The sequence below is a fragment of the Drosophila tropicalis genome, unplaced genomic scaffold (genome assembly GCF_018151085.1).
Source record: "Drosophila tropicalis isolate 14030-0801.00 unplaced genomic scaffold, ASM1815108v1 contig_717, whole genome shotgun sequence".
Lineage (NCBI taxonomy): Eukaryota > Metazoa > Arthropoda > Insecta > Diptera > Drosophilidae > Drosophila > Drosophila tropicalis.
The window spans coordinates 546,282-618,370 of NW_027173201.1; the positions used below are offsets into that span (position 1 = coordinate 546,282).

At 42.0% G+C, this 72,089-nt stretch overlaps 2 protein-coding genes across 2 annotated transcripts; both read right to left on the reverse strand.

The window, feature by feature from the left end:
• Positions 1-22,498: 22,498 nt before the first annotated feature.
• Positions 22,499-26,546, reverse strand: LOC137579600 (uncharacterized). Its single transcript, XM_068293379.1, has 2 exons — positions 22,764-26,546; positions 22,499-22,570 (listed from the first exon to the last, which is right to left on the reverse strand). The coding sequence occupies exons 1-2, from the start codon at positions 26,544-26,546 to the stop codon at positions 22,499-22,501; spliced, it is 3,855 nt and encodes a 1,284-aa protein (XP_068149480.1).
• A 17,394-nt stretch (positions 26,547-43,940) lies between these two features.
• Positions 43,941-48,407, reverse strand: LOC137579602 (uncharacterized). Its single transcript, XM_068293380.1, has 6 exons — positions 48,154-48,407; positions 47,275-47,501; positions 46,932-47,104; positions 45,964-46,739; positions 45,744-45,793; positions 43,941-44,938 (listed from the first exon to the last, which is right to left on the reverse strand). The coding sequence occupies exons 1-6, from the start codon at positions 48,405-48,407 to the stop codon at positions 43,941-43,943; spliced, it is 2,478 nt and encodes an 825-aa protein (XP_068149481.1).
• Positions 48,408-72,089: the final 23,682 nt, after the last annotated feature.

Consider the following 72,089-nt stretch of genomic DNA (forward strand, 5'->3'; position numbering starts at 1 on the left):
ACCGAAACCGGAATATAAATAAAATACCACATGAATGATCCTATACTTGTATATCCCGATTTCAAAAAACCATTTTTCCTAACAACAGATGCTAGCAATATAGCTTTAGGTCCTTCGTTTGGATACACCTCTAATACCTCCTCGAGGAGGGGTGCGTAACAGCGAACGGGGAAGTAGAGATTGCAGAAGAAAACGTAGCTAGACCCGAGAGATCTTGGTTTACTTTGAAAGATGTCGAAGACAGTGTTTCACAGTTTTCAGGTTCAGATATTCCTTACATTGCTCAATGGATTGAAGAACTAGAAGAATGTGCAGCCACCGTACAGTGGAATGAATTACAGTTATTTGTCTATGGAAAACAGTTATTGTCAGTTATTATTCATAAGGAGTCAGAGAAATATTAAAAACTGGAGTTCTTTGAAAGCAGCTCTTCGTGCTGAGTTTAGTGTAAAAATATCTTCAGCTGCAGTTCATAAAAAGTTAAATCAGCGCCAACAGAAGAAAGGTAAAACTCTAAATGAATATTTATACACATTGATGGAAATTGCGAAGCCGGTAAACGTAGATGCGGAAAGTCTGACAGAGTACTTCGTTAAAGGTATTCCGGATACAAAATCCAACAAGATGATGTTATTCCAAGCTCGCAATATTTCAGAGTTAAAGTTTCAAATCGAAGTTTAAAAGAAAGGACGTGATTCGTACAAGGCGACAAACATTTTTGAAAGTATGGCAAGGTCAGGTGAAGCACAGGCAGTGCAGGCTCGAGGGAGAAAATGTTTTCGTTGCGGAGATGCGACACATTTAAGAAAAGATTGTCCTAAGTTCGATCAAAAGTGTTTCAAGTGCGGTCAGCCAGGTCATCGTGCAGCTCAGTGTAATATCGAAGCACATATTAAGCGAGAGAGGCAAGCAAATGTTGTTCAAAATGAGAAAGTTGAAGTTGGTTCGAGTACGTTCACTTTGTCTGGGTTAGAGCTAAAGAAGGTTAGCTATGGGAACATTGAATATAAAGGGCTTGTAGATACAGGAGCAGATATGTGCTTGATTCGTCGAAGGGTTTTTTGGAAGCTAGGAGTTAAACAACTAACAGGTCCTGGGAAGTGTTTGGTGGGAATAGGAGATGCAAAGATTTTAACGTTTGGTAGTTAAGGTAGTAGTTGAATTTCAAGTAGATCCCGATGAGGACAAGCGATTAGCCAGGTCATCGTGCAGCTCAGTGTAATATCGAAGCACAGATTAAGCGAGAGAGACAAGCAAATGTTGTTCAAAATGAGAAAGTTGAGGTTGGTTCGAGTACGTTCACTTTGTCTGGGTTAGAGCTAAAGAAGGTTAGCTATGGGAACATTGAATTTAAAGGGCTTATAGATACAGGAGCAGATATGTGCTTGATTCGTCGAAGTGTTTTTTGGAAGCTAGGAGTTGAAAAACTAACAGGAACTAACTAGATTTCCAGATTTCTTCAAAACATTCAATTGTCATTTAGCTTTCAGTGAACCAAATATTAAGACCAAATAATTTAAATTTTGCAATAAATATCCCAATATTACACACTTGTGACAGCAATAATCCGAAAAATAAATATTCCAAATGAAACTCAAATATCGTCATCTTAAATCAAGAGGTCGAAATGGAATATTTATTGGAAATTCAATATCCAGTCCGAACAAAATATTTGTCCGAATCTTAAACACAACAAAAACAGTAAAAATTTTAAATTTAAAAACCATAAAATATTAATCATTAAAGAATTATAAAATTGTACAGACAACTGATGACCCAAGAAGTCAATCAGTAATACAAAAACTAAAGCCAAACTTCCCACTTATGTTCAAAAATGTACTAGAAGAGCTCTGCACCAAGTATATAGATGTAGGAACCGGTGATGAGGCACCGATACACAATAAAAGAACCAGAAGCGGTCATCGTTTCTAAAGCCAGTTGTAGTGCTAAGCCTCATAAAAATAATGAACGACGGTCACACAAAAGACTTGGAAGTGGGCAACAACAGCGAGCACACGTTTCGGGACAGACCTGCAGTCAGTTTGATTTTTTTGTTTAAGCCATAAGAAATTAATTGTAACATCATTGCCAATATCCGAAACCGGAATAAATATAAAATACCACATAGATGTATTTGGTTTAGCAAACGAACCAATTACTATAAACAACTTTTATAAACAAGAACTAACAATAAGAAATAATGACAACCAGCCAGTATACACAAAAAATTACAGAATACCACACATGCATAAAGAACAAATAACTAGACAAGTCGATAAACTCATTAAAGATAAAATAGTTGAACCGTCAGTGTCCGAGTATAATAATCCGTTACAACTGGAACCGAAAAAGGGTTTACCAGGATCAGAAAAGAAACGATGGCGATTGGTAATAGACTATCGTCAAATAAACAAAAAATTGTTGTCCGATAAATTCCCAAAAATAAGTCTGAATAAAACAGCCATTTCAACAAGAAACACAAAAATGTCTCAAACAGTCACTGATTTTTTAAAGATGGTCTCAACACTTATTCCACAGTTTTATGGCAGAAGAGAAAATCTTCAGAGCTTCATGGACGCATTGAATTTGATAAATTCACTAAAGGGCGATCATGAGGAAACATCCGTGTGCCTAATAAAAACAAAAGAAATTTCATAACCTCTGAACAAACAATAGAAGAGATTAACAGTATTGCGACAAATGTAAAAACGGAATCAGTAGCGTTAATAACGGCAAAAATTAAAAACCTTCCCAAGAGAAACAAAACAGCAAGTCAGTATGCCCAAGAAATCTCTTGGTTCAATCGAACAGCTTACTGAATCTCTGGAAGGTGCCTTTATACACGACGGCACATCTGTCGTACTAGCTAAAAAGTATACCCTTTCATTCGCTACAGAGGCAGTAACAAAGAAATGCATAAACAATCAAGTACACAATAAAAGAACCAGAAGCGGTCATTGTTTCTAAAGCCAGTTTGTAGTGCTGAGCCTCATAAAAATAATGAAAGACGGTCACACACAAGACTTGGAAGTGGGCAACGACAGCGAGCACACGTTGCGGGACAGACCTGCAGTCAGTTTGATTTTTTGTTTAAGCCATAAGAAATTAATTGTAACATCATTGCCAATAACCGAAAACGAACCAATTACTACAAACAACTTTTATAAACAAGAACTAACAATAAGATTGAATGACAACCAGCCAGTATACACAAAAAATTACTGAATACCACACATGCATAAAGAACAAATAACTAGACAAGTCGATAAATTCATTAAAGATAAAATAGTTGAACCGTCAGTGTCAGAGTATAATAGTCCGATACTACTGGTACCAAGATCAGAAAAGAAACGATGGCGATTGGTAATAGACTATCGTCAAATAAACAAAAAATTGTTGTCTGATAAATTCCCATTACCAAGAATAGACGATATTCTTGATCAACTATGCAGAGTCAAACATTTTTTATATCTAGATTTAGTGACCGGTTTTCACCAAATAAAACTAAGCGATAAATCGCGAAGCATTACGTCATTTTCCACTAGCAATGGAGCTTATCAGTTTACCCCGTATGGTCTGAAAATAGCACCAAATTCCTTTCAAAGAATGATAACAATTGCTTTCTCTGGATTAAATCCGTCACACGCATTCCTTCACATGCTCAAAAAAAAAAAACCAGAGGGTGGAGGCTAACTTTAACATATATATTAAACTAACAAATGTTAAATTTGAAAGCACAGAAATTAACGAAGTTATTGCGAAAAGTCACTGTTCGTGACTTTGGGGTTTGTATGGGAGCTATATGATATAGTGGTCCGATCCGGCTGAATCCGAGATATACAACCCCTGCAGTATATACAAGCCTACTTGCAAAATTTCAGCAAAATTTCAGCTCTGTAGCTCTTACAGGTCTAGGAGGAGTTTGCGTTGATCCAGACGGACGGACACGGCTATTTGAACTCGTCTCGTCGTGCTGATCAAGAATATATATACTTTGTATGGTCGGAGATGGGTGACTATATCAGCAGAGATTCTGGCTCTAAGCGTGGTTGCTTTGCGTTCGAAATTATCCGAACTAGAGCTACCTACAACTGGCAGGAATCGGGATTTGCAGAATAGGTTACTTATCCATTATGGTTTGCAGCAAGAAAATGAGGATTCAGATGATCAGTCAGTGGTAACAGCGAACGGGGAAGTAGAGATTGCAGAACAAAATGTAGCTAGACCCGAGAGATCTTGGTTTACTTTGAAAAATGTCGAAGACAGTGTTTCACAGTTTTCAGGTTCAAATATTCCATACATTGCTCAATGGATTGAAGAACTAGAAGAATGTGCAGCCACGGTACAGTGGAATGAATTACAGTTATTTGTCTATGGAAAACAGTTATTGTCAGTTATTATTCATAAGGAGTCAGAGAAATATTAAAAACTGGAGTTCTTTGAAAGCAGCTCTTCGTGCTGAGTTTAGTGTAAAAATATCTTCAGCTGCAGTTCATAAAAAGTTAAATCAGCGCCAACAGAAGAAAGGTAAAACTCTAAATGAATATTTATACACATTGATGGAAATTGCGAAGCCGGTAAACGTAGATGCGGAAAGTCTGACAGAGTACTTCGTTAAAGGTATTCCGGATACAAAATTCAACAAGATGATGTTATTCCAAGCTCGCAATATTTCAGAGTTAAAGTTTCAAATCGAAGTTTAAAAGAAAGGACGTGATTCGTACAAGGCGACAAGCATTTTTGAAAGTATGGCAAGGTCAGGTGAAGCACAGGCAGTGCAGGCTCGAGGGAGAAAATGTTTTCGTTGCGGAGATGCGACACATTTAAGAAAAGATTGTCCTAAGTTCGATCAAAAGTGTTTCAAGTGCGGTCAGCCAGGTCATCGTGCAGCTCAGTGTAATATCGAAGCACAGATTAAGCGAGAGAGGCAAGCAAATGTTGTTCAAAATGAGAAAGTTGAAGTTGGTTCGAGTACGTTCACTTTGTCTGGGTTAGAGCTAAAGAAGGTTAGCTATGGGAACATTGCCAATAACCGAAACCGGAATAAAAATAAAATACCACAAATTGGGGGCTCACCCGGGATGGCAGATTAAAAGTGAAACAATTAATTTTGGCTAGTAAATTTTACAAATTCGTTAAAACTTTTCAAATTCTGAGAAGGAAGGAGACATCAAGTGACGCTGCCTCAAGAAAAACGTCGTTTCAGTGAGTGGAAGCGACAATAAACTTGAAAACCTCTAGTTACATATCAGATCAGAAACATGGAAGATATGAGGTTCAAAAGATTGGAGATACGGAAGGGCCAACTAAAACATGCACTGTAGCTGAGTTCATGAAACCTTGGGGACATTCATTCGAGTTGTGATGAGGCACCGATACACAATAAAAGAACCAGAAGCGGTCATCGTTTCTAAAGCCAGTTGCGATTGGTAATAGACTATCGTCAAATAAACAAAAAATTGTTGTCTGATAAATTCTTATTATCAAGAATAGACGATATTCTTGATCAACTATGCAGAGCCAAACATTTTTCATGTCTAGATTTAGTGACCGGTTTTCACCAAATAAAACTAAGCGATAAATCGCGAAGCATTACGTCATTTTCCACTAGCAATGGAGCTTATCAGTTTACCTCGTATGGTCTGAAAATAGCACCAAATTCCTTTCAAAGAATGATAACAATTGCTTTCTCTGGGTTAAATCCGTCACACGCATTCCTTTACAAGCTCAAAAAAAAAAACCCAGAGGGCAGGGGCTAACTTTGACCTCGTCAAAGTTTGTATACTCTTTTAACTTTTTTGGTAACTTTTTCCTTACCTATTAGCCATCAATGTGGAAGAACGTTTTATCTGAAAAGGCTTATGCTTGCGAAAGAATGGCCTACAATCGTAGAAAATAACGAAGATATTGATCAAAGTCACTGTTTTCCACCGATCGTTCCTATGGGAGCTATATGATATAGTCGCCCGATCTTGATCAAATTTGGCACAGTCATTAACATATATATTAAACTAACAAATGTTAAATTTGAAAGCACAGAAATTAACGAAGTTATTGCGAAAAGTCTCTGTTCGTGACTTTGGGGTTTGTATGGGAGCTATATGATATGGTGGTCCGATCCGGCTGAATCCGAAATATACAACCCCTGCAGTATATACAAGCCTACTTGCAAAATTTCAGCTCTGTAGCTGTTACAGGTCTAGGAGGAGTTTGCGTTGATCCAGACGGACGGACGGACATGGCTAGTTGAACTCGTCTCGTCGTGCTGATCAAGAATATATATACTTTGTATGGTCGGAGATGCTTCGTTCTATGCGTTGCACACTTCTGACCAAAATTAAACCGACTTCGTCCTTCCCTTCAAAAACTGTGCAGACATCTTCGAATTGCTTCATCCAATCCGCAACTGATTCAGTTTTTTCTTCTACTAATTTTTGCTCTTTACTGATCAGAAACTGAGTGCCATTTTTGGTTATCTTCATGTCCAGGGGTACTTATCTGCTGAGTCGCACGCTCAAGAAAGCATTCCCGTTTTCTGGAATGTATTGTTTGTTTTAATGCCTTCCGAGTTCTGGCAAAAACTACATGACGAAAGAGCCAATTGCCATCATTCCTTTTTTCGCCCCCCTTGGTAACACCGTGGCCTCGGTAATTTTTACGTTGCTGCATGCTTTTGCCACACGCCTCGTCTAACTTTGCCATACTCTGGCCGACTCCGTTGCCTACACTATTCCATTAATAGCGGCAGTAAATTGGGGAACATTCAGTGTATCCGCTTTGTAGGTTTTATGTGCCACCGGATGCACATCTCTCTGACCGATTCATCCTCCGATCTCGAAAAGAGGAGCGCCGAAAAATGCTGCTGCTGAGGTCAATAACCGATCCTACACTCGCTCGGCTGAATGTGTTGATTGTCACTGTTTAGCAGGCCAATAAAGCAAAAGTCTCTCATAAGGTGCAATCTCTAGCTTTGTTTGAAACGCTGCCCCACTCTAAGGACCAAGCCTTGAAATCACCTGTTATAATGGCTGTGGCTTCTTGCATCAGTAGGTAGATCATCCAGTACCGGTCTAACTTAGCCCTTACAAAATGTGCAAAAGCCCGGGTTTGGGACATTTGCAGCGGTCGCACAATAGTTAGCAATGGAGTCTGTATGGCTCTCGCTTACGATGACTACTTCAATATTTTTCTCCCTTGTCGTTTGCTTCAGCATATTATGTGCTGCTTCAAAAGGGTTTAACTTAATCGCTGGCTCCCGGCAACATGACCCAGTAGTACATAGGAAACACTTCGCTGCGTTTTTACAGCCTCTGGCTTTATGACGCTTTTCACCGCACCGTAGGCACCAGTCGCTTCTGTCTTCTTGGCAGTTGCTTTTTGCTGAAACATGCCCGAATTCGTGGCATCTGAAGCATTTAACAGGTGTATTTTTTTATTCTAATGCGGCTTTCGTTCAGCTTAATCTTGATTCTACCCACATTGAGGATATCTTTGGCTAGGGCTGCCTGAACGCTGATGGTCGCCCGCTGTGTACCAGCGTAGTAATTTGGACGCCAAACTGGCTCGAAATTTCAGCCGCTAGCTCGTCCTTAGACACCATCTCATCCAAGTCTCTGACATCAAGCTTGATGAAGTCTGAAAGGGCTTTGGCCTCAATCTGAGCGCCGAGAGCTACTTCAATATCTTTCGTAAGCTTCTGGAGGTTTTCAGCCATCGGCTTGTTTATCTCTAGTAAAACGTCGCCTTTCGCTGTGCGTCTTGCTTTGAGAATTTTCGCGCCGATCGAGTGAACTTTCTCATCTTCACTTAACGTTACAATTTTTAGAATATATGATAAGTTGGCTTTATTTGCTAACAACATAGAGCCTGGCCGGTGCATAGGGAAATCCATCTTCACTGGCGGTTCTTTTTTCGCTCGTCTGTATGTGACTTGTTTCCTGTCATGGGCAATTCGGTCTGGATCGCGCTCATTGCCAAACTGCCGTGGGGTTAATGTTTGTTCCCGCATTATTTTTTCGACCAGGTATTATGTCTTCTCTGCGGAGCTTGGCGGAGTCACGATCACTCCCTATTATGGGCCTAGTTGGCTTAGAGCCCGATTTCGCTGGCGTAATTTGTGTGATTTTGTCTCTGTTATGCGGGGTTTTGCGTAGCTCACCCGCAATCACTCTGAGGCAAAGTAGTTCCTGCAGCTCCTTCATTCGCACAATGGCTTATTTAGTGCCCATGTTCACGTGCCGGACTGGCTTTCGTGGCTTATCATCCGCCGAGATGCCTTGGTTAAAGGTTTTGTCCAGCTGCCATATCAATGATCCCAGTTCATCCAGCTCTGGAATGTGCGAGACCACTTTAAGAGTTGGGCCATTCGGTGCCAAACATGCACTGTCTGTCCTTAACCTAGCCTCTGCAGCCGCTTGAGGTACGCTTCTTGCCGATGTTGACGCTGACGGTGGCGATCGCATGAGCAGCGGCCGTTTACCGGAAATCGTCTCTTCTGGTACAGCAGTGAATAGAAGATCTTCACCAATTCGGTATTGATGCTCCAAGGATGCAGCGAGCTTATCCATGAGGACAGGCTTGGAAACAAAACCAAATTTAAATTCTGTTTTAAAATTTTAAATCCAAAAGAGGCGCCGCCTGCCGAATCATAGGTATTGGCTCCCCTTTGCTCTCCTTGTTAACCAACACTGAATTTACAGCTGTTAACCAACAGAGGAATTTACAAAAGATTTAGGAAGATATGAAGTTGCGGAGAGGGAAAAGCGTGTGGGACTGCCAGTGGGGGTATTGCTTCACACGATCTTGCCTCCACCGCACATCCTCTTATCAGGTTCTGTTTGCCAGTTGTTCTTCGCTGCGCAATTTGCCTTCCGCAGTATGATTAGCGGTACCAGATTTGCTGCTGACGCCTGCACCCCGAGTACCACTTGCAGATTTCTTCTGTGAGTGTCGAAGCGGCCACAACAGAATGTGTTCAGCAGTCTCTTCCTCACCGTTGTTGCACCATGGGCACGCTGGGCTTGCAGCATGCCGGAAACTGTGAAGGTAACTCCGAAAGCAACCGTGTCCGCTCAGTAGCTGTGTCAGGTTGAAGTTGACTTCGCCGTGTCTCCTATTCAGCCATGTTTCGAGATTTGGTATAAGTCGGTGAGTCCATCTGCCTTTTTCAGACTCGTCCCACAGCGCCTGCCATCTAGAATTACTAATGCTCCGCTCCCTCTTGCGGATTGCATCCCTTTCGATTTCAGTAATTCTGGGGTCTTTTAGTTTGCTGAACAATTGTTCTCGTCTGTTAGGAGTCGGATAGTAATTGTGCCTGCTAGCACCATAGCAGCAATTCCAGAGATCGTGCGGAAACCGGAGCAGACTCTGAGCGCACCCGTGCATAAGATTTTGTGGCCATGGCCTCGGCCCAGACCGGAGCACCGTAAAGCATTATGGCCTTTGTGACCCCGTGGAGCAGCAATCTGCAGCTCTGTGTGGGAACTTTTGTGGTGCACATTAGGCACGATAAGGCAGCGCCGGTAGCCCTCGCTTTCTTTGCTGATTCATTGAGGTGGTCTTTGAACGTTAACCTGGAATCTATAAGTATGCCAAGGTACTTTATTGAGCTTTTGCTGGTTATTTGCGCGGTGCCGGCCTGAATTGTTGCAGTCTCTAATTTCTTCCGACTGCTTACGAGCACTACCTAAGGCGATGTCGTCGGCAAAGTCTCAACTCCTTCAGGCATATTCACGTTTAACACTCCGTTGTACATTGCATGCCAGAGTAGCGGCCCCATGACAGAGCTCTGTGGAACTCCTCCGGTAATGCTATGTTTTCCTCCATAATAGGTGTCCACATGCAACCATCTGTTATTGAGGTAGCTGCTAACTACCTTCAACAGCCACGGCGGAACTCTATAGTTATGCAGAGCCTCTAATATGCAGGACCATCTTGCGAATTGAAAGCGTTTTTAAAGTCTAATGTGGCTATTAGGCAGTATTCTTTTGATCCGCCTTTCCATCTATCGCCGGCGATTACGTTTCGAGCTATTTTAACGAATTGCATCTAGTGTAGATCTTTCCCTTGCGAAAACCAAACTGGTTTTCGTAAATTGCTTGGTTGGCCTGCAAGGCTTGGTCTAGCCTGTTCACTACTATTCTTTCTAGGAGTTTTCCCGTCGAGTCTAGTAGGCAGATGGGTCTGTAGACAGAGCTCTCCCATTTGTTTTCCTGGTTTGGGTAAGAGCACTAGGTTCTGCTGCATATAGGTCGGGGAATATGCCATCGTTTAGACATTTGCTGAAGGCGAATGCAAAATTTTCAGGGTACTAGAAGGCAGCAATCTTTAATGCCTCGTTCGGGATACAATCGGGGCCAAGGGACGAATTGACTTTAATGCGTCCTACAGCTGTTAGTACTTCTTGTGATGTGACCGGCGGTATGTCTGCTACATCGTAGGCAACTGTGACAAAATGGCTAGGTGCCTGGGGGGAAATAGTTCCCTTTACTATTGCATCCATTTCGATGCTAGAAGGTGGTTCTATGTGCTGGAAAGATTTTAGCCTCTTCATAACAATTTTATATGGCCATACATAATTTGCTGCTTCTGTGAGCCTTTTTGCTACGGCGAATAGCCATCTAAAGCTCTCTGCGCTTTGCCTCAAATTCTATGCTGGTCTATGGTTCTTGGGACAAGCATTTTTCCGGGGCATGCAGGCGATGCACGCGTCGGTTAGTTAAATTAAAAATTAATTAAATTTCAGCCGCTAGCTCGTCCTTAGACACCATCTCATCCAAGTCTCTGACATCAAGCTTGATGAAGTCTGAAAGGGCTTTGGCCTCAATCTTTCGTAAGCTTCTGGAGGTTTTCAGCCATCGGCTTGTTTATCTCTAGTAAAACGTCGCCTTTCGCTGTGCGTCACGCTTTGAGAATTTTCGCGCCGATTGAGCGAACTTTCTCATCTTCACTTAACGTTACCATTTTTAGAATATATGATAAGTTGGCTTTATTTGCTAACAACATAGAGCCTGGCCGGTGCATAGGGAAATCCTTCTTCACTGGCGGTTCTTTGTTCGCTCGTCTGTATGTGACTTGCACCACGAGTACCACTTGCAGATTTCTTCTGTGAGTGTCGAAGCGGCTACAACAGAATGTGTTCAGCAGTCTCTTCCTCACCGTTGTTGCACCATGGGCATGCTGGGCTTGCAGCATGCCGGAAACTTTGAAGGTAACTCCGAAAGCAACCGTGTCCGCTCAGTAGCTGTGTCAGGTTGAAGTTGACTTCGCCGTGTCCCCTATTCAGCCATGTTTCGAGATTTGGGATAAGTCGGTGAGTCCATCTGCCTTTTTCAGACTCGTCCCACAGCGCCTGCCATCAGCAGCAATTCCAGAGATCGTGCGGAAACCGGAGCAGACTCTGAGCGCACCCGTGCATAAGATTTTGTGGCCATGGCCTCGGCCCAGACCGGAGCACCGTAAAGCATTATGGCCTTTGTGACCCCGTGGAGCAGCAATCTGCAGCTCTGTGTGGGACCCTTTGTGATGCACATTAGGCGCGATAAGGCATATGCCTGGCCGGTGCATAGGGAAATCCTTCTTCACTGGCGGTTCTTTGTTCGCTCGTCTGTATGTGACTTGTTTCCTGTCATGGGCAATTCGGTCTGGATCGCGCTCATTGCCAACCTGCCGTGGGGTTAATGTTTGTTCCCGCATTATTTTTTCGACCAGGTATTATGTCTTCTCTGCGGAGCTTGGCGGAGTCACGATCACTCCCCATTATGGGCTTAGTTGGCTTAGAGCCCGATTTCGCTGGCGTAATTTGTGTGATTTTGTCTCTGTTATGCGAGGTTTTGCGTAACTCACCCGCAATCACTCTGAGGCAGAGCAGTTCCTGCAGCTCCTTCATTCGCACAATGGCTTATTTAGTGCCCATGTTCACGTGCCGGACTGGCTTTCGTGGCTTATCATCCGCCGAGATGCCTTGGTTAAAGGTTTTGTCCAGCTGTCATATCAGTGATCCCAGTTCATCCAGCTCTGGAATGTGCGAGACCACTTGAAGAGTTGGGCCATTCGGTGCCAAACATGCACTGTCTGTCCTTAACCTAGCCTCTGCAGCCGCTTGAGGTACGCTGCTTGCCGATGTTGACGCTGACGGTGGCGATCGCATGAGCAGCGGCCGTTTACCGGAAATCGTCTCTTCTGGTACAGCAGTGCATAGAAGATCTTCATCAATACGGTATTGATGCTCCACGGATGCAGCGAGCTTATCCATGGGGACAGGCTTGGAAACAAAACCAAATTTAAATTCTGTTTTAAAATTTTAAATCCAAAAGAGGCGCCGCCTGCCGAATTATAGGTATTGGCTCCCCTTTGCTCTCCTTGTTAACCAACACTTGCACGATCAGCTGTGTTGCTGCAGTTTTGGCTACAGTTTATGTAGCGTTGCATGTACGTGTGTGTGTGTGTGTTTTTTTTTTAATTCATTTATTTAAGAAAGGATAGATAGAGGAATTTACAAAAGATTTAGGAAGATATGAAGTTGCGGAGAGGGAAAAGCGTGTGGGACTGCCAGCGGGGGTATTGCTTCACACGATCTTGCCTCCACCGCACATCCTCTTATCAGGTTCTGTTTGCCAGTTGTTCTTCGCTGCGCAGTTCGGCCATGGTGACCGCTGCGAATTTGTTGAAGGCATCCCAAATTGCCTTCCGCAGTATGATTAGCGGGTACCAGATTTGCTGCTGACGCCTGCACCCCGAGTACCACTTGCAGATTTCTTCTGTGAGTGTCGATGCGGCGACAACAGAATGTGTTCAGCAGTCTCTTCCTCACCGTTGTTGCACCATGGGCACGCTGGGCTTGCAGCATGCCGGAAACTGTGAAGGTAACTCCGAAAGCAACCGTGTCCGCTCAGTAGCTGTGTCAGGTTGAAGTTGACTTCGCCGTGTCTCCTATTCAGCCATGTTTCGAGATTTGGTATAAGTCGGTGAGTCCATCTGCCTTTTTCAGACTCGTCCCACAGCGCCTGCCATCTAGAATTACTAATGCTCCGCTCCCTCTTGCGGATTGCAGCCCTTTCGATTTGAGTAATTCTGGGGTCTTTTAGTTTGCTGAACAATTGTTCTCGTCTGTTAGGAGTCGGATAGTAATTGTGCCTGCTAGCACCATAGCAGCAATTCCAGAGATCGTGCGGAAACCGGAGCAGACTCTGAGCGCACCCGTGCATAAGATTTTGTGGCCATGGCCTCGGCCCAGACCGGAGCACCGTAAAGCATTATGGCCTTTGTGATCCCGTGGAGCAGTAATCTGCAGCTCTATGTGGGACCTTTTGTGGTGCACACTAGGCGCGATAAGGCAGCGCCGGTAGCCCTCGCTTTCTTTGCTGATTCATTGAGGTGGTCTTTGAACGTTAACCTGGAATCTATAAGTATGCCAAGGTACTTTATTGAGCTTTTGCTGGTTATTTGCGCGGTGCCGGCCTGCTTACGAGCACTGCCTCAGTTTTATGTTCGGCGAAGTGAAGGCCCATTGTGGCCAACCACTGCTGAACTCGAAATATCGCGTTCGAGCAAACAGCTTCCACTTCGTTTAGATGATTCGCCACGCAACCTAAGGCGATGTCGTCGGCAAAGCCAATGGTCTCAACTCCTTCAGGCATATTCACGTTCAACACTCCGTTGTACATTGCATCCTAGAGTAGCGGCCCCATGACAGAGCCCTGTGGAACTCCTCCGGTAATGCTATGTTTTCCTCCATAATAGGTGTCCACATGCAACCATCTGTTATTGAGGTAGCTGCTAACCACCTTCAACAGCCACGGCGGAACTCGTTAGTTATGCAGAGCCTCTAATATGCAGGACCATCTTGCCGAGTTGAAAGCATTTTTTACGTCTAATGTGGCTATAAGGCAGTATTCTTTTGATCCGCCTTTCCATCTATCGACGGCGATTGCGTTTCGAGCTATTTTAACGACTTTCCCAATTGCATCTAGTGTAGATCTTCCCTTGCGAAAACCAAACTGGTTCCAGCATTTTTCCGGTCGGTTAATTAAATTAAAAATTAATTAAATTTCAGCCGCTAGCTCGTCCTTAGACACCATCTCATCCAAGTCTCTGACATCAAGCTTGATGAAGTCTGAAAGGGCTTTGGCCTCAATCTGAGCGCCGAGAGCTACTTCAATATCTTTCGTAAGCTTCTGGAGGTTTTCAGCCATCGGCTTGTTTATCTCTAGTAAAACGTCGCCTTTCGCTGTGCGTCACGCTTTGAGAATTTTCGCGCAGATCGAGCGAACTTTCTCATCTTCACTTAACGTTACCATTTTTAGAATATATGATAAGTTGGCTTTATTTGCTAACATAGAGCCTGGCCGGTGCATAGGGAAATCCTTCTTTACTGGCGGTTCTTTGTTCGCTCGTCTGTATGTGACTTGCACCCCGAGTACCACTTGCAGATTTCTTCTGTGAGTGTCGAAGCGGCCACAACAGAATGTGTTCAGCAGTCTCTTCCTCACCGTTGTTGCACCATGGGCATGCTGGGCTTGCAGCATGCCGGAAACTTTGAAGGTAACTCCGAAAGCAACCGTGTCCGCTCAGTAGCTGTGTCAGGTTGAAGTTGACTTCGCCGTGTCCCCTATTCAGCCATGTTTCGAGATTTGGGATAAGTCGGTGAGTCCATCTGCCTTTTTCAGACTCGTCCCACAGCGCCTGCCATCTAGAATTACTAATGCTCCGCTCCGTCTTGCGGATTGCAGCCCTTTTGATTTGAGTAATTCTGGGGTCTTTTAGTTTGCTGAACAATGGTTTGGTCTCGTCTGTTAGGAGTCGGATAGGAATTGTGCCTGCTAGTACTAGCAGCAATTCCAGAGATCGTGCGGAAACCGGAGCAGACTCTGAGCGCACCCGTGCATAAGATTTTGTGGCCATGGCCTCGGCCCAGACCGGAGCACCGTAAAGCATTATGGCCTTTGTGACCCCATGGAGCAGCAATCTGCAGCTCTGTGTGGGACCCTTTGTGGTGCACATTAGGCGCGATAAGGCATAGAGCCTGGCCGGTGCATAGGGAAATCCTTCTTCACTGGCGGTTCTTTGTTCGCTCGTCTGTATGTGACTTGTTTCCTGTCATGGGCAATTCGGTCTGGATCGCGCTCATTGCCAACCTGCCGTGGGGTTAATGTTTGTTCCCGCATTATTTTTTCGACCAGGTATTATGTCTTCTCTGCGGAGCTTGGCGGAGTCACGATCACTCCCGATAACTCACCCGCAATCACTCTGAGGCAGAGCAGTTCCTGCAGCTCCTTCATTCGCACAATGGCTTATTTAGTGCCCATGTTCACGTGCCGGACTGGCTTTCGTGGCTTATCATCCGCCGAGATGCCATGGTTAAAGGTTTTGTCCAGCTGTCATATCAATGATCCCAGTTCATCCAGCTCTGGAATGTGCGAGACCACTTGAAGAGTTGGCCCATTCGGTGCCAAACATGCACTGTCTGTCCTTAACCTAGCCTCTGCAGCCGCTTGAGGTACGCTGCTTGCCGATGTTGACGCTGACGGTGGCGATCGCATGAGCAGCGGCCGTTTACCGGAAATCGTCTCTTCTGGTACAGCAGTGCATAGAAGATCTTCATCAATACGGTATTGATGCTCCACGGATGCAGCGAGCTTATCCATGGGGACAGGCTTGGAAACAAAACCAAATTTAAATTCTGTTTTAAAATTTTAAATCCAAAAGAGGCGCCGCCTGCCGAATTATAGGTATTGGCTCCCCTTTGCTCTCCTTGTTAACCAACACTTGCACGATCAGCTGTGTTGCTGCAGTTTTGGCTACAGTTTATGTAGCGTTGCGTGTACGTGTGTGTGTGTTTTTTTTTTTTTTTAATTCATTTATTTAAAAAAGGATAGATAGAGGAATTTACAAAAGATTTAGGAAGATATGAAGTTGCGGAGAGGGAAAAGCGTGTGGGACTGCCAGCGGGGGTATTGCTTCACACGATCTTGCTTCCACCGCACATCCTCTTATCAGGTTCTGTTTGCCAGTTGTTCTTCGCTGCGCAGTTCGGCCATGGTGACCGCTGCGAATTTGTTGAAGGCATCCCAAATTGCCTTCCGCAGTATGATTAGCGGGTACCAGATTTGCTGCTGACGCCTGCACCCCGAGTACCACTTGCAGATTTCTTCTGTGAGTGTCGATGCGGCGACAACAGAATGTGTTCAGCAGTCTCTTCCTCACCGTTGTTGCACCATGGGCACGCTGGGCTTGCAGCATGCCGGAAACTGTGAAGGTAACTCCGAAAGCAACCGTGTCCGCTCAGTAGCTGTGTCAGGTTGAAGTTGACTTCGCCGTGTCTCCTATTCAGCCATGTTTCGAGATTTGGTATAAGTCGGTGAGTCCATCTGCCTTTTTCAGACTCGTCCCACAGCGCCTGCCATCTAGAATTACTAATGCTCCGCTCCCTCTTGCGGATTGCAGCCCTTTCGATTTGAGTAATTCTGGGGTCTTTTAGTTTGCTGAACAATTGTTCTCGTCTGTTAGGAGTCGGATAGTAATTGTGCCTGCTAGCATCATAGCAATTCCAGAGATCGTGCGGAAACCGGAGCAGACTCTGAGCGCACCCGTGCATAAGATTTTGTGGCCATGGCCTCGGCCCAGACCGGAGCACCGTAAAGCATTATGGCCTTTGTGATCCCGTGGAGCAGCAATCTGCAGCTCTATGTGGGACCTTTTGTGGTGCACATTAGGCGCGATAAGGCAGCGCCGGTAGCCCTCGCTTTCTTTGCTGATTCATTGAGGTGGTCTTTGAACGTTAACCTGGAATCTATAAGTATGCCAAGGTACTTTATTGAGCTTTTGCTGGTTATTTGCGCGGTGCCGGCCTGCTTACGAGCACTGCCTCAGTTTTATGTTCGGCGAAGTGAAGGCCCATTGTGGCCAACCACTGCTGAACTCGAAATATCGCGTTCGAGCAAACAGCTTCCACTTCGTTTAGATGATTCGCCACGCAACCTAAGGCGATGTCGTCGGCAAAGCCAATGGTCTCAACTCCTTCAGGCATATTCACGTTCAACACTCCGTTGTACATTGCATCCTAGAGTAGCGGCCCCATGACAGAGCCCTGTGGAACTCCTCCGGTAATGCTATGTTTTCCTCCATAATAGGTGTCCACATGCAACCATCTGTTATTGAGGTAGCTGCTAACCACCTTCAACAGCCACGGCGGAACTCGTTAGTTATGCAGAGCCTCTAATATGCAGGACCATCTTGCCGAGTTGAAAGCATTTTTTACGTCTAATGTGGCTATAAGGCAGTATTCTTTTTGATCCGCCTTTCCATCTATCGCCGGCGATTGCGTTTCGAGCTATTTTAACGACTTTCCCAATTGCATCTAGTGTAGATCTTTCCTTGCGAAAACCAAACTGGTTTTCGGAAATTGCTTGGTTGGCCTGCAAGGCTTCGTCTAGCCTATCCACTACTATTCTTTCTAGGAGTTTTTCCGTCGAGTCTAGTAGGCAGAGGGCTCTCCCCTTTGTTTTCCTGGTTTAGGTAAGAGCACTAGGTTCTGCTGCTTATATAGGTCGGGGAATATGCCATCGTTGAGACATTTGCTGAAGGCGAATGCAAAATGTTCAGGGTACTGGAAGGCAGCAATCTTTAATGCCTCGTTCGGGATACAATCGGGGCCAAGGGACGAATTGATTTTAATGCGTCCTACAGCTGTTAGTACTTCTTGTGATGTGACCGGCGGTATGTCTGCTACATCGTAGGCAACTGTGTCGAAATTGCTAGGTGCCTGGGGGGAAATAGTTCCCTTACTATTGCATTCATTTCGATGCTAGAAGGTGGTTCCATGTGCTGGAAAGATTTTAGCCTCTTCATAACAATTTTATATGGCCATACATAATTTGCTGCTTCTGTGAGCCTTTTTGCTACGGCGAATAGCCATCTTAAGCTCTCTGCGCTTTGCCTCAAATTCTAGACGGTGAGACTCAGAGTACAGCATTTTTCGGTGCATGCAGGCGATGCACGCGTCGGTTAATTAAATTAAAAATTAATTAAATTTCGTCCTTAGACACCATCTCATCCAAGTCTCTGACATCAAGCTTGATGAAGTCTGAAAGGGCTTTGGCCTCAATCTGAGCGCCGAGAGCTACTTCAATATCTTTCGTAAGCTTCTGGAGGTTTTCAGCCATCGGCTTGTTTATCTCTAGTAAAACGTCGCCTTTCGCTGTGCGTCACGCTTTGAGAATTTTCGAGCCGATCGAGCGAACTTTCTCATCTTCACTTAACGTTACCATTTTTAGAATATATGATAAGTTGGCTTTATTTGCTAACATAGAGCCTGGCCGGTGCATAGGGAAATCCTTCTTTACTGGCGGTTCTTTGTTCGCTCGTCTGTATGTGACTTGCACCCCGAGTACCACTTGCAGATTTCTTCTGTGAGTGTCGAAGCGGCCACAACAGAATGTGTTCAGCAGTCTCTTCCTCACCGTTGTTGCACCACGGGCACGCTGGGCTTGCAGCATGCCGGAAACTGTGAAGGTAACTCCGAAAGCAACCGTGTCCGCTCAGTAGCTGTGTCAGGTTGAAGTTGACTTCGCCGTGTCCCCTATTCAGCCATGTTTCGAGATTTGGGATAAGTCGGTTAGTCCATCTGCCTTAATGATCCGCTCCCTCTTGCGGATTGCAGCCCTTTCGATTTGAGTAATTCTGGGGTCTTTTAGTTTGCTGAACAATTGTTTGGTCTCGTCTGTTAGGAGTCGGACAGGAATTGTGCCTGCTAGCACCATAGCAGCAATTCCAGAGATCGACTCTGAGCGCACCCGTGCATAAGATTTTGTGGCAATGGCCTCGGCCCAGACCGGAGCACCGTAAAGCATTATGGCCTTTGTGACCCCGTGGAGCAGCAATCTGCAGCTCTGTGTGGGACCTTTTGTGGTGCACATTAGGCTCGATAAGGCAGCGCCGGTAGCCCTCGCTTTCTTTGCTGATTCATTGAGGTGGTCTTTGAACGTTAACCTGGAATCTATAAGTATGCCAAGGTACTTTATTGAGCTTTTGCTGGTTATTTGCGCGGTGCCGGCCTGAATTGTTGCAGTCTCTAATTTCTTCCGACTGCTTACGAGCACTACCTAAGGCAATGTCGTCGGCAAAGCCAATGGTCTCAACTCCTTCAGGCATATTCACGTTTAACACTCCGTTGTACATTGCATGCCAGAGTAGCGGCCCCATGACAGAGCCCTGTGGAACTCCTCCGGTAATGCTATGTTTTCCTCCATAATAGGTGTCCACATGCAACCATCTGTTATTGAGGTAGCTGCTAACTACCTTCAACAGCCACGGCGGAACTCTATAGTTATGCAGAGCCTCTAATATGCAGGACCATCTTGCGAATTGAAAGCGTTTTTAAAGTCTAATGTGGCTATTAGGCAGTATTCTTTTGATCCGCCTTTCCATCTATCGCCGGCGATTATGTTTCGAGCTATTTTAACGAATTGCATCTAGTGTAGATCTTCCCTTGCGAAAACCAAACTGGTTTTCGGAAATTGCTTGGTTGGCCTGCAAGGCTTGGTCTAGCCTGTTCACTACTATTCTTTCTAGGAGTTTTCCCGTCGAGTCTAGTAGGCAGATGGGTCTGTAGACTTTAAGGCATTGGCTTTCCCATTTCAAGCAAAAGGTCTCCCTTGGCTGTCCTTGCTTTCTTGACATTTTCCCCAAGCGATTTTAGGGCTTCGTTTTCACTCCATGTGACTAATTTGAGCATCTCGCCGTATGATAGGTTGCCTTTGTTTGCTATCAAAATAGCGTCTGGCCTCTGTTTTGGCAGCCTTTGCTTTTTAGCCGCCGCCGTGTTTCTCTTTTTGTTTGAGACTTTCTGCCACTCATCTTGGTTGTGATGCCTGTGTATACTATCATTGCGCAGTGGGCTTGTCGCTGTAGATGGCTTTGTGATTTCCGCATTATTTTTCTTTTTTTTAGGCGGTGTTTTGCGCTGGGCCGGCGAATGCTCTCTTGGGAGTTTGGGAGAGTCACTAGTGTTTGTCGCTGCGAGGACTCTGTTGCGGCCATTTGCCTTTGAAGTCATCTGTGTGGCACCCTCTTGCCTTTGCGCGACTTTTTGAGAAACTCGTACAGCTCATTCATTTTGACTATAGACTGTTTCGTGCGCAGGTTTGTATGCCTCACTGGCTTTTTATTATCGTCTCTGTTGTTGAACGTGTGGTCTAACTGCCATACTAGAGAGCCTAGTTCATCCAGTTCAGCGATGTGCGACTTCACTGGAGGGCTTGACGCTGTTGCCGACACATCTGGGCTGTTTAGAATAGCCCGCGTTGCAACTGACACTGGGTTTGCTCCAACTGCTGCAGGGGGGAATTTCGGATTAACGGACGCCTTGCAAAAATTAAATCTTCGCTCGCGCAGTCGCTAAGGGGAAATCTTCCTTGTCGATCATGCTGGTCCATCGACGCAGTAGGACTGACCATTTAGGGCTCAAGGGCGGGGCAAAATTTAGATTTTAATTGAGAATTTAATTGGTGCCCATTTGAATTTAAATTTAAATTTAGATTCCGCTAAGAACGGTTTTTATTTATTTGCGGGTTTCCCAGAGGCGCCACCTGCCCGATATTGGCTAGGGGCAACAAGTGAAAAATTTTGAGGAAACGTGGATAAAATTTCTCAACCACACCAACGCAGGAGCCGAAGAAGAGAGGCCGCAGCCTTCACCTATTGGTGGCCACACACTGGTGGCCCATCCGGCCTTGACCCAAAAAAATTAAAGCCGGTCCAGCGACGATGGCACCACAGCTGTTCCGGGGATGTGGTATGTAGGCAGAGTCCCAAAGACCCCGTCTGAATTGTTTATTTCGATTTATAGGCCTTGTTGCTCGTTCGACTAGTTAATCTAGCTCCGCCAGTGCCTTTGAAATAAATTTAATCCATTTAATCCTCAAGTTAGGTCAGCGTAAGCTTTTTAATTCTGCAAGTAATTTCAGGTTATTTTACAAATTTCTTATAACTAATAATTATACAATCTCATTCCACTTACTCTAGTCTTGGCCTCTTGGCTACGAAAAAACAACTGAACACGCGGTTCTTATGTATGTACTTAGATCAATGCAGCTGCGTATTTTCGCGCTTATGTGTCTACTTATGTATAATAAAGTACCGCAAGAGTAGAATGAGAGAGAGAGTTTTAAAGTTTTTAAAGAGCGTCATTCTGTTTGTTCGGACAGAGTTCCGTTTTGTGTTACAGTGGTACGAAGTTTATTCGCAGGCCCGAATTTCGGCAACATTCCCCTCCCAGCAAGCGAGCCACTGGAGCTTGCTTCATTTTTCCCGACATCGAGGACTGCTAACTTTACTGCTGGTCTGGAGAGGACACCTAGTTGTGTCTGTACCTTCGCCTGCCGGACTTGACCATCTTCTGCGGTGGTCACTTCGACCACTCGACCCTTTGTCCAGGTATTACGACGCTGATTTTCGTCCACTATAAGTACAATATCGCCTACACCAATTGGCTTTACTTTTTTATGCCACTTGGACCTTCGTGTTATGTTTGGTAGCATCTCTTTGACCCAGCGTTTCCAAAATAGGTTGGCGAACATCTCACTCTGGCGGAGCGACCATTTATAGTCGATTTGTTCCGGATCGCAAATCGGTTTTTCTCCATTTGATGAGCCAAGCAACAGGTGATTTGGCGTAAGAGCTTCTTGGTCTTCGTCGTCCAGGGACACGTATGTCAGGGGCCTGGAGTTGACCGTCATTTCCACCTCTGCCATTGCGGTAAGAAGACTTTCATCTGAGAATTTTTGATTTGGTGTTATACGGTATAACACGGTTTTAACGGAACGCACTAAGCGCTCCCAGGCTCCTCCCATGTGAGGAGCTGACGGTGGGTTGAAGTACCACGATATTTCCTGCTGCGACAATTCTCGGTGCATTTTTGCATCTTCCAGTTGAAGTTTGTCTCTAAGAAAGGCATCGGTCCCTCGAAAATTAGTCCCGTTATCGCTATATATTTCCTTTGGTATGCCTCGGCGCGATATATGGCGTCTTAAGCCCATTAGGCATGAGTTTGTGGTTAGACTATGCACGATCTCAATGCTTATTGCTCGCATTGTGAGGCAGGTTATCAGCATGCCCCACCTTTTCAATGACTTTCTTCCATCGATAACTGTTAGTGGCCCAAAATAATCAACTCCTACATACGTAAACGCTGGCTTGAATGCACCCAGTCTAGCCCTCGGTAGGGGCGCCATTAAGGGTGCCATGGGTCGAGCACTACTCAGCTTACATTGTTGGCAATTTCGACGAATCCCTTTAAGGAGAGGTCTTAGTTTTGGAATAAAATATTTTTGCCTCACCTCATTTACTGTTGTCTCATGATTCATGTGATAATATTTTTCATGGTAGTGCCGGACTATCAGCTTTGTAACCCAGTGTTGGGTGGGTAGAGCGATTCGTCCTTCAGGGATGCCAGCGAAGCGACTGGCTCTATCGCGTACACACAATACCCCATGGTCATTTAGAAAGAGTTGTAACCTCCATAGTGGACTGCTCCGGCAAACGTGGTGGCCGTTTTCGATGGCTGTGTACTCTTCGTTGTAACATTCTTGTTGTATGTTCCGGTAAAGAAACATTCTGGCTTCATTAATTTGGGATGCCGGTCGGTTTGTATTCTCATTTGATATACGTATTTTCTTGATCAATTTCCTCTTATAGGCAAGCCAACATGCAATTGCCCTTGTCAATCGATTCCATTTTGAAAAGTACTCGTAATTGATTCTTACTGATTCCCTTCGCATGTGAAGGAAACGAGGACGCAGTTCCTCAGTGGCTGTCCTTTCATTGGTAGTTTCCGTCGGCCAATCAGCCGGCGGTAGTTTTAGGAATTTGGGTCCTTCGAACCATTGTGTATATGTTTCAAGCCTATGTTGTCGTTTGGTGGCGATGTCCGCAACATTTAGTTTGCTTGGTACCCATCTCCAGTTTCTGGCATCTGTGAGCTCACATATCTCGGCTATCCTAAACATTACATATTGTTGATATCGTCGTGGATCTCCAATGAGCCACGCTAGAACCGTTTTCGAGTCGGTCCATAAGTAACATTCCTCAAAGTCGATTTCATGTTGTGCTATTATATTTTTCATCAGTCGCGCTCCAGTTACTGCTGCCTGTAGCTCCAAGCGGGGTATCGAAAGCGGCTGCAACGGAGCTACCTTGGATTTGGCTGAAACGAGACTCAAAAGTATTTGGTTATTTTGTTCGATACGGAAATACGCAACGGCAGAGTAGGCGTCTTCTCCCGCATCCACGAATACGTGAATTTGAACTCGGCAGTCTTTTGCATGCCAATTTTTAAAATAGCATCTCGGAATTCGCACGTTCTCTATCAAGGGTAAGAAGGACAGCCATGATTGCCACATATCCTGCAGATTGGGTGGTATTTCCTCATCCCAATCAATCTTCGATCGCCAAACTTGTTGAAGCAGTATTTTGAGATACATCATTATACAGGATACAAAACCCATGGGGTCAAAAACTGACATCAAAACTTGTAAAATTTCCCTTTTGGTTGGTGCGACTTTTGTCGCTATTATGTTGCGCTTCAGGCGTACAAACTTTAGTGCATAGGTGAAGGCATCTTGATGTGGGCTCCACCGCATGCCCAATATTTTCTCATAAGAGTGTATCTCTTCACTGTTAAAGAACTGTTTTTCGTCGTAGGTTGTTGTGTCGCAAAGTGCAGCGAGTACCCGTTTGGAGTTCGAACACCACTTGCGCATATGGAAGCCCCCGCGTGCGTGGACTTCTCTAACTTCCTTCGCTAATGTAATGGCTTCTTCTTCTGAATGGCATGAATCGATGTAGTCGTCTACATAGTGACTTGACTGAATAGCTTTAGCTGCCGCAGGAAACTCGACCGCGTGTTTCTTAGCGTTCAAGTCGCGCACATAGTGCGCTATACAGGGTGAGCACGTGGCTCCAAATGTCAACACATTTAATTGGAAAGTTTCTACGACTCCGGTTGTCTGATTTTGCCATAGGAATCGTTGTGCTTTAGCGTCTTCTTCTCGTACTGCTATTCGATGGAACATTTCGGCGATGTCACCGCTCACGCCGATTGCTCTCATCCTAAAGTTGTACATAATCTGCAGCAAGGGCACGAGCAAATCGGGCCCCTTTAGAAGAAAGTCATTTAGGGCTACTCCTGATGATTGAGCTGCCGCGTCCCACACCAATCTGACCCTGTCAGGTTTATGTGGATTTCGTACAGTAAAAATGGGTAAGTACCATGCGTTTTCGGGTTTCTCCCTGATTTCTTCCTCTGGCAACTTTCTGGCATAGCCTTTGGCTATCAAGTTTTGTATTTGATTATGTAGCTCATTCGCAAAAGGAGGGTCTGCTGCCATTTTCTTTTGCATGCATAAGAGTCGTCGTTTTGCTACCGGCAGGCTATTTGGAAATACACGGGGGCCATCTTTCCAAAGCAATCCCGTGGTGTACGTCTGCGAGCTGTAACTAACAGTGTCCTCCAGAATCTGTAGAGATCGCTCTTCATCAGGGGACTTGGTAAATATCGGCGGTGATTTTTCCTCCGTTAGCAAATGTTTTTTAACCATCTCATGCAAATCCAGATCGCATTGACAGCGATGCAGGTTGAGTCCTCCCCCAGATCGTCCCGATCCGCCATATATAGTCCATCCTAGTCTCGTTTTTGCAGCTATTGGTTGCTGCCATTTTCCTTCGCGCACCTTTAGCGAAGCTATGAGATTCGGATTATTACTGCCGATTATCATTTGAGGCATTGCGTTAATGAAGCTCGGGATAGGCAGGTTTTTTAAATGCGGATATCTCTGTTTTATCCTATCTGCTATCATCGTCTCGGCTGAAAGACCAATGGACTTAACCGTACAGACTTCATTTACTTTAAACAATTTATTGCCCAGTCCTTGTTTTGAGATTTTCAAGTTCAGCTGCTTGGATTCCGGCTCCTGCCGACTAACATCGCCGGTCCATCTAATGCATAGTGGATTGGCGAAACCTTTCACTTCGAGCGCATCAGCCAATTTTTCTTCTACAAGTGTTAGAGTCGATCCGTCATCCATAAATGCGTAGATATCGACGGATTTCGAATTGGAGTGCAAAGTGACTGGAACGATTCGAACATAGCATTCCGGCTGGTTGGTTAGTGACCCACGATGATTGTGCAGAACGCTTTCCGTCACGTCCTTATGAAGGAGACGGTGATGTTTTGCTTTGCAGCCATTTATGTCGCAAGCTACGCGACTCCAGCAGGATCCCTTGTGGTTTTTGAGGCACTGAGCACATAGGTGATGGTTATTTATCGCGTTCCACCTGGCTTCGACTGACATCCGCAACAACTTTTCGCAAGACACTGGTTTGTGGTGTCCTTTGCATATCGCACAGACTGTGTTTTTAGGGCTATCTGTAGGCGCTGCGGTATGTGTATGCATCACTCCTCTGTTGATTCTCTTCTTGTCGCTTTCTAGTAATATGTTGGGCGTAGATACGCGACTCGCCGCTTCCGCCAATTCAAACAACCAATCCGCTAGGTGCTGTATGTTCGGGTAGGGTATGGATTTTGAATGTAGAGCCCAGTTAAGCATCATATCAGGTCCCGTCTTCTCGATAAGCTCTTGTAATAACGTAGGGTTGTTCAGGTGCGCATCTAACTTGCTTGCCCTAATGGTAGCGCACATATTTTTCACCGCAAATGCAAACTCGATCAGCGGTTCTAGCTTGCCCTTTGGAGGAGGCAAATTTCGCACATTCTCCATCAACAGTTTTATTATGTGTTCCGGGCGTCCAAAGTACATTCTCAAAGTACTTATAACGCTCGGCAGCATTTCTGGGAACAGTAGGCTGTCTCGCACGGCTTCAAGGGCCCTACCTTTCAGACATCTCTGCAGACGCATAGCTTTCTCCTCGTTGCTGTATCCACCGATCCGGGTGCTAGTTTCATAGGTGCTTATGAAAAGTGGCCATTCTCTTGGATCTCCTTTGAAAACTGGTAATTCCCTCGGCATTGATTGTCGAGCAGCTACTTGTTGTGGTGTTATGCCGTTGGTTTTGCACGGCATGCTCTGCGCTCTGGTACTCGTCGCCTGTGGAGTATTGGTTGCACTATCATTCGTCATCATTATGTATCGATGTATTCCAGCAGCGTGTTGTGGATGATCCTTCGCTTCTCCGTTTGACTGTATTCTCGGGTTGAGTAGGGCGTACTTACGGCGCAGATATTCCCTTTCGAGGCACATTTCGTCCTCTAATTGTTGCAAAAGTATTTGCTGATCTTCCGGCATTGCTTCATCTTCCACGTGTTGATCTTTGTTGCCTGGGTGGTTAACCTTGAAATGGGATTCAGTTTCGAGGTTATGTTCACCTTCATCACACACGTGGCGACATGTCTCGCACATCCAGGAACTCGAGGTGGCACTGTTTTCCGATCCGCAGCAGGTGCAGTGGAATTGAGATGCACACCTGGAGCATGTGAGCATTTCCTGGTTGGCCGGCTCCTGGCACAGACCACAGTTTCCAGTCGTTGCCATGTCTATATGTACGTGATTTTACGCGTGGTAAAATTAAAATTTGTTCTTTCCTCGGGATTTGTATTAGTCCCTCCTCTTTAGGTCTCTGTAGCTCTACTACACCGTAGGAATTAAAGAATTTGCTCAGAATTCTTTACGAAAAGAGTGAATTTAATTTCACGTAGAAATTAAAAAGAATTTCACCATAGAAATTAAAAAGAATTGTTGCTCGTTCGACTAGTTAATCTAGCTCCGCCAGTGCCTTTGAAATAAATGTAATCCATTTAATCCTCAAGTTAGGTCAGCGTAACCTTTTTTAATTCTGCAAGTAATTTCAGGTTATTTTACAAATTTCTTATAACTAATAATTATACAATCTCATTCCACTTACTCTAGTCTTGGCCTCTTGGCTACGAAAAAAAACAACTGAACACGCGGTTCTTATGTATGTACTTAGATCAATGCAGCTGCGTATTTTCGCGCTTATGTGTCTACTTATGTATAATAAAGTACCGCAAGAGTAGAATGAGAGAGAGAGTTTTAAAGTTTTTAAAGAGCGTCATTCTGTTTGTTCGGACAGAGTTCCGTTTTGTGTTACAGTGGTACGAAGTTTATTCGCAGGCCCGAATTTCGGCAACAGGCCTGAAGAACGCCCGATTCGAGGGTAACGCGGAGGATACTTGAGAAACAAACCGCACTCACCGGTGTGCAGAGTGTGTTCAGTGTGTTTTTTTTATATTCATTTATTTATTATTAAGCAACAAAATAGAACAGATGAAAGGGCTAAGAACAGAAGACAGGGTTAAGAAATAAATACATATGAGGAAAAAAGGTGGGTAACAGAAAAAGGAAGAAAATGGGGGAGACACTGCATTGGCAACTCGGGCGGCCGGGATCCTCCGGTACTTCCTCGAGGGAATTGCTTCGCAGGATAGCTGCTACCTCCTACGCCACTCCAGGTCCAACCCTGCCACGCTCGGCTAAGCGCAGCTTTGCGGATTGTTGTCGCAGCGAAACTGTTTACCACCTCCCACATGCTTTTTCTCGCAATCATCAGATCCACAAGGTTTTCGGCGCATATTTCTACGTTTGCCTCCAGTTCAAGCGCCCTCCTGCCGTCGTCAAAGCGTCTGCACTCGAACAGGATGTGTTGCGGGTCTTCCACTATTTCGCCGGGGCAGACCGGACAGCATTGAGAGCTATCGTGCCCAAAACGATGAAGGTACTTTCGGAAACACCCATGGCCGCTAAGGAACAGGGTCAGGTAGAAATTTACCGTACCATGTGTACTCTCTGTCCACTTCTTTATGTTCGGGATTAATCTGTGCGTCTACCTGCCTTTATCAGACGCATCCCATCTAGCCTGCCACAGGTCGATGCTTAAGTCTCTAGCGTCCGGTCGCCTAGCCAGAGATCCACGCTCTGTAGCTGATATAACTTCCGCCTCTTTTGCCTGTAGGTCGATAGGCACCACTCCGGCGATCACAAGTGCCGCTTCGTCTGATACCGTGCGAAACCCCCGAGCAGATTCGCAGCGCGAATTAAGATTGAGTCTGTTCTGGTTGAGTGTTAAATCAAGACTGCTTTATTGAATCAAATCATATTCTGGTTTGGCTTACATCTAAGTGTTTATAATATTTTCTTCTGGTCACTTTTCTTGTGACACTCTATGTTTAGGGAAACTGTCACTTATCTTGTGACACTCTATGTTTAGGGAAACTGTCACTTATCTTGTGACACTCTATGTTTAATGAAATGGTATTGTTTATGTTTACATTAATGTGGAGTGTAGACCTCTTGGGTCGGCTGTTATAGGAAGTGTTGATAATGGCATAACTCCTCCCCTCTGAGAGTATGAATTCTCTTGAATATGTATGTATATATAGTCATATATCCGACTCCAATACCCAATAACATATAAATATTTCGGCCCCTAAAAATCATAACGTAAACAATTGTCCCCCTCAAAACCAAAGCGTATGAACGCTAATCCATAAAAATTAACATAAACAATCGAACACTTGAAATAATAATTGTCCCCCTAACAACCAAAGGCGTGAGAACGCTAACTCAGCATTTAAAGTCGGACCAATCAAATCGTCGAAGTATCAACCACGCCACCAAAGGGCTCCCAAATTTAGCTATAAATATAACCATAAGACATTTTTGTAATCAGTTCTAAGTTTCCTTTCAAATAATAAAGTACGTTACTTAACTCACGAAAAATATCTTTTTTTTCCTTATCGAGAAAATCGAATATTTAATTGGCGCAGTCGGTAGGATTGAAAAAAAAAAAAGTTATTCTATCCGTGTTACATATAGAATCGTTATCCGTGTGTTACATAGAACTGGTGAATAACTATTGTAGTGAACTGTTATTCTATCCGTGCGACGTGTAGAACTGTTATCTGTGCGTTACATAGAATTAGTGAATAATCACTACAAAATAAATTTCCGATCCGACATCAAGAATTTACGGGTAGTGCTCAAAAGTCTACAACAGTGAAAAATACTTTCTGCCAACTGTGCGCGGAAGTATCAACTGTGCGTTGCAACCAAAGAAAAAATATTTACGCCAACTGTGCGCGAAAATATTAACTGCGTGTTACAACTATTAAATCCAATTGAGGAACAAAAACCGCCAACTTGTGTGCGAACAAAAAACCAAAATCCAAAATAAAACATAACCAAAACCCAGAAAATTAACAAAACAAAACACCACAAAAAAAAAAAAAAAACCCAGAAGATCAACAAAACAACCATCACTAAAACACAAAAAAAAAAAAAAAACCCAAAACAAACCATCACTAAAATCCAGAAAAATCAAAAAAATTTTTTTAAAAAAGATATACAATGGCTGTAGAACTCACAGAAGCCCACCTCAACCAAGCACTGTCTTCATTAAGACAAGTGGCAAATTACGATGGAGCTCCAGAAAATCTGACGTCGTTTATAAGGAGGATCGATTTTATTATGCACCTATATCCAACCCACGATATAAGGCAGCATAACATACTGTTCAGTGCTATCGAGATGCAGCTTACCGGAGAAGCACAACGACTCTCACAAATCGGACAATCTAACACCTGGCCGGAACTAAGGACACTCCTTATCAACGAATTAAAAACGCAGACCCCCTGTGAGGAACTTTTGCGACGCCTCTACAACACCAGCTACACAGGAAATCTTCGTAAGTTCGTCACCGAATTAGAAGATAAGTCTTACATTATAACAAACAAATTAAGTCTAGAAAACGACGCGAATAACACCGCGCTCTATACAAACGCGTTAAATAACACCATCAAAGACGTAATAAATAAAAAATTACCCGATAGACTATTCATGACATTAGCTAGATACGATATAACCACAATCAGTAAATTGAAACAAGTAGCTCAAAGAGAAGGGTTATACGAAAATAGTATAACAGAAATAAGAAAGTCAAATCAAAGCCAAAATCAGAATCAAAAAAGTGGAAAAACTTTTGTACCCAATAGTACAATTCCGTCTCAAACAAAGCAATCAGATACAATACCAAACCAAAAACTATTCCAAGAATTTCAACAGAAACTAAATATTGACAGGGCTCAAAATCCAATGAATAATCAACAGCAAAACAACTATTCAAAGAATAATGTAGCAAACCAGCCTACAAAAAGGCAAAGAGAAAGTAATAGTGGAATTAGCAAAATGGATACATCCGAAAATTTTCATCAGAATGCCTCGGATCAATCGGAAGAAGAGATAAAGACAAGTCCTTCATCAGAATAATAATGAACAATAAACCTTTGAGATGTGTAGTCGATTCAGGCTCTTCAATCAATATAATGTCCGAAAACTTTTTTTAATTTCAAAACCTATTTAGGAGATTCCAAAATTCACATGATTGAAGGAGCAGTAGAACTAAAAGAAATTATTTTCCTTGCACCCAGCAAACTTTGTCCGACAGAACAAAAATTTTATATCCATAAATTTTCAAATAAATACGACATGTTGATAGGCAGAACCTTCCTAAAAGCCTGCAAAGCACAAATAAATTATGAAGAAGAATACGCAAAATTAGGAAACTATACATTTTACTTTAGAGATGTTGAAGAAATAGAAGAAGAACAAAACATAGAAGTTTTGGACCCACCCACAGAAAGAGACCCGGAAACAAATTTTGCGATTGAAAACGAAATAATAGAAAGCAATGAGTATAGACTCGACCATTTAAACAACGAAGAAACTCAAAAATTAAAAAAGGTCTTGTACGAATTCAGTGACATTCAGTATCGCGAAGGTGAAAATTTGACTTTCACGAGTACAATAAAGCACTCTATTCATACAAAACATGAGGACCCAATCTATAAACGACCATACAAATATCCCCAAACATTTGATATGGAAGTCAACAAACAAATAAATGAAATGATTGAACAGGGTATCATTCGAAAATCGAACTCCCCTACTGTTCACCCATTTGGATCGTCCCAAAAAAAGGAGATGCTTCCAAGAAACAAAAATTCAGATTAGTCATTGACTATCGAAATCTAAATGAAGTCACAATAGACGACAAATTTCCAACTCCAGTCATGGACGAAATTCTCGACAAACTAGGAAAATGCCAATACTTTACCACCATTGATTTAGCTAAGGGATTTCATCAAATTCAAATGGATCCTGAATCTATTGCAAAAACAGCTTTCTCAACTAAACATGGCCATTACGAATACACACGTATGCCATTTGGTCTTAAAAATGCCCCAGCAACATTCCAAAGATGCATGAATAATCTTTTGGAAGACCTTATTTATAAGGATTGCCTTGTTTATCTGGATGACATCATTGTGTACTCCACTTCATTGGAGGAACACATACTATCACTCAGAAAGGTATTTAACAAACTAAGAGAAGCAAATCTTAAACTCCAACTTGACAAATGCGAATTTATGAAAAAGGAAACTGCATTCCTTGGTCATATAATAACAACAGAAGGTATAAAACCTAACCCAGACAAAGTCAAAGCAATTCAAAATTTTCCGATACCCAAAACTCCAAAAGAAATTAAATCATTCTTAGGATTATGCGGATTCTTCAGGAAATTTATACCCAACTTTGCACATATTGCAAAACCATTAACTCTAGGATTAAAGAAAGGAGCTGAAATAAATATAAACGACCCAAATTATATTTCATCCTTTGAGAAATTAAAATATCTCCTTATGAATGATCCTATACTTGCATATCCCGATTTCAAAAAACCATTTTTCTTAACCACAGATGCCAGCAACATAGCTTTAGGTGCGTTCCTTTCACAGGACCATAGACCTATTTCCTATGGTAGTAGAACACTTAACGAACACGAACTTAATTATTCAACCATAGAAAAGGAATTACTATCTATTGTATGGGCAACTAAATATTTTAGGCCATACCTTTTCGGTAGAAAGTTCGAGATTCTAAGCGACCATAAGCCTTTAGTATGGCTCAACAATATAAAAGAACCAAATATGAAACTTCAAAGATGGAAAGTAAGACTAAATGAGTTTGATTACAAAATTAAATATTTACCTGGCAAAGAAAATCATGTAGCAGATGCCCTTTCCAGAGTTAAAATAGATGAAAACTTTTTAGGATCAACAGAAAGCACAGCAGCTACAATACATAGTGCTCACGAGGATAATGAAAACTACATTCCAATAGTAGAAAGACCCATTAATTATTATAACAGACAAATAGAATTCATTAGAGGTTCAGAAGACAAAACAGAAACAACAACTTACTTTTACAAAACAAACATAAAAATAACATACAAAGAAATGACCAATGCTTACGCAAGGGATATAATCATAAGATATCTCTGCAGTAAGAACACTGTACTATATTTTCATAATGAACAAGATTTTCCCATATTCCAACAAGCTTTTATCGAAATAATACAACCAAACGCAAATACAAAAACCTCGAAATCTAGCATTAAGTTAGAGGACCTTCAAACGTTTGCACAATTTAAAGAAATAATCCTAAAACAACATAAAGAATTATTACATCCAGGAATTGAAAAAACGATTAATTTGTTTAAAGAAAAATATTATTTTCCCGATTTCCAAAACCTAATTCAAAACATTATTAATGAATGCTCAGTATGCAATATCGCAAAGACAGAAAATAGAAATACAAAACTAACTTTTGAAATAACACCAGAACTTTTTAATATCAGAGAAAAATACGTCATGGACTTTTACATGATCGACAATTTACAATTCCTCTCATGCATTGACATTTACTCGAAATTTGCAACACTTGTAGAAGTAAAGTCTAGAGATTGGTTAGAAGCCAAGAGAGCAATTATGAAAGTATTCACTGAAATGGGCAAACCGATAGAAATAAAATCAGACAAAGATTCAGCATTTCTGTGTATAGCACTAAAAAATTGGCTACAAGAAGAAAATGTAAAGTTAGAAATCACATCAAGTAAAAACGGCATCTCAGATGTAGAAAGATTCCATAAAACAATAAATGAAAAACTCAGAATTATTAATAGTGAAAATGACATCGAAGATAAATTACTCAAATTTGAAAAAATTCTCTACGTATACAACCATAAGACGAGACATAAAACAACTAACCGAACACCAGCGGACATTTTTATCTATGCAGGATCCCCGACTATAATACCCAAACAAGAAAAATACATCAAATAAACAATTTAAACGAAGATAGACACGACTTCGAAATCGACACTAGATTTAAACAAGCACCACTAGTAAAGTCAAAAACGACAAACCCATTCAAAAAGACAGGAGAAATAAATCAGTTAGACGAGAAACATTTTGAAGAAAGAAATAGAGGACAAAAAGTTACACACTACAAATCAAAATTCAAGAAGAAAAAGAAAGTTAATAAAAGCAAATACGACAATTAATTAATTACAGGTCAACAACTCAAGATGACTTTTTATTACATCATGCTATTCTTAACATTAAAATCAACATGCAGTCAATCCATTGACATAAACCCAGTAAAAGCACCAAACGGTTACTTAATATTTAAAACAGGAACCATGGACTTACCGACAAACTTTGAATATCATTATTTAAAAGTGAACTTAACTCTAATAGACATTACATATAATAATTTAATGCAACAAGCACAAGAATTTAAAAACATAATCCATATTCAATACTTAACAGAAAAACTAAGTAGGGAAATTAATGGAATACACATTGTAAAACGTAACAAACGAGGACTAATTAACGGAATTGGTTCAATATACAAATATCTTTTTGGTACTCTTGATCAGGAAGATAAAGATGAATTAGAAGAAAAAATAAATAATCTTGAAAGCAATAGCGTACAAGCAAACGAACTAAATTACGTAATAGACACTGTTAATAAAGGTTTAGAAGTAATAAACAGCCTCAGGGAAGAAAAAGAAAAGAAGTAAGATTAGAAGTTCTAATCTTTAATTTTGAGCATTTCACAGAATACATTGAAGACATAGAAATGGGCATGCAGCTCACTAGATTAGGAATTTTCAACCCAAAACTTTTAAAACATAATCACTTAAGTCATGTTAATTCGGAAAAACTATTGAATACAAAAACTTCCACCTGGCTTAAACCAAGTTCAAACGAGATATTTATCATTTCAAACATTCCTCAAGAAGTAATAAAAACCCCTATCTTTGAGATACTTCCTTATCCAGACGAGAATAAAAATATTTTGACAGAAAATTCATACGATAAATACTATTTTAATAACAACACTTTGTTCAATAAAAACACAAAACAAATAGAAACTAACGAATGTATAATAGGCATTTTAAATCAAATCCCAACCACTTGTAAATACACTAAGACATATAAGAATTTTCAAACTAATTACATTGAACCAAACATAATTGTAACATGGAATCTACCAAAAACTAAACTTAATCAAAATTGCGTAAACAACGAATTAATAATAGAAGGCAATAACATAATAAAAATTTACGATTGTGCCTTACAACTAAACGAAATATCAATAATAAATTCATTACTTGACTATAGCCAAAGCATTTATGTAACAAACAATATCACCAGGCTAGAACCTATTTCCTTTATCCAAACAAAAGAGATAATTAACGAACATACGAAATATTATACTGCATTTCAAACTATTACATTAACCACTTTTATACTTACTATAATAAGTTTGATTACATACTTAATCTATAAGTTTAAGGCAATGCCACAAAAATTAATTATTAAGCATTTCCGATCAAATAACAATCGTGGTCCCACAGACATAATCGAAACCCCAATTGTTGAAAAAATCGAGTCCCAAATTATAAACAAAATTGACACTCCAATATTTACAGCTGAGAAAAATCCCTCGCTATATCCCAATGTATCCGCCTGAGGACAGGCTATTTTCTTTTAGGATGGGGGAGTCATATATCCGACTCCAATACCCAATAACATATAAATATTTCGGCCCCTAAAAATCATAACGTAAACAATTGTCCCCCTCAAAACCAAAGCGTATGAACGCTAATCCATAAAAATTAACATAAACAATCGAACACTTGAAATAATAATTGTCCCCCTAACAACCAAAGGCGTGAGAACGCTAACTCAGCATTTAAAGTCGGACCAATCAAATCGTCGAAGTATCAACCACGCCACCAAAGGGCTCCCAAATTTAGCTATAAATATAACCATAAGACATTTTTGTAATCAGTTCTAAGTTTCCTTTCAAATAATAAAGTACGTTACTTAACTCACGAAAAATATCTTTTTTTTTCCTTATCGAGAAAATCGAATATTTAATTATATATGTATATAAATGGATAAACATATAATAATAATAATAATAAAAAGTGTTAAAAATATGCCATTTGTCATTTTCTTTTCGTATTTAAGTTCTGTGATTTCTTTTAAATTGTCAAAATTATCTATTGTTACATGATCAAAGTTAATTGTGTTTTTATAGGTTTGATTCAATAGTTCTGTTGGATAAAAAAATTTTTCGTGAAATTCTGTTTTTTCGTTAAAAAATATTTCATTTAGAATTTGAATTTTACAGTTACCGAATTGAATTAAGTTACTTCCCTTAAGTATAATATTTCTTTTATCGCAATTCTGATATATTTTTGTATTCTTGGCATTTTTGATTATAATTGTATCATCGTCAATTTCTTCGATACTCGTTATATTGTTGAATATAAATTTGCAATTATTATTAATGGTACAACTTTTACTTAATTTTAATTCTTTTAAAATTTTGTTGGGTTCATATGTAAATGTTTTATTATTTATTTCTACAATTAACTGATTTTCTTGGTCTATTTGTATATAATCTATATTTGGTATAGGAATAATTAACTTGACATCTATGGTTATAAATGATTTTGGGATTTTAATTGCGATTATGATGCAATTATTCTTATATTTTAAAATGCCCATACGGATTAGCTTTAATTTATAAAAATCAATGTCAAATTTATTTATTTCCTCTTCTGATAAAATTTCTGGTACGATTATATTATTTTTTGCTGATGCTATGTTTTCCTGAATATAATTTATTTTGAATTCTATATTTTTTAATTTCCCCATTTGGTCATTATGAAGTATTTTCATTTCTATTTCTTGATTTTGATTGTCCATGCTTGTAAGTATGTCCTTGATTATTGTTCTGTCTTGTTTAATTGTTTCTGCTAAGTTGTGTATTGTTTTATTAAAATGTGTATTTATAACAATTTGTTGGTTCATGTCTTGTATAATATTATGGTTGTTTTGGTCAATATTGTTAAGCTGATCTAAAATATCTGTTCTATCTTCATCATCCATACTTCCAAAAAGCCATTTGTATGTTGTTCCTACAATATTTAACATTCCTCTTTTTATTCTGTTGTTTGGGGCTATGGATTTTATTTTAGCTCTAATTAGATTTATTTCGGCTAATAGCTCCTTTTTTCCTGTGATGTTAAAATTTTTAATGTTTGTCTCCATTTGATTTATTATATTACTTAAAGGGTCGATATTAATAATGTGTAGTATAATTACTGTTTCATTAACTATTTCCATGGAATAAGTTTGTATAGGTGCATATCCTGCATTTGATTGAATTGGTTCAATTTGTAATCTGCCTTGAACACACATTATAACGTTAAAAATTATAAAAATCTGAGGATAAGAGAAAAAAAAATTTTTTGTTTCAAGGATGTCAATCTGTATTTTGTTGGAAATTAATTTTTTCCTGCTTTGACGGTCTTTTTATATTACATGGATGAATATTATTTAATGTTGTAATTCTAAAAAAGGGTTCATGCTTATGCCTAACTCGTTTATAGTTTTTAATTGGTCCTTCCTGTCTTTCCTCCTCATAATCTTCTCTTGTATTATTTTGTTCGCTTAAAATTTTTTCTTTGTGCTTGATAATAGTGTTTTTTAGTTTTTCCTCATCTTCTATGTTTTTTGCATAATTTGGTGTACATTTTATTGTAGAGTGATAACGGTTATTATAAGCTGTTATTGCTAATTGCATTTTGGATGAAATTGATAAATCATCATCTATTCCTGCTATTATTTCAATGAGAGTAGAATGTAGTCTTTCTATGTCTGCATTTCCTGTATGTGAATTTGGCTTTGTATAATGGATTTCTATTTGTTCTTGGTTTAAGTATTGTTTTATCTGTTCTGATCGAAATTCATTATCCATTATTATTTTATGTGGCTTATTGAATTTGGCAAAGTGTTCAATCATAATTTCCATTTTAGTTTTCCAGTTTCTATCTGTTATATTATAAGCGACTGCGAATTTTGTGAGCTTGTCTATGATTGTAACAAACGATTTATGTTTTATATGAAATATGTCTAAATGTATAATTTGATTTTTAACATCCGGTGTTTCTGTGAATTGAAACTTAGGTTTGATTGGTTTTCTGTCATATTTAATTTCCTTACATTTTTTACAATTTGAAATTATCAACTGAATATGGTCTCTTAGCTTTGGAAAATATATTTTGTTCTTTAACGAATTAAAAGCTTCATTTATTCCGCTATGTAATGAATCTTTGGTGTGGTAAATAGCTATTTGTTTGTGTAACTCTTCCTCGCTTGAAATTTCCTGAGCTCTCTTAGTACATTTAAAAAAATTTTATATTATTACAGTGTGAAAAAATGTTCATTAAGATACATTGTATCTTATAATATTCTGAGTCTGGAACTTCTGAAAAAATTCCTACTGTTCCTTTATTTATATTATTTTGCATTTTGATTTCGATTTCAATTTCTGTTTCTGCTGGGCTTACTTCTATTATTTTTCTACCATGCTGAATATTAATATTGTCCGTTGTTGTATAAGTTACTATTATCTGAGTTTTATATTTGTTTACAATATCGTCTTTTATATAGAAATTTGTAAATCCTCCTTCCTCTGCTGAATGCTGTGTATCTGATAGTTCAAAGTTTGACTCATTTGTTTTATCCTTGTTTATTAGTTCAGCTGTTTCCTGTCTACTTAAAAAATCTGCCACTTTATTGTCTTTTCCTTTCAAATATATTATGTCATAATCGAATTCTTGTAATTTTAAAATCCATCTTTGGTGTCTTGCTGTCATTTCTTTCCCTTTGTATTTTGAGTTTAGATATTTTATCGGAGCATGATCTGTTATAATTTGGAATTTATTACCTATCAAATAGTGTCTAAAATAGTTTACTGCATGTATAATGGATAAAAATTCTTTATCAATTGTACTGTAATTTTTTTCGTGTTTATTTAAAGTTCTTGGAACGAATGCAACTGGTTGCTCTTGTTGAGACAATACTGCACCTATTGCGAAGTCACTGGCATCTGTTGTAATGGTAAATGGTTTATCAAACTCTGGATATTTTAAGATTGGATGTGAGCTTATAAGTGTTTTAAGGTTTTCAAAGGCATCTATAAACTGTGGGTCATTTGTATTAATTTGTGTGCCTTTTTGTAAATATCTGATCATTGGGTAAGCTATTTTGGAATAGTCCTTAATAAATTTTCTGTAAAATCCTGTCATAACAAGAAATCCTTTCAATTGCTTTTCTGTTTTAGGTAGCTGCATTGCTTTTATTGCTTCTATTTTATGTGGATTGGGTTTAATCCCTTCCTTTGTGAGAATGTGTCCTAAATATTCAGTATATTGTTTCATGAAGGAACATTTGTCTGGTTGAATTTTTAAGTTATGATTTCTAAGTATTTTGAAAATGTTTTCTAAAGCAATCTTAGGTTCCTCAAGTGTTGTTGAAAATATCAAAATATCGTCCATGTATACAACACAACTTTTGTTTATATAATCCCTCAGTATTTCATTCATTAAACGTTGAAATGTGGCTGGGGCATTTTTTAACCCAAAAGGCATTCTAACATATTCATATAAACCCATTGGTGAAATGAATGCTGTTTTCTCTATATCTTCTTCTGCCATTAAAATTTGGTGATAGCCTTTTGCTAAATCTAATGTAGTAAAATATTGGGCTTTACCGAGTTTGTCTAATACAGCGTCCATGATAGGTATTGGGTACTTATCTGGAACGGTTACTTGGTTTAAACGCCTATAGTCTACACAAATACGATACTTTTGAATTCCAGAGCTATCTCTTTTTTTAGGTATGACACATATTGGAGAACTATATTTGCTTTTGCTTTTTCTTATAATTCCATTGTTTTCCATGTAAATTATTTGTTTCTTTATTTCTTCTTCATATTTTGGGGAGACCCGATAGAGTTTTGAATTAATAGGTTGGTCTGTAGTAGTTTTTATGCTATGAACTATAGTGTTAGTATTGGTTAAGTGATCCCCTTCTTTGAAACATAACTTTTCGTACTTTTTTGAAAGATTTCTTATTATTTGTTCTTCCTCAGTATTGAGTTCTTTTAACTTAAGATCATCAATTTCACTTACTTCCATTACGCAAACATCTGATTGTTTGGAAAGGAATGGAATTTCGACCCCACTGTTAAGTTTAATAATTTTGTTTTGAAAATCAATATTTGCAAAATTCCTTTGAATGAAGTCCATGTCCAATAGAAAATCATATGATTTTTCCAGGGGCATAGCCACCCATTTTGTTCTTGCATAATTTATATATTTAAACTCCCTTGGCACTTTTGTTTTCACTAAGTAACTGTCACTTTCTATTTTTCCCTTTATCGTATGTATGGTTTTTGAATATTTTTCAATTATTTTGTATTTCGAATTATGTACATTAGTTGTGTTTAAAATGCTTATGGTTGATCCTGTATCTACTAAAATAATATAAGTATCTTCCTCTATTGTTCCTTTTATAAAAATTTTTTTTTTCATCCAAGGCTAGTTGGTAAAAAACTCTTGATTATCTGTGCTGTTTACTACTTCCTCATTTATATTATCTACACTCATTGCTTCTGCTGGTGGTTGCTGATAATTTTGTGGTTGCTGATAATTTTGATTTTGTCTTACGTTCTGACTCTGTTGTCTATTCGGATTTTGATACTGTCTAATATTTTGACTCTGTTGTCTATTGGGATTTTGAGACTGTTTTACATTTTGACTCTGTTCAGTATTTTGGTTTGTATTTTTATTAGTTGTCTGTTTGTTATATGTACTATGGTCATTGTCATTTTTGGTTAATAATAGTTTTTTATTTAAATTTCCATAATTCAGACCAATATAATTTGCAAGTTCAATTCTTATATCTGTTAATGTTGTTTTATTCATTAAGGCAATGGCCATTGGACCACAAGATAATTCCTTTACTCTTTGAATTAAGAGACCACTTAATATGTCAACTAATCTGCTATTGTTTTCAAAGACCGAAAAATCAGTAATTTCCTCAACAATTGCTCTTACTTTAAAATCAAGATCTCGAACGGTAGTTACCCTTAAGTTATTAATTTTTCTGGTTAGACCCATTTGATCCGTTCTTGGGCGATAATGATGTCGAAGACGAGTTTTGCAATCAGCCCAAGATGTAGGGGGGTTAATATTAAGCATAGTTCTAGCCTGACCTTGAATTTTGGTGTTGAATATAACAGTGAAGACCTGGTCGTTATCATCATACTCCTCCATGATTTGGTTGACTGCCGAAATGAAACCATGTAACGTTCCCTCCTGTCCAGTGAACACCGGCAAGTACCTTGTTTCCTTCTCGATGCTGTTTCTCTCCCTTGTTGTTGGATTAGAATGCATCTCTTGATTGGATATTATTATTGATGTTAGCATTTGAATGCATTGTTGTATTTCGTTAATTTGTGCCATTTTAATGGTGTATGTTTTATTGTTTCGTTAACTTTTTTTTTTTTTTTTTTTTTTTTTAGTTTCCACAATAATTCTGTTTGTTTGCACAAAGTGTTTTTACAATATTATATTGTTTCGTTATTTGTCACAAAATGTTTTTATAATATTATATTGTTTCGTTGGCCTAGATTTTCTCCAAAGTTTCCACAATATATATATTTTATTTTGTCACTAAATGTTTTGTTTTCCACAGTATTATATTGTTTCGTTATCTTTGATTGCGTTCAAAGTTTCCACAATATTTTAGCTGTGAACTCGAGTACCGACTGCGCCAATTAAGATTGAGTCTGTTCTGGTTGAGTGTTAAATCAAGACTGCTTTATTGATTTTATAATATTTTCTTCTGGTCACTTATCTTGTGACACTCTATGTTTAATGGAATGGTATTGTTTGTGTTTACATTAATGTGGAGTGTAGACCTCTTGGGTCGGCTGTTATAGGAAGTGTTGCTAATGGCATAACTCGCGCTTAGACTGTGCGACGATCTGATCCCTCTGCTATAGCTATCTACGCTCATGGCGCGTGCCCAGATTGGGGCCGGGTATAAAATAATCGACCTGCAGACTGTCATTAGCAGCTTCCTGGACTCCTGCTTGGAGTCCTCGTGTTCGGCATGATCCTTGAGAGGGCACGGACGCTCGCTCCCTAAAGCAGAGGCGGGTGTCGATCCATACTCCGAGGTAGCGAATCGCACGCTTTGATTGCACCGTGTTTCCGTCGATTAGGATTGTGGCTTTCGGCCACTAATCAGCACCGCTTCTGTTTTTTGGGCTGCCAGGCTCAGGCCCACGGAGCTCATCCAACGCATGATGGTCGCTATGGCAGAGTTCGCCCCATCTTCGGCCTGTCTGATGGTCTTACTCACCACTATGAGGGCCACGTCGTCCTATAAGTTGGCAACCAGCAGGCCCAGCCAGCATCAAGACTCCGTCGTACATGGCATTCCATATTGTTGGGCCTAGGACTGAGCCTTGTGGTACTCCAGCCAAAACATTGTACGATTCGCAGCCCACGTCTGACCTATACACAAGTCGCCTGCCGTGGAAGTAGCTCCACACGATGGCGCGTAGGTAGGCAGGAACGCTGAACGACTGAAGGGCATCCAGAATACGCCCCCAGTCCGCCGTGTTGAAAGCATTTTTTATGTCTAGCGTGACGACCAGGCAGTATTTATTCGAGCCGCCTTTCCACCTCGATCCATTGATCGCCTGCGGGGGCCGTGTCTACAACCCTGGCTATTGCGTCTGTGGTGGACAGGGCCTTCCGGAAACCGCATCGGTTCGTAGAGAGTCCGCCACCATCCTGAATCACCTGCTGCAGCCTTGAGCATACGATTGACTCTAACACCTTGCCCAAAGTGTCGATAAGGCATTTCGGCCTGTAGGCAGACACTTCGCTTGGAGGCTTGTCAGTCTTCGGGAGAAGCACCAGTTTCTGGAGCTTCCACCTTGCAGGGAAAGAGCCCTCTCGCAGGCACTGAGTGTAGACTTCAGTAAATAGTTCTGGTCTCTCTGTCATCGCAAGTTTTATGGCGCAGTTTGGGATTCCGTCTGGGCCGGGTGCTTTGCCTTTTTTCAGCCTCTTTGCTGCCGCACATATCTCCTCCAGCTCAATAGGCTCCACTGCGAAGGGGAGATTGCTACTGATCCGTCGACTCACTATTTCTCCTCCAGTATGCGGGAACAGTCCTGCAACGATGCCTTTAAGCATTTCTGGATCCGTTGGTGGTCGCTGCTTCGAGGCATAAATGCGCTTGACCACGACCCCATGGGTCAATTTCCGCTGAGTCGCATAGGTCAAGGAAACAGCTCCGCTTGCTCGAGTGGATTGCCTTCTTCAGTGCTCTCCTAGCCGCGCAGAAAGTTTCCCTCATGATGGGCCCCGACGGGTCGCCGCTCTTTCTGGCAAGCTGATACCGCCGCCTTGCAGCGAAGCAGGATTGCCAGTCTCGGGAGATCGTCTCATTCCCTCTTATGTTCATACTAGCTTCGCTGCTACATAGCCGAACGTCAGACATCTGACCGCCGATGTGTTTTTGCGGATGCGGTACACAGAAAATCCTATCTTGAGGTTGGGCTGGGCGCAGACTTTTTATATGCGAGTCTTCAATTTGAACGCTCAGTTGCTTAGTTGGTTTCGCCGTCCATATCCAGCACATCTATCCTGGTGAGGTTTGACAGTGCGCGCGCCTCAACCTGCCCGGCTAGCGCCACTTCTATGTCCTGTCTCAGCTGGTCGACTATTTCGGCGCCAGATGGATTTAGTTCCAGCAGCAGGTCTCCCTTCGCAGTCCGTCTGACCGCGCGAACGCGGTCGCCCACAACAATGAGCTTCTCGTCGTGGCTCCTAGTAACCAGCTTCACTATTTCGCTGTATGAGATGTTATCCTTTCCCTGGACCAAAATAGCAGGTGGACGCTTCTTGGGTACCGCCTTTTTCGCTGGGCGCGCAGCCACTGTCTGCCAAGCGGGCTCTGCTTGCTTGACTGCGTTTGGCAAAAAATTTTGGCTGTTGAAGGTTCTGCTTGCTGTCCTTTGGTAGCGAAGGACTTCGGTGGCGGTATGGTGCATTTGGGGCATGGCTCTACTGGTTCAGGGTCGCAATTTGTTGGCTAACGGTTGCGCCCTTGAGGAGCCCCAAACTGCTCGTCTTATATGATGCGGCATTCGGATGATTTCCACCGAGGCGGCTTCGAGGCACTTGCGATTGGCAAGAAATGAGATGACCAGGTTGACTTCAATCGGTTGCTTTATTTTCTTAACCTAAAAACTATAGTACAATTGTCGGCGGGCACAGAAGGTGCAACCGCATCGACCGAGATTAATTTCGAGAGTAAAAATCACGTGCAGCAAATCACGCTGTCTTTTACAAAATTCAAAGTTCTGGAAATTTCCATAGAAGAAATAAGAAAGAAAAGAATTGAAGTAACGGATCTCCAAGTTTGTCACTTCAAAGTAACTTGTGCTGTTCTTGGTCTCTCTCTCTCTCTCTTCGTTCGTTTTCTCTTTTTAGCAAAGAGAGTCTGGCTTCAGTTGCAGCTTAAACATTCTCCCCCCTTTGATGATGACGATCTTCATCATCAAATTCACGTCTGGAAGACTCCTGCGAAAAGAAAACTGAAACGAGAAAGTAACAATTTAACGCTTAGGTGTAGGAATGGTGTCATTCTCTATCCAATTCTCCTGAATAGGCAATGGACAGAGTTTGGCTACCGGTCGTTTCATGAGTCCTTTGACTGTCTTCAAAGTCACCACTCTCACTAGTCCATCGGGTCCTGCATGTGTCTCCATAACCCGACCTAGAGGCCATTGATGAGAAGAGAAACGTTCGTCCCTGATGAGCACTATGCATCCAACTGTTAGATTTTCCTTGGTCTGCAGCCATTTTGGTCTCCTTTGTAATCGTGATAAATATTCCGAGTTCCATCTTCTCCAAAACTGTTGTGCATAATATTGACAATTCCTCCATCGATCAATCAGAGTAACTTTAGCCAATTCCGGAGCAGGAGGTGCTAAAGGCGCTTCACCCATCAGAAAGTGACCGGGTGTTAATACCATTAAATCGTCAGGATCATTTGATAGGGGACATAACGGTCTTGAATTTAAGCAAGACTCAATCTGTGCCAACACAGTTGCCATTTCCTCGAATGTTAAAACTTGTTCTCCGAGGGTTCTCTTCAGATGATACTTCATGGACTTCACTCCAGCCTCCCACAATCCACCAAAGTGTGGCGCTGATGGTGGGTTGAAATGCCAGTTGATTCCTTTTCTCAATAATGTTGGCGCAATATGTTTCGTAATGTACGAACAATATGCCAGTTTGTCCACTTGCAATTTTTTGTTGGCTCCAATAAAATTAGTACCGCAGTCACTATAAACGTCTGTGCATAGGCCACGTCTGCCAATGAAACGGTTAAATGCTCCTATAAACGCATCTGAGGTCAGATCTCCAACTGGTTCCAAATGAATGGCCTTTGTCACTAGACATACGAACACAGCAATATATCCCTTCTGGGATACACGTCCTCTTCCTTTGCAGGGCGAAATATTTACGGGTCCAGCGTAGTCCACTCCAACGGATGAGAATGCTCTAGAAGGGCGTACCCGTACTGCAGGTAACATTCCCATTTTCTGACCTGCAAATTGAGGCTTCATCTTAAAACATGTGATACATTTATGAATTCCAAACCGAACTGCATTGCGTCCATTAACAATCCAGAATTTCTTCCTTATAAAATTCAGCGTTAGTGAGGTTCCACCATGCAAGGTGCAAATATGACTGTAAGATATGACGAGATCTGTGAAAGGATGTTTATACGGTAATATATAAGGATATTTTTCATTTATGGGCAACAGGGAATCTCGGAGCCTGCCTCCGAGACGTAAAACACGTTCGTTCGAATCAAAATACGGATTAAGAGACAGGAGTATGCTGTCCTTCGCTATTACCCTGCCTTCCGATAGCGCCTTCCATTCAGAGTTAAAACAATCCTTCTGCACCATCCTAATCAATTCACGTAGGCCCTCTTCTAATTCCACAATTGAGAGTCCAGGTCCTCTTCGTTCTGCCACAGATGTTCGACAATTATATACGAAACGTTTTATATATGATATAATCCAGACGAGTCGTGTATACGATGAATACTTGCTGATAAATGCTACACTTGGCATTTCTTCCACTGATATCTTATGGCACGTCACCCTTTTGACTTCAGTGTCAACAACCGACAGCGAATCCTGATCAATAGCATTACAAGGCCATTCGATGTCCGATCCTTGTAGCCATGATGGCCCATGCCACCATAATTCACACGATGCCAACTTGGTTGCACTCGTGCCACGGCTTAGATAATCTGCAGGGTTATCTTTCGAGGCGACGTGTCTCCATTGCCTTTCGTCTGAGATTTCCAGGATTTTGTTTATTCGATTAGACACAAATACTTTCCAGTTGGCAGCTCCACCACGGATCCAACTGATGGTTATCATAGAATCTGACCAAAAAATAGTGTTCGAATAATTAATGTTAATTCTTAGATTCTCTTTTAGATACTTATACATTTTGGCTGCTTCAAGCGCAGCACATAACTCTGCCCTAGGTATGGTTAGTTGTTGTTTAGTTGGCGATACTCTCCCCTTTGACAATAGCAACTCTGTGTGATACTTATCCTCTCCAATTGGGAAGCGCAAGTAAGCCGTAGCTCCATATGCTCGTGACGAGGCATCGCAAAACAGGTGCAATTCAGCCACACCACCCGGTAGCCCCCATGTAACATGCCGTGGTATTCGTATAGTTACTATGTTTGGTAACTCTTTTACGAATTTCTCCCATTCTCTCTTAATAGTGTCCGGTAGTGTGCTATCCCAGCCAATTTTCTCCTTCCACAGTTGCTGCATGAGAATTTTGGCAGTAATCATTATCGGACTAAGCCATCCCATGGGATCAAACAGTCGTGCAATTGCTGATAGTATTGTCCTCTTTGTTGGTGAGCTCATTGGTGGAACGACATGCAAAGCAAAACGGAACTCATCTTCTTTGGGACTCCAGTATAGACCTAACGTGCGAATAGTATCATTACCTTCCATGTGTAACAATCCGCTTGATTCTCGATGCTCAACTGGTATGTTCTCTAATAGCTTTGTGCAATTACTCGCCCACTTCCGTAGTTCGAATGTACCACTACGAAGCATTCCAATCACTTGGTTCTTGACATCCTCCGTTTCTCCAATACTGTCGCCACCAGACAGTATGTCATCTACATCCATTTGATGATTTATAAAATCCACAGCCAGTGGATACTTCTCGCATTCATCCATAGATAATTGTTTCATAACTCTCATGGCTAAATAAGGTGCGGAGCTCGTTCCAAACATCACCGTTGTGCAGTCATATTCTTCCACATAATCACTTGTGTCCGGATTCCATAGAATACGCTGGTACTGCGCGTCGTCGGGTGGAATATTAATACATCTTTACATTTTTTCAACATCCGCCATAAATACCCATTTTAGCCCTCGCCAATTGAGAATGATTCCTTGAAGATGTACGTGCAATTTTGGACCTATTGCTAGAATCTCATTAAGCGATTTTCCATTACTCGTCTTGCTCGATCCATCGAAGACAACTCGTACCTTCGTAGTTGATGACGATTCCTTTATGACTGGGTGATGCGGTAGGTAGCAATGATCGACTCCCCCCAATGCAGGATTGCCCGTCTTATTAGCCCGTGACGTTACACGTTCCATTTGACCCAGCTCCAGATACTCATTTATCGTGCCAACATAAGCGTTCTTCAAACTCGCATCTGTCCAGAGAATGTAATCGTTTTAACGCGCTCTTATATGATTCTACAATTACCATTGGTTCGTCCAAGTATGTTATTTCCCAGACGGCATTCGGCTATGTGTTATCAGTTATCCTCTACTGAAACCCCACGTGGCTCCTCGTCGAATTGTTCTAGCTCCCAAAACTTACATAACAATTGTTCAAGTATCTCATCAGCTTCCTTCCTTCGTACCGTTATGGTGTAGGACGATCTCCTACCAGCTTCTTGATTCGTTTTTCCTGATACAATATATCCCAAATGCGTATTTTGCGCCAGAGGCATACCACGTATTCCTCGATGCACTTCTCCCAACATCAGCTCATCGTAGACGTCATTTCCCAACAAAATATCAACTCCTTGTGGACTGCTGCCGCATCTGTAATTTTTGTATCTGCTAATCCAGTAATCGTGATGTGAGCCTGTTTGCGCCGTAAACGTAGCTGCTGAGCTGCATTCTCTGAAATGAACGAAACTTGTGAACCTTGATCCAAAAACGCTCTAAACTGTAAGGGATAGCCTTCTATCGACTCTACCCATACCATTGCTGTTGGTAATAAAACCTCGTCTTTGTGCCTTACCGCAGTTTCTGTTGTACTCTTTCCAATTAAAGCATTCGCAGATGCTGTTGGGATAACTCCCTTCCTTAGTGTGCCAAGCGGCCTCTCGTATCCTGATTTGTCTACATGAAGTAGTGTATGATGCCGTCCTTGACATTTTTCACAATTTACCGCACTGTCACATGCATCTATTCGGTGATTTGGTCTAAGGCATCGAAAACACAGTCGATGCCTCACTACACACGCCTTTCGTTCCGATAGCCTCATCTCCTGGAATATCCTGCATACTCCGATAAGTGTGCATCCCTTTGACACATAATGCATAGGTCTGTCTCTCGAGTAACAAATGAAGCCTTTGTGTAGTTCTGGTTAGCTCGTAACTCATGTACACCTGGCTTTGCATTCCGATGTCTATCCCGTGATAGAGTTCCCTCGATATTACCTGCTGACGCCGTAATCATTGTTCTGTACTGTGTTTCAAGATACTGACTGAGCTCCTCAAAGCTCGGCAGATTCTGCGTTGAAGATATTGACCGCTCCCAATCCACTCTTAATTGATTCGGTAATCTCTTCATCATGTAGTACACTAAAATTTCAGACTGTTGTCGTACATCCACACCAGTCTTCTCCAATGAATTCACACATGAGCGGGAAGTTTGCACAAATCTTCTCAAACTTTCCGCATCTCCATATTTTATTGGTAATTGCTGATCGAACACATCCATGTAATGTAAAAATAACACTCGTTTGTTATCATACAAATTTATCAACATTCTCCAAGCCACTTCATAGTTCGCCGCTATTAGCGTTAGATGTTCAATATCCTTAGCTGCGTCTCCAACCAACGAATCCTTCAAATAATGAAAACGATGTAAGTCCGTCAGCTTGTCGCAGTGGTGTACTCTTGTTAAAAACACCTCTTTAAACGCCGGCCACTCAATAAATTTCCCGCTGAAGGTAGGCAGTTTAACTGTTGGGAGTTTCACTTCCTCCAAACATGGTCCCATTTGTTCATGCACCGTCTGATGCAAACAAGACTCATCAAATGCAGTCGACGCAGGGATTCTCCGATCCTTATGTCTCTGCAACTCATTTCGAATCTCAGCTACTCCCATTATGTAGGTTTCTTCGAAACAGTCTCTGATGTCTTTGTCAAAATATCTGCCCTTTATTTCCGCATTATCTCGTTCTTGAATCAGTTGGTGATGATTGCGCTGAAAATCTGCGTGAAGGTGGGCAATCGAGTCCAATCTGGCTTCCAGATGACTCTCGGTATGTCCCGAGTCCTCCGAATTATATCGCGCCAATGACTTCTCCAGTGAGCAATGTGATTTGCTCCGTAGCCAACGGTAACAGTTTTTCAGCCATAATGAACACCTACCCAAACACATCAACGTTAAATTGTACTCACCCGAATCAGTCTATCCACTGGCAATCACACTCTAAATCCAATCGCCAAGATCATTCCTCCCGGGTTTCGGCACCAAAATATATGTTGGCTAACGGCTGCGCCCTTGCGGAGCCCCAAACTGCTCGTCTTATATGATGCGGCCTTCGGATGATTTCCACCGAGGCGGCTTCGAGGCACTTGCGATTGGCAAGAAATGAGATGACCAGGTTGACTTCAATCGGTTGCTTTATTTTCTTAACCTAAAAACTATAGTACAATTGTCGGCGGGCACAGAAGGTGCAACCGCATCGACCGAGATTAATTTCAACAGTAAAAATCACGTGCAGCAAATCACGCTGTCTTTTACAAAATTCAAAGTTCTGGAAATTTCCATAGAAGAAATAAGAAAGAAAAGAATTGAAGTAACGGATCTCCAAGTTTGTCACTTCAAAGTAACTTGTGCTGTTCTTGGTCTCTCTCTCTCTCTCTTCGTTCGTTTTCTCTTTTTAGCAAAGAGAGTCTGGCTTCAGTTGCAGCTTAAACACAATTGTTGCACTGAATGTTGAGAGAATTGCAGCAGACGTAATGGCTCGCCTGCCTCCCTCTTTTCTGGCTTGATACGTTCGGCTATTTCCTCCAGTAATGCTCCCATTTCTGCCATCTCGCTCTTGCCCCTAACTTGTTGCAACTTAGTTTATTTTGGTAGCACCGATGAATTTGAATTTGAATCTTCACACAGTCTTTTCGGCGTATCGGTTGCACCAAACATCTCATCTACTCCTACACGCTTATGACCGAACAGAGCCTCTATCGCTAATTGACTGCCTGGACTGTCGACGCAAACAGATTCGGACCATAGAACCGGCGCTTAAGCGACCGCCATTGATTGACACCGCCCACTTGGCCCCGCCATCGAGCCAGCCGATCTCAAGCCTTCCATGCTTGCAACCAGGTATTTCCCCCTGGAATTTTATGGAAGTTATGCCGGCTCCACACACTTGGAAATTTCGGTCTGTGACGGAAGAAAGTGCCAACCACTGGTTCCAATAGATTGTTAGAAATTTTCTGACAATTAATTACTGTGAAAAAAATGCAATTGAAAATTTTTCCAGTGCGGATTTGAACCTGGTACTTTCGCCTCCAAGGCTGAGTGCTTGCCTTGGGGCACACAGACCGAGTTGGCGGCTAGGGGACTGAGTCCGGCTATATACCTTGGATTCTACAAAAGTATACAGCACTTTGCGTGATCGAATTTCAAGCTTTGAAACCTAGCTTAAAAGCTTTCGACGCACTCCGCGGGGTTGGCTGGTGCCAAAAACAGGGCTTTTAGGCCCGGGTTGATTTATTTAGATTTATCCAGCTGTATACAAAGTGAGAGACAAAAAGCAGCAAAAAAGCAAAAAACAATATACAAAAAGGAGAGATAACTTAAACCAGGATAATAATTTTCCTTCAGTTATCGACACGATGTTTGGTGGGTGTGCGACCACCCCACTACCACACACGCGTGCGCGAGAGAGGCGGAAAGATCTGACGACCGCAACCCGCCCTTTCAAACCTTAAGCGGAATCACGACCGTATGGCAGGCGATTTGAGAAAACCGTGACGAACCAGCGTCGTTCCTCTGTGTTGCGTTGTATGTGTTCAGTGTGTGTGTGTGTTATCCACAATCGTTTCCATTATCCCCGACGGAACTACCTTGCAGTGTTGCTTCAGCGTGTGTGTGTATGCATGTGCTCTGTTGATGACAGCAAGCAGCGCTGCCGGTGCCGATGTACAAAAATGTATGTTTACACAATTTTTTGTTAAATTAGGGATTAAATGTTACATTGAGCTGTAACTTGAGTTATATTCATCCGATTAGATTCACATTTTGGGATCTGGGGTTTTATATCCAATATTATCACATATGTAAATTTTCATACTTGATCTGCTCCAGATATTAAAAAGCACCGATAGCTCTTAAGATGGCAGACGGACATGGCTATATCGACTCAGCTTCTCATGCTGATCAAGAATATATATACTTTATACAAACATCTGACCAATTTCATAATACCCTCTGCAGGAGTATAAAAACATGCTTGGAAATATTCTGACTTTGACTTTAAATATTACAGCACCACGAACACCAAGAACTTTTGTCAAACATTCATTTAGAAGCCTAAGTTATTCTTTATCATAAACTTTTTAAATGATGATTTTTGCAATGTAAAATGCCAAAAGGCCCCATTGTGCCGCCCAACTAACGGTGAATACCTCGCTGTTTACGCCTGCCGTTTGATGACAACCTTAAACGCTAACTGGCAAAACAAAAACATAGAGAAAATCGTTGTTTCGGCTGTGCTCGCTCATTTGCAAAATTTCGCTTGCAACGAATAGCCCTTTCATCAAACTAGCAGTGAACTACAATCTGAGCTTCGTGCATTCACATTTCAAAAGCAGCGTAGTGTTGATCTTGATGGCGATTCTAGACCTGACATCAAGAAGTGGGAAATGCCAATAGTGTGGCATTTCTGTGTGAAACCAGGACACATAATTGCCGAGTGCAGAAAGAAAATACAACAAGCCAATGCTGCACCTCAACAGGATAAGCCGTTAGTTACCTGTTTTAAGTGTGGTCAGCCCGGACACTTGGCAAATCAATGTGAAAAAGAGATAAACAAAAAGGAATTGTTTCAACAGCAGACCGTGAAATAGTTTTGCGTGCCAGAACCAACAGGAAGTGTGATACAGCAAGGTGAGATCTACCCAATTTCTTTTGATTCCAGTGCAGAAAGTTCACTTCTAAAAAAGTTGTTCCACTGCTCTTATTAAGGGGACACCATCTGTATGAGATAGTACAGGTGAAATGAAAATTCGGTTGATTGACCATACCAAAACTGTCCAACGACGACCATTAGGCCTGAAGAAAGAGATATTGTTAGAGAAAAGTTGAGTGAGCTGCAAAAATGTAATCGACTTCACGTTGTAGAATATTTCAGCAAAATAACCACTCATATGAGTTTGAATATTTGGCCGTATTTGAATCTGTCAAACAATTCCGTAACTATTTGCTTGGTAACGTATTTGTGGTTTACACTGATTGCAACTCATTGAATGGAATAGAAATAGAATTAACTTCTGGAGTTCATCGTTGGTGGTGGTATTTACAATCATTTAATATAACAGTACAATATAAAGAAGAAAACCGTATGGCACACGTAGATTTTTATCTAGAAACCCAGTTCCCTTTACACCACCGTTAATTTTGGATTAAATACGCGAAAGGCGAGTTAACTTAGCGGAAATATCAAGCAATTGGATTTTATCCGAACAGCAACTGGACACTGATATTGTTGACATTGTTAATATGTTTAATTCCAACGAGCTGTCAGACGATATATTTAAAACATAAGAAAAAAGATGTTGTTTCGCACATTACAAAAAAAAAATGTAAAACACGATGCTTACCAGTTGTGCCTCATACTTTTAGATGGTCAGTGGTGAACCAGGTACATGAGTCGATCATGCACGTAGGAAAGTAAAATTTTTTTGACAAAATATATTAATGTGATATTTTATTTAGATTCCGGTTTCGGTTATTGGCAATGATATTAGTGTAGAAAGGCTGAGTCCACTGGACCAAAATAAAATATACTCTTCACACCACTTTGCTTTTATGTATGTATCTTAGCTTATCATTTTTATTTAATTATTATCAAAAGAAAAAGAAACCATCTTTTTGAACACTTTTAATTTAACGAGACCAACACAACCTCTTCGTCTAGCAACTCAAGCTCTTCTGACTTTCCGATTGACCATCTATCTATATCTATCCAACTAATATCGTTATCGGCATTCTGATACCATTAGGGGTTCTCACGCAATCCTACATTCGGCCATTCTACAGCCTCATTCGTCCCGAACGATGGATTCCACATCTTCAGATACTCCGCTACGGTATTGGTCCTATATGGGCCCTCACCATCCCCAATATTCTCCACTGAGTATCTACCATGTCTCAACTGCCTAACAATTTTATACGGCCCTAGATAATTCTTCTTAAGCTTTAGCCCTGCTCCAAACTGGGTACGCTTTATAGCAACCATATCGCCCACTTCGTATTCTGTTTCGGACTTTCTGAACTTGTTATATGACTTACGATTTTCTTCCTGTATTTTTGCTATATTTTTTTTGCTAATCTACGAATTTCATCTTTCTCCCGTTTCAACTCTATAAGTAAATCTTCCTCTAACTGAGACTTTAACTCTTGATCATATGGCGTTCTCATTTCAATACCAGTCAAAATTTTAAAAGGCGAGATCTTAGTACTCCGGGGTGGCGAAGAGTTGATGAACTGTTGTACCCTGCCAACGTTTTTATACTAGGACTTGGGTTCCTCTGCACATAACTTGGTCAATAGCGTTGAAACAGTCCTATTAATATGCTCGACTTGCCCATTTCCACGAGGTACTCCTGTAGCAATAAGTAAATGCTGAATCGTTTGGGAGGTACAGTATTCTTTAAACATGTTGGATGTGAAAGCAGTTCCTCTGTCAGTTATAAAACGTTTTGGGTTCCCGAATACTTCCGATTGTCTCTGCAGACGATCAACAACTTCTTCAGATCCTGTGCTCTTAGTGGGATATAGCCAGACGAACTTGGAGAAAGCATCTACTATGACCAAAACATGGTTATACTGCTTTTTTGTCGATTCCATGGGGCCTATGTGATCTAGGTGAAACGTTGTCAATGGCTCATCACCTTTGTCGATGACATTTAAAAATCCTTCCTTCCTTCCATAATTCTGTTCGCTCACAAGGCACTCCACACACGATTTGATAACCACCTCAACTTTGCTGGCAACGTTTGATATATAATAATCTTTTCCTAGGACATCTATGGTCTTCTTAATTCTAAAATGCCCCTGGCGGTGCGCCATAGATATGATTTCTCTTTCCATTGCCGACGGTATAACTTTAATCGGTTCTTTGTGTAAAATATCGTACTGCAAATAAAAGTCGTCATATGTCCCGTTTTCCAATACCTTTCTAACCGCATTAATCCATTCATCCAAAAGCTGAGCCTGTTGTATCTTGTGTCTCAGAGAATTTTCGAGCAATAAGCAATGAATTCTGCTTAACGCAGAATTTTATTTCCAGGTCGATGTTCGATCTCGAAGTCGAAATCTTGTAGAAATATCGCCCATCGAGCCACTCTTAAAGGCACTTTTTTTTTTAATCGTCATTGCGAATGCATTACAATCTGTAACGATTTTTATCTTTTTCCCAAGCACGTAAACCCTCCACTTTGACAAAGCCTGAATTATGGCGATTACTTCTAACTCATATGAGTGATACTTCTCCTCTGCTGGTGTAGTCTTACGACTCATGTACTCCACAGGATAAAAATTCTGGTCTTCAGAATTAAATTGTAGTAACATAGCGCCATAACCATACATACTAGCGTCACAGTGAACTTCGGTCATACCCATCGGATCAAACAAACGTAATACTGGCGGATTTGACAAACCTACTTTTAACTGTCTAACGGATGCAAGTGCTTCTTCATTCATCATGAATGGTACATCTTTTTCATCATATTCGTCAACGGCCTAGCGCTTGTTGCAAAGTCTTTCACGAATCGGCGAAAATACGAAGTAAGACCTAAGAACCTTTGTAGGCTATTTTGTCTCTTGGGATTGGGTAACTTTCCACAGCCATAGTCTTTTCTCTGGACGATTTAATAGTCGAATTTTCGATTATGTATCCCAGAAAATTGACTCGCCTTTGTAAAAATTAACATTTTTCCCATTTAATTTTCAGTCCTGAAGTCTCGGCTAGATTTAATACTCTTTTCAGCTTATTTAATCCATCTTCCTCATCACCTGATGGTATGATAATGTCATCCATGTACAAAATAACAGTCCCTTCATCGATAAGTGGCCTTAAGACTGCAAATATGTATCTCATGAATACAGCTGGCGAATTGGTTATCCCAAATGGCACGAAATTAAACTCGAACTGGCCGTTTTGAGTAACAAACGATGTAAACTTCCGTGAGCTTTCGTCTACGGGAACGTGGAAGAATCCATTGCATAAATCGAGGGTTGTAAACACCTTTCCTCTCTGCAGTTTATGCAAAACGTCGTCAATTAATGCTGTCGGAAAATTGTCTTTTATTATTTTCTGATTCAGCTTCCTGTAATCACAGCATAATCTTTTCTTGCCACCTTTTTTTGAAACTAGCACCACAGGAGATGAATACTCGGAAAAGCTTTGACGAACGATTCCAGCCTGCTTGCATTCCTTTATCTGCTGATTCACCATCACTTGATCCTGATATGGTAAACGTCTTGGCTTTTGAGAAATTGGAATATCATCTGTTACCACAATCTTCATTTCCACTGGCGAAATAGTAGGCTTTACCGGTTTATATGACTTTAACATTTCTAATATATCTGATTTTATACCTTCGTCTAAATGGATGAGATCAATTTCCAGTGGAGCGTCTTCATCCAAGGTCATTGTCATAATTCTCTCAAACGTTGTCTGCAATTCAGAAATGTTTGTCTTAGTTTGCACTTCTCAGCTTATTGGCTTTGGTATTTCGTCTTCTTTGTGGAACACGATTCGTTTTCTTCCATAAGTAACATTCAAGTTCTCCAGAACATCATTGCCGATCACTCCTTTATACAATGTGTCTTTATCCCGAACAACATGAAAGTCTATTTCTACAGCGTTGCCATCTAACTCTGTTTTGATATTGAAAAACCCCAGTGTACGAATCTTTTTCCCTCCTACGCCAATTACCTCCTTGCATTCACGGTTTAAGTTAACCGGGTTTATTTCCTTATAAGTGCTCTCGCTAATGGTGGAAAGATCACTGCCTGAATCAAACAGAGCAGATAATACTCTATTGCCTATTGGAACGTCCTTAAAAGAACGATTAAACTTAAGTGTCATTTGTTGATAATTTGTATTATCCTTCTTAGTTTCTTTTGTGTTCCTTGCCTCACACTGATTAGCTTTGTGGCCCATCTGATTACATTTAAAACATTTGAAATTGTCTTTACAATTCTTAGCGACGTGATTCTTTCCTCCACATTTAAAGCATTTGATATCCTCCAAAGTATTCCTCGATTGCAGCTTCTCAAATCGTGGTTTTGTTTTAGACACATTTGGTTGGAAGCATATTTCTCGTACATCGTTAGTTTCTCTCGTAATTCCTTCAAATCTCTCGCTTGGTAAAGAACGCTTTTATTCATTTTAGAGTCAGGGATACCCTCAATGATGTATTCGACAATGCTTTCCTCATCTAAGCTGCCTCTTTTGGCTGTACTCTTCATTAGATAAAAGTACTCAACCAGACTCTCGTTGTATTTCTTCTTTCTACTCTCTAATTGCTTGTGAACTTCTTTTGCCGACAATTTAACAGTAAACTCATCCTGTAGCGCGCTATTAAGTCTACCCCAACTTGTTAGACCCTCTTGACTATTTACGAACAACTTAGCCGCTCCTGTCAACAGCTGTCTACCATAGATAAATTTCTGAAGATCACTCCATTGTACTGTTACAGCAGTACCCTCAAAGTCTGAAAGCCATTCTAATACATCCTTTTTGTTGCTCCCATCAAACTCTGTCAACGAATCACGAATATCTTTTAATGTGAACGCCATTGTCACTTCTCTCTCAACTTCTTCAACTTCGCCTTGAATACTGGTATTAGCTTCTGAATATAAGGATTCCTCGTTCGTGTCTAAATCAAAATATGAAATTAATCTCTCTCTTAATTCAGGTTTGTTGCCTTTTACACTTAAATTCAGCTCTTTTAACTTTTCTTTTAACCCTGCGACGGTCAGTTCGGTGATCTCGTTATACAACATGTGTAAAAATATTGATTACAAAATAATTTAAATTAGTGTTTAAATTAGATGTTAGTTTATATGATTACAAATATTCTAATTCCTCTTTGTTGAATTTCTTTCTTACTTATTTTCCAAAACTCGTAGTTCGTCTTTTTTTATTTCTCTTTCTCTAATTCGAAAATTTTAAATCTTATTTTTCAAAATTTTAAATCTTCTTTTCTTATTTTCAAAATGTTAAATCCTCTTTTCTTATTTTAAAAATTGTAATTCATCTTTTCTATTATTCAAAACTTTTAGATCAACTTTTCTTTTTTCCAAAATTTTAAATCTTCTTTTCTTATTTTTAAAAATTGTAATTCATTGTTCTCTTATATCACAACTTTTAAATCATCTTTTCTTATTTCAAAAATTGTAATTCGTCTGTTCTCTTATTTCAATACTTTTAACTATTGTTAGTAGTAAAAATAAATGTGCTTGCGATGTAGCCCTGTTTATTTTACGTCTATGTTGTCCGTTTCTCGTGATATTCTTTACGCAGTTGTCTTCTTACGCGTAGTCTTCCTTACGCGGTTGTCTTCTTACGTGTCGTCTTCTTACGTGTCGTCTTCTTTTACGTCTTAGCTTCTTCTCACTCACACACACACAATGTTGGATGGATGATGCCTTCTGACTGCGCATGTAGTGGTGAATCGGGTCGTCTCGTCTTGATCTGGTACTCCTCGTATTAGCAGCTACTCTCCGTGACTCCTAGTCCGATCTCTGCTCCAGGTTACTTCTTGGCTTGCATGAATGATTGGATAGCGCCGAATCCAAGCAAGTTCAATTTTTCTGCTCGTTTTGTCACTCTCTGAACAAATTTTTGTCGTCTTTCGTCTTTTGATGCTATTCGTGTTCGTCTCTAAACAAATTTTCGTCTTTGGGAAGTTGTTCGTCTTTGTTATTGCTTTTCCTCATTTTGTTCCTCTCTGAACAAAATTGTCGTTTTTAAGCGTTACTCATCTTTTCGTCTTTGTTGTTATTTCTCATGTGTTCGTCTCTTTTCTTGTCTTTCGGTGGTGAAATTAAAGCACGCATTTTATTTTGTCTCGCTTGCTCTCATGTTTCCTTATGTTGGTGTCACTCACTTTGTTACTATCCCGGACGAGCCGGGATATCGATCCAACTAATATCGTTATCGGCATTCTGATACCATTAGGGGTTCTCACGCAATCCTACATATATATTCTTGATCAGCATGAGAAGCTGAGTCGATATAGCCATGTCCGTCTGCCATCTTAAGAGCTATCGGTGCTTTTTATTATCTGGAGCAGATCAAGTATGTAAATGATCAGGATCGGACTCCAGAACAAACATTTTCGTATCGCTATGAAATTTACATTTGTGATAATATTGGATGTAAAACCCCCAGATCCCAAAATGTGAATCTAATCGGATGAATATAACTCAAGTTACAGTCAATACAATAATCTCTGCTCTGCTCCCAGCTCTGCCGGCAGCGCTGCTTACTGTCTACTACGTCATACGTCATCAACAGAGCACATGCATACACACACACGATGAAGCAATACTGCAAGGTAGTTCCGTCGGGGATAATGGAAACGATTGTGGATAACACACACACACACTGAACACATACAACACAACACAGAGGAACGACGCTGGTTCGTCACGGTTTTCTCAAATCGCCTGCCATACGGTCGTGATTCCGCTTAAGGTTTGAAAGGGCGGGTTGCGGTCGTCAGATCTTTCCGCCTCTCTCCGCCATTCCATTTGAGCCCCCAATTTGTGGTCTTTTATTCATATTCCGGTTTCAGTTATTGGCAATGATATTAATGTTACAATTAATTTTCTTATGGCTTAAACAAAAAATCAAACTGACTCCAGGTCTTTCCCGAAACGTGTGCTCGCTGTCGTTGCAAACTTCCAAGTCTTGTGTGACCGTCTGTTCATTATTTTATGAGGCTTAGCACTACAACTTGCTTTAGAAACGATGATCGCTTCTGGTTCTTTTATTGTGTATCGGTGCCTCATCACCGGTTCCTACATCCATATACTTGGTGCAGAGCTCTTCTTGTACATTTTTGAACATAAGTGGGAAGTTTGGCTTTAGTTTTTGTATTACTGATTGACTTTTTTGGGTCGTCAGTTGTCTGTACAATTTCACATTTCTTTAATGATTCATATTTTTTTGGTTTTTAAATTTAAAATTTTTACTGTTTTTGTTGCCCAAAGTGTCGATAAGGCATATCGGCCTGTAGGCAGACACGTCGCTTGGAGGCTTGCCAGGCTTCGGGAGAAGCACCAGTTTCTGGAGCTTCCACCTTGCAGGAAGAGCCCTCTCGCAGGCACTGGGTGTAGACTTCAGTAAATAGTTCTGGTCTCTCTGTCATCGCAAGTTTTATGGCGCACTTTTTGGGATTCCGTCTGGGCCGGGTGCTTTGCCGCTTTTCAGCCTCTTTGCTGCCGCACGTATCTCCTCCAGCTCAATAGGCTCCACTGCGAAGGGGAGATTGCTGCTAATCCGTCGACTCACTATTTCTCCTCCAGTATGCGGGAACAGTCCTGCAACGATGCCTTTAAGCATTTCTGGATCCTTTAGTGGTCGCTGCTTCGAGGCAGGATTGCCGCTCACCGGAGATCGTCTCATTCCACCAGAAGACCGGGCGGTGGGGGCCTGCGTAGGTTCTAATTATGTTCATACTAGCAGACCGTGAAATAGTTTTGCGTGCCAGAACCAACAGTAAGTGTGATACAGCAAGGTGAGATCTACCCAATTTCATTTGATTCCAGTGCAGAAAGTTCATTTCTAAAAAAGTTGTTCCACTGCTCTTATTAAGGGGGACACCATCTATATGAGATAGTATAGGTGAAATGAAAATTCGGTTGATTGACCATACCAAAACTGTCCAACGGCGACCATTAGCCCTGAAGAAAGAGATATTGTTAGAGAAAAGTTGAGTGAGCTGCAAAAATGTAATCGACTTCACGTTGTAGAATATTTCAGCAAAACAACTTCCGCGGCTAAAACTAGATACCACTCATATGAGTTTGAATATTTGGCCTTTTTTCAATCTGTCAAACAATTCCGTAACTATTTGCTTGGTAACGTATTTGTGGTTGTTGTTTCGCAAATTACGATGCTTACCAGTTGTGCCTCATACTTTTAGATGGTCAGTGGTGAACCAGGTACGTAGGAAAGTAAAACTTTTTTGACAAAATATATTAATGTGGTATTTTATTTAGATTCCGGTTTCGGTTATTGGCAATGATATTAGTGTTACAATTAATTTTCTTATGGCTTAAACAAAAAAATCAAACTGACTGCAGGTCTGTCCCGAAACGTGTGCCCGCTGTCGTTGCAAACTTCCAAGTCTTGTGTGACCGTCTGTTCATTATTTTATGAGGCTTAGCACTACAACTGGCTTTAGAAACGATGATCGCTTCTGGTTCTTTTATTGTGTATCGGTGCCTCATCACCGGTTCCTACATCCATATACTTGGTGCAGAGCTCTTCTTGTACATTTTTGAACATAAGTGGGAAGTTTGGCTTTAGTTTTTGTATTACTGATTGACTTTTGGGTCGTCAGTTGTCTGTACAATTTCATAATTCTTTAATGATTCATATTTTTTGGTTTATAAATTTAAAATTTTTACTGTTTTTGTTGCCCAAAGTGTCGATAAGGCATATCGGCCTGTAAGCAGACACGTCGCTTAGAGGCTTGCCAGGCTTCGGGAGAAGCACCAGTTTCTGGAGCTTCCACCTTGCAGGGAAAAAGCCTTCTTGCAGGCACTGGGTATAGACTTCAGTAAATAGTTCTGGTCTCTCTGTCATCGCAAGTTTTATGTCGCAGTTTGGGATTCCGTCTGGGCCGGGTGCTTTGCCGTTTTTCAGCCTCTTTTGCTGCATTTGCACGTATCTCCTCCAGCTCAATAGGCTCCACTGCGAAAGGGAAATTGCTGCTTTCCTAGCCGGGCAGAAAGTTTCCCTCATGATGGGCCAAGACGGGTCGCCGCTCGTTCTGGCACGCTGATACCCCCTTGCAGCGAAGCAGGATTGCCGCTCTCCGGAGATCGTCTCATGCCACCAGAAGACCGGGCGGTGGGGGCCTGCGTAGGTCATTTTTATGTTCATACTAGCGTCGCATGCCGAGAGGACTGAGCTAGCCAACCAATTTGCCATATTTTCAGCGCTGTCCACCTGAATTGTTACCTCGTTTAGAGCTTTTGAAAAGGCTCTCTCTTAAGATGCTGGTTCTGTACGTTTTCTCTTGCGGGATTGGCACAGGCAAGATTTCTCTGGAGCCGAGAACGGTCAGAATGGTAAAATTGCCGACTTGCCAGGTATTTCTACCGCCACTGTTTAGCAGGGTTATGTCCAGTTGGGCGAACGCTTCCAGAACCGAGTTGGTGTAGGTGCTGCCCCAATCCACTGCCCAGGCGTTGAATTCAACGGCGATAAGGCCAGCTCGTCGACGGTCCCGCAGAATTCATCAAAAGAAAGACTTTGGGGAAAGTAGCAACTGTATACAAATATCTTGCCTATGCACCCACGTATGTAATGCCTCGCAGCTTCCACTTTCGTCAGGGGGTAGATGTGAGTTCTGCAAACGATGATGGCGGCCTTTCTTGATCCTATGGTCCTTGCCTCCACACCTTAAGCACCAATTTGTCCTGTCCACCGGGTCCGAGCAGCGAGTGCTACATGGCCGAACGTCAGACACCTATAACATCTGACCGCCGATGTGTTTTTGTGGATGCGGCACACAGAAAATCCTATCTTGAGGTTGCCAAACTTCAAGATGATCTCGGCCACTGCTGACGGGACGCATAAGATTGCCCTTTGACAGCCGTCGTGGGCTGGGCGCAGACTTTTTATATGCGAGTCCAATATCTCATCCCTTGTGGTTTCGCCGTCCATATCCAGCACATTTCTGGTGAGGTTTGACAGTGCGCGCGCCTTACTTCTATGTCCTGTCTCAGCTGGTCGACTATTTCGGCGCCAGATGGATTTAGTTCCAGCAGCAGGTCTCCCTTCGCAGTCCGTCTTACCGTGCGAATGCGGTCGCCCACAGCAATGAGCTTCTCGTCGTGGCTCCTAGTAACCAGCTTCACTATTTCGCTGTATGAGATGTTATCCTTTCCCTGCACCAAAATAGCAGGTGGACGCTTCTTGGGTATCGCCTTTTTCGCTGGGCGCGCAGCCACTGTCTGCCAAGCGGGCTCTGCTTGCTTGCCTGCGTTTGGCAAAAAATTTTCTTGCGGCTTGGAATCCTTTTTTTGTACTGCAGCAAAGAAGGTTTCCGAAGTGTTGGCGACTGTTCTTTGGCGGGGCACCCTTGGCTGTTGCGGGTTCTGTTTGCTGTTCTTTGGTAGCGAAGGACTTCGGTGGCGGTACGGTGCATTTGAGGCATGCCTCTACTGGTTCAGGGTCGCAATTGTTGCACTGAATGTTGCTAACTGCCCGCTGCAATTCTCTCAGTCTGTCTTCTTTGTCTCTAAGCGCGTTCGTAATGGCTCGCCTGCCTCCCTCTTTTTCTTTTGATACGTTCGGCTATTTCCTCCAGTAATGCTCCCATTTCTGCCATCTCGTTCTTGCCCCTAACTTGTTGCAACTTAGTTTATTTTGGTTGCACCGCACTGCCTGCTGGTGGACTCCTTGAGTCTTCACGCTGTCTTTTCGGCGTATCGGTTGCACTAAACATCTCATCATCGCTAACTGACTGCCTGGACTGTCGACGCATACAGATTCGGACCATAGAACCGGCGCTGAAGCGAGCGCCATTGATATTTCCCCCTGGAATTTTATGGAAGTTATGCCGGCTCCACACACTTGGAAATTTCGGTCTGTGACGGACGAAAGTGCCAACCACTGGTTCCAATAGATTGTTAGAAATTTTCTGACAATTAATTACTGTGAAAAAAATGCAATTGAAAATTTTTCCACAGTGCGGATTTGAACCTGGTACTTTCGCCTCCAAGGCTGAGTACTTGCCTTGGGGCTCACAGACCGAGTTGGCGGCTGGGGGGCTGAGTCCGGCTATATACCTTGGATTCTACAAAAGTATACAGCAGTTTGCGTGATCGAATTTCAAGCTTTGAAACCTAGCTTAAAAGCTTTCGACGCACTCCGCGGGGTTGGCTGGTGCCAAAAACGGGGCTTTTAGGCCCGGGTTGATTTATCCAGCTGTATACAAAGTGGGAGACAAAAAGCAAAAAAGCAAAAAACAATATACAAAAAGGAGAGATGACTCAAACCAGGATAATAATTTTCCTTCAGTTATCGACACGATGTTTGGTGGGTGTGCGACCCCCCCTGATCTGACGATCGCAACCCGCCCTATCAAACCTTAAGCGGAATCACGACCGTATGGCAGGCGATTTGAGAAAACCGTGAGTAGGCCTGCGTAGCCAACACCGTCTCACCCCGTCCGTTTTACTTTGCAGAGCGTACGCGCATCCTACAAACGAGTTAAAAAACTTGATTTTTGATGGAGCGACGAACCAGCGTCGTTCCTCTGTGTTGTGTTGTATGTGTTCAGTGTGTGTGTGTGATATCCTCAATCGTTTCCATTATCCCCGACTACCTTGCAGTATGGCTTCATCGTGTGTGTATGCATGTGCTCTGTTGATGACGTATGACGTAGTAGACAGCAAGCAGCGCTGCCGGCAGAGCTGGGAGCAGAGCAGAGATTATTATATTGACTGTAACTTGAGTTATATTCATCCGATTAGATTCACATTTTGGGATCTGGGGTTTTATATCCAATATACTTGATCTGCTCCAGATAATAAAAAGCACCGATAGCTCTTAAGATGGCAGACGGACATGGCTATATCGACTCAACTTCTCTAGCTGATCAAGAATATATATACTTTATACAAACATCTGACCAATTTCATAATACCCTCTGCAAGGGGATAAAAACATGCTTGAAAATATTCTGACTTTGACCTTAAATATTACAGCACCACGAACACCAAGAACTTTTGACAAACATTCATTTAGAAGCCTTAGTTATTCTTTATCATAAACTTTTTCCAATGTAAAATGCCAAAAGGCCCCAGTGTGCCGCCCAACTAACGGTGAATAACTCGCTGTTTACGCTTGCCGTTTGATGACAACCTTAAACGCACTGGCAAAACAAAAACATAGAGAAAATCGTTGTTTCGGGTGTGCACGCTCATTTGCAAAATCTCGCTTGCAACGAATAGCCCTTTCATCAAACTAGCAGTGAACTACAATCTGAACTTGGTGCATTCACATTTCAAAAGCAGCGTAGTGTTGATCTTGATGGCGATTCTAGACCTGACATCAAGAAGTGAGAAATGCCAATAGTGTGGCATTTCTGTGTGAAACAACAAGCCAATGCTTAACCTGAGCGGGATAACCGTTAGTTACCTGTTTTAAATGTGGTCAGCCCGGAACTTGGCAAATCAATGTGAAAAAGAGATAAACAAAAAGAAATTGTTTCATTACCAGACCGTGAAATAGTTTTGCGTGCCAGAACAGGAAGTGTGATACTGTTATATATATACCAAGACCGGGTTCCTTTGATAAAAATAGTATATCCAAGATGAACACGTCAGTGTCCATGCATAGTCGTTTTCAGAATGATTCTTTATTCCAAATTATTATTTTGCTTAAGCTAAGTTTACATATATATTCTTATGCTGCGACTTATGCGACAGCTACAAAAGAGAGGGAGAGTGTTAGTACATACATACATATTGTTGGAGCGCTTGCATCAAAGTGCTTGGTCAGCGTTCACACGCTGGCCTGGCTCTAGCTCATGTTACGCTTGTGCATATGTATATTGCTTATGTTTTTTTTTTTTTTTTTTTTTTTTTAATTCATTTATTTAGATGGTGGGATACAGTATACAAGTATAATAGGTTATAGAAATTTAACAATAAATATTACAAGTAACAACATAGGCTACATATGTAAGAAAAAAAGAAAAGAAAAATAGACAGAATATAGGAAAGAGAAAGTTTGTTACTGCTGGTGGCTTGTGCATTTGGGTGTAGGGAACATTACTTTCGGGACTAGCCAGTGGGCCATTGCATCGAAAGCACAGAAATTCCCTACTTACCCTACCCTAGCCCTCTCGCGTTCTAGTCTGCGAAGCTCAGCTGCTGTAGACGCCGCATAGTCGCTGCATGCTCTCCAGTTAGATTCGCTTTCTAGCATAATCGAAATTAGATTGTCCGCGTTAATAGTTGCACCCAGCTGTGTTCCCAGCCGAGTCCGCTGCTCCGCAAATCGGCCACACGTAAATAGTGCATGGCTAGCATCCTCCTCAATGTCTTCGGTGCACCAAGTGCATAGCGCACTATCGTCTCCCGCTTAAGAATTGTGTCATCGGGAACGACACTTGGCCATGGTTTCTCTCTATCCAGCCTCTTATATTTGGAATTAGCGAGTGAGTCCATCTTCCATTCAATGCATCATCCCACCTCCTTTGCCATCTGTGAATCATGCGCTGCCTTGCTTCTGTGCGAGCGACCTTTCTAGTTGCGTTGTTGCTGCGTACTGCCAAGAACACTTCCTGATCCTCTAGGGCTAGTAGATCAATTGGTGGCATGCCCGCAATTACCAATGCTGCCTCCGTGGATACCGTCCTGAATGCACAGCAGACTCGTAGGGCACTCAATCGATATGTCGCTGCCAATCCTCTGGTGTAGCTAGGTGTTGCTGCTGCTCTGGCCCATATGGGCGCGGCATATAAAATAACGGATTTAAGAACCGTCATGAGGAGCTGCCTTCTCCATTGTTTGGGGCCCCTGGAGTTGAGCATGATGCGTGAAAGTGCCCTGCAAGTGCCTGCAGCCTTTGTGTTAGTCATCGCGAAATGTTCCCTGAAACTTAGCCTGGTATCAATTATTACACCAAGGTAGCGCAATGCTCGCTTAGACGCAACCGTTTCATCCGCAATTTTGATTGATGCTGTCTCCACTTTTTTCCTGCTACTGACTAGCACCGCCTCCGTTTTTGCGCCGCCAGCTCCAATCCCATTCTGTCCAGCCAGCTTTTGACTATCAACACTGCCTCATTGCAGTTAGTTTCTGCCAGGCTCAGATGCTTCGCCACTACCACCAGTGCAATGTCGTCGGCTAAGCCCACCATCGTGCATCCTGCCGGTAGCGTCAAACGAAGAATTCCGTCATACATTACATTCCATAATGTCGGCCCTAATACCGAGCCCTGAGGGACTCCGGCTGAGATGTGATGCGTTCTAAGCCCGTCATCAGTATTGTACAGGAGAGTCCGGTTGCTGAGATAGCCCCGTATGATACGTGTTAGGTACATGGGCACTCCAAAGCCTTCCAATGCAGATAGAATTTTATTCCAGCGGGCAGAATTAAAAGCATTTTTGACGTCAAGTGTGACTATCAGGCAATACTCCTTGTCTCCGCCTTTCCATCTCGTGCCTTCAATTGCATTTGCCGCTATGTCTACAACTGTTTTTATGGCATCGACAGTCGAGCGTGCTCTGCGAAACCCGAACTGAAGCGGAGCCAAGTCCCCCACCTCTCTTATGGCCACTTCCAGTCTGTTGCAGATGACTCTTTCAAACACTTTGCCTAGGGTGTCGAGCAGGCAAATGGGCCTATATGAGAGGTATATATGTATGTGCATATACAAATGTACATACATATATGATCATGCTTAGCTGTAGATTTATGTGAATATGTTCATGTACATACATCAATGTATATATATAAACATTTTCAAGTGCACAAATATATTTTAATGCGTATATGTTTACTTGTTTATACTTGCAACAGAGTGTTACAAGTTGAGAATAACGTAATATTATGGAGTTATTAATAATCATTAGTTAATTAATTAAAAATAAAGGTAAAATAAGGGTAAGGTAAATGTGTATATTAGGAAAAAAAATTTTTTTTTGTGTTTTAGTTTGTGTCTGCCTAGACAAATTTTCTTTCTCTCTTTTCTTTTCGAAATCATATGAATATATTTTCGATAATAGATGAATCCATAAAAAAATTTTATATATATATATTTTTTTTTTAAATTGAATTTAAACCGGCTCGAGGTCAATCTTACAAAAGAAGATTATTTCAAAGGTAACACACAAAAAGGTGAGCAGGTTGTCTGTATAGCTATTTCAAGAACTACCAAGTTCTATCATCAGCAGACTTTGCTAAAGAACTCCAGAATTGCAATAGCCATACCATGTCTTCAACGCTAAAACTAGTTGGGAATTACATTGCCAACTAAATGAAGCGAAAAAAAGCTGGCGAAGCCTACAATACCGAAGACCACCTTTTGTGCATTACCCTTAGGCGCTATGAAATATTAGTGTAAGAGCTTCGCCCTTAACAAACTAAATTCAAGACCTGTTTCTTTTTATACACGGTATATTGTACCATATAGAAAAGGGTTTTTTTTGGAATAAAATTCCAAAATAACGGCGTGCCTTCCGTTAGTGTTATCTGGTTAGAGATTGGGACCTATTGAAATTTAAATTGAATTTAAACCGGCTCGAGGTCAATCTTACAAAAGAAGATAATTTCAAAGGTAACACACAAAAAGGTTAACAGGTTGTCTGTATAGCTATTTCAAGAACTACAAAGTTCTATCATCAGAAGACTTTGCTAAAGAACTCCAGAATTGCAATAGCCATACCATGTCTTCAACGCTAAAACTAGTTGGGAATTACATTGCCAACTAAATGAAGCGAAAAAAGCTGGCGAAGCCTACAATACCGAAGACCACCTTTTGTGCATTACCCTTAGGCGCTATGAAATATTAGTGTAAGAGCTTCGCCCTTAACAAACTAAATTCAAGACCTGTTTCTTTTTATACACGGTATATTGTACCATATAGAAAAAGGGTTTTTTTTGGAATAAAATTCCAAAATAACGGCGCGCCTTCCGTTAGTGTTATCTGGTTAGAGATTGCGACCTATTGAAATTTAAATTGAATTTAAACCGGCTCGAGGTCAATCTTACAAAAGAAGATTATTTCAAAGGTAACACACAAAAAGGTGAGCAGGTTGTCTGTATAGCTATTTCAAGAACTACCAAGTTCTATCATCAGCAGACTTTGCTAAAGAACTCCAGAATTGCAATAGCCTTACCATGTCTTCAACGCTAAAACTAGTTGGGAATTACATTGCCAACTAAATGAAGCGAAAAAAGCTGGCGAAGCCTACGATACCGAAGACCACCTTTTGTGCATTACCCTTAGGCGCTATGAAATATTAGTGTAAGAGCTTCGCCCTTAACAAACTAAATTCAAGACCTGTTTCTTTTTATACACGGTATATTGTACCATATAGAAAAAGGGTTTTTTGTTATCTGGTTAGAGATTGTTTCTTGTGAATTTCCGCCGAAAAAAAAAAGTGCATGGTTACACAACAAACATTTTGGAATCGCTGTCAAGAATTTGTCCATCCAATGGGATGATGTAACATTTCGCCGAATCTCAGCAAATACAATTTTTTCAGTTTTTCTACGTGTGCCGAATAGTTCAATAATTCTAGTTAATCTGCGACCGCCGCGACGCTTCTAAATTCCTATGAAATAAAAGCAGCGCGAAGCAATTGTTTCAATTGCTCTGCGCGTGCCAAACTTCCTTGGATCCTGACAAGCGCAACATTTCTTGTCGCTCAGCGACCGCCGTTACTTACCTAAAATTCCTATGAAATAAAAACAGCGCAGATCAAATACTTCAATTATTCTGCGTGTGAGTGTAGCAAACGCAAAAATTCTAGTTAATCTGCGATCGTCGCGAAGCAGTTTAAATTCCTGTGAAATAAACGCAGATCAGCCCTTGATTTGATGTACAATTTTCGTTTCAAGATCACTCTCCCTAAATCTGTCAATCAGACAGGTCGTGGTTTATTTTTTATATCAAGGATTTTTATGCCAAGGATAAATAAATTCTCTGACAAATCCACAAGTTAATTTTTTGTTTTGTGTAACCGGGGTTCAAAACCCTGTCGGTGAATGGCATAGGTAAGAAATTCATAAAATAATCAGAAAAATTTTTTTGTTTTGTGTTGCCAAGTGGATGTGAAGTGTTGGTTTCAAAAAATAAAAATAAAGTTTTAATTTTTTGTGTCCGGGGTTCAAATCTCCATCAGTGCATGATATAAAAAAATAAAGAATATCCGTTGAAAATTAAAAGTTGTTGGAACTCAAAGAGTTAATTTGAAAGTGAAATTTTACATTCTCATTGGCGGCATAAACGAATAAAAATTATAAAAAAAAGGGAATAACATTCGTTCAGCAATTGATGGGCTCTCGTGAACGTGGCGCTTGGCGGTCACCTACAAAAATATTAATGAGTGTCAAATCCACCGCGAGTGGCAAGTTTATGAAAATAGAATAAAATATAAATGCGCATGTATTGGCCACCAGTGGTGCTTCCCACCGAAGGTATCCTCCCGAATGAGGATGTGGAGTCACCTCCACCAAAGTAGGTCCTTGTTTGGACTAAAAGGGATAATGGAGATCTCCCTGAACCGACATAGGGGGCATCACGATAGACAGCCTTGCGACAATTAAAAAGCGAAAATATTCAAAAATTGAAAACAAAAAGCAAATAAAATTGTGAATTAACAAAATAAAAAAAAAAAACAAATTTATGAGGAATTAAATACATCTAACGACAAAATTTGTACATACAAACACTTTGTAAGATTCCAATTATCTACAAAGTCTGTTAAATGCTCATGTATATACCGAAACAGGTATTGTAGTATCGATTGTTAGTAATAAGTATCGATTGTTAGTAATAAGTATCGATTGTTAGTAATAAGTATCGATTGTGAGCGATAAGTCCTCGATAGGTTGAGAGACGGCGCGCCGCGGCGTCTCTCTTCTCTTCCGGCGACGCAACGAGCAAGTTGCATCTGCGCAGAAAAACCAAAGATAAAATCCAGGAAATACAAATTAATTGTTATCATATTTTTCCAATAAAGAGGTGTTTACAACTCAGAAGTGGGATGACCACCCGAAAGGATACATATTTCGGGACACGGCGCGCCACACGTTCCACATCTAGGACGGCCGCCTCCACGCCCACCGCTGCTGGTGCACCCACTGCTGTGACTACCGCTGCAGTACCGACGGCCAACTGCTGCTATACGAGCCCCTGCTGGGCTAACTGATGCCACCTCCGCCCCTGCTGGGCCAACCGCTGCGACACTCGCCCCTGCCGGGCCAACTGCTGACATGCTCGCCCCTGCCGGGCCCGCCGCTGCTGGGCCAACCGCCCGCCATACGAGCCCCTGCTGGGCTAACTGATGCCACCTCCGCCCCTGCTGGGCCAACCGCTGCGACACTCGCCCCTGCCGGGACAACTGCTGACATGCTCGCCCCTGCCGGGCCCGCCGCTGCTGGGCCAACCGCCGCCACACGAGCCCCTGCTGGGCTAACTGATGCCACATTCGCCCCTGCTGGGCCAACCGCTGCAACACTCGCCCCTGCCGGGCCAACTGCTGACATGCTCGCCCCTGCCGGGCCCGCCGCTGCTGGGCCAACCGCCGCCATACGAGCCCCTGCTGGGCTAACTGATGCCACCTCCGCCCCTGCTGGGCCAACCGCTGCCACTGCTGTGCCCGCTGCCGCTGCTGTGCCCACCACCGCTGCACCCGCTGCCACTGCTGTGCCCGCTGCCGCTGCTGTGCCCACCACCGCTGCCGCTGCTGTGCCCGCCGCCTCTGCACCCGCTGCCACTGCTGTGCCCGCTGCAGCTGCTGTGCCCGCCGCCACTGCACCCGCTGCCGCCGCTGCACCCGCTGCCGCTGCTGTGCCCGCTGCCACTGCTGCACCCGCTGCCACTGCTGTGCCCGCTGCCGCTGCTGTGCCCGCCGCCTCTGCGCCTGCCGCCACTGCTGTACCAGCCGCCGCTGCCGCCTCTGCGCCCGCTGCCACTGCTGTACCAGCCGCCGTCGCCGCCTCTGCGCCCGCTGGCACTGCTGTGCCCGCCGCCGCTGCCACATCCACTGTGCCTGCGGATGCTGTGCCCTCCGACTATGTGTCTGCCACGCGGGCTGCGGCCTCACTCGCCGCCCCCGCCACTGGTCCCGACGCGGACCCATGGGATGAGATGCCCGCTTTAGTGCCCTCCGTATCGACTGCCGCGGCCGCCATCACACCGGCCACTTCCGCCTCCCCCAGCCTGGACGAGCAACTGGGGACGCTGCAGAAACAACATGAGTTGCTACAGCTACAGCATCAAATCCTCAAACTGCAGAAGGGGATTGACGAATTCCAAGCACCGAGACAGCAAGTCAGCGACGTGAGTGTCATTGAGAGCATGGTGGCTCGATTTTCAGCGGATACCGCATACGATGTGAAGAAATGGCTGAACGATCTGGAAGACGCATTTGAAATTCTGCAGTTGAACGACCGCCTACAGTTGGTGGCGTGCCGTCGTATGCTGGAAGGTACGGCGGCGGTGCTGCTGCGCACGGTATCGGTGCACAGCTACGAAGAATTGAAAACAATCCTCTTGCGAGAATTTGGACGCTCGTGTAGCATCGAGGAAGTGTACCACGCTCTGCGTGGCCGACGCATCAAGGTAGGCGAGGGATGTTTAAGATTCGCAATCGAGATGCAGGAGATTGCCATGAATGCTCCGATTCCGGAGAACGAGCTGGTCGACCTGATCATTGATGGATTGCGGGACAATTCTACTCGAGTCGGCATGCTGTACTCAGCTCGGACAATGGCTGAACTGAAGCCCCTACTGGAACGCTACGAGCGCCTCCGTATGCAGGCCGCTGCCTCCAGACAAAGCAAGTGTGAAGGCGCAGCCAACAACAACTGCCGTGGCGCCTGGAAATAAATCGTCAGGCACCGTCACGAGTGAGACCAGATGCTTCAACTGCTCAGGATGGGGGCATTACAAGAGTCAATGCCCGAAACCAATGAGACCTCCGAATTCATGTTTCAAGTGTGGCATAGTGGGCCACAGCTACAAAAACTGCCCGTCTCGAATTGGAAATGCCACCAATATCACTGCTGCCGCCGCCGCTGATGAAGCGGGAAATCGACTAGACCATTTACAACTGGTGAGTGTTGCTTTTGTTTGTGATGAAGTGCAAGATAGGAGATTTATAGATATGTTTGCTCTCCTTGATTTGGGCAGTCCAAAGAGTTTTATCCGGCAATCTGAAGTCCCCTCCA

Coding starts and splice junctions, on each gene's coding strand:
- LOC137579600 (XM_068293379.1), bottom strand. CDS start 26,546: ATGGCAACGACTGGAAACTGTGGTCTGTGCCAGGAGCCGGCCAACCAG. Junction 22,571..22,763: donor TTCACATGCGAAGGGAATCA/GTAAGAATCAAT, acceptor GTTACAACGAAG/AGTACACAGCCATCGAAAAC.
- LOC137579602 (XM_068293380.1), bottom strand. CDS start 48,407: ATGGATGTGTTCGATCAGCAATTACCAATAAAATATGGAGATGCGGAA. Junction 46,740..46,931: donor AATCGTCATCAACTACGAAG/GTACGAGTTGTC, acceptor GACGACGCGCAG/TACCAGCGTATTCTATGGAA. Junction 44,939..45,743: donor GTGGAGCTGCCAACTGGAAA/GTATTTGTGTCT, acceptor CTCAATTTGCAG/GTCAGAAAATGGGAATGTTA.